This window comes from Dasypus novemcinctus, chromosome 5 (assembly GCF_030445035.2).
Source record: "Dasypus novemcinctus isolate mDasNov1 chromosome 5, mDasNov1.1.hap2, whole genome shotgun sequence".
In the NCBI taxonomy this organism is placed as follows: domain Eukaryota; kingdom Metazoa; phylum Chordata; class Mammalia; order Cingulata; family Dasypodidae; genus Dasypus; species Dasypus novemcinctus.
This window is the reverse complement of record NC_080677.1, coordinates 84,611,761-84,683,849: the sequence shown is the minus strand read 5'-3', so window position 1 is coordinate 84,683,849 and position 72,089 is coordinate 84,611,761. Positions and strand designations below refer to the sequence as shown.

Genomic DNA, 72,089 nt, shown 5'->3' with positions numbered 1-72,089 from the left:
TTCAATGAAATAAAAATACTCAAAAGTCAAAGATTTGTTCTATAAAAAGGCTAATGAATTTTCTATGAATGCATGTCAAGAGTAATTGAGAAGCGTAATGACAAGAATTTGCAATATGAGAACTAAAAATCTAAGCAATGCTGCATAACTTAGAGCTATTAAAGTTTTATTAAAGGATATTTTAAAAACTTTGTGCCAACATATTAAACATGTAGATGAATTAGACAAATTATTAGAAAAAAGACATATACTACTAAAGTGTTTATAAAAAGAAGTAGAAAATTAGAAGTATTAAATATCTGTTAAAAAATAAAGCTTCCTATTAAGAACATCTGGTTTCATAGGTAAATTTTTCCAAGCATTTAAGGAAGAAATAACACCAAACATATATAAACTCTTCCAAAGAATGGGATAAAAAAGGAAGAAAGATAATTTCCAGCATGTTTGATGAGGCCAACATACTGTCGGATGCAAAATCTTAGAAGTTATAAAAAATAAATTCACAGGCAAATTTCTCTTATGAACACACATGCACCAATCAAATTCTTCAGAGCCTGAACAGACTGCCAGAGGGACAGATGGCAGCCAAGCACTGACAGGCCATGGACAACTGTGGATGGCTTCCGCCTGGAGCCAGGCCAAGGAGGAGGATCTGTGGAATGAGGTTCCTGACCACGTAAAGGAGTGCTCTTGCTCTTGCATTGGGCCCTTGGTGAGCACTGATCCTATCCTGGGCTACCTCCTCTCCAATGTCATTACACTGCTTACCAAACGGGAAATCTGCACTAGCCCTGGCAAGACCACTAGCAAGCAGGAAGAGATTATTAGTAATTGGTTCTGGGAGTCTATGATCTGAACTGAGATGTTCTAGGGATCTATTTCCATGATTTATTGGTGTCATTGATTAGATTTGCAGCTCTGTTTCATTATTCAGAGTTTAGCTGTTCATTGAGATGATCCATTAGTCAGTCAAAAGGGGTGATGATGCAAAGTACCAGAAATTTGTTGATTTTTATAAAGGGTATTTATTAGGGGTGGAAGCTTACAGTCACAAGGCCCTGAAGAGTCCAACCCAAGGTACCATAAGAGGTAATTCCTTACCCAAAGTCTGTTGCCAGTGTGTTGGGCAAGATGCCGGGCAATGTCTGCAAGGGTTCAGCCTTCTTCTTTCCTTTTAAGGCTCCATGATCCTGGCTTCTTCCCATTTCAGCTGTAGATTGGCACAAGGCTCGTCTCTCTCCCCAGGGCTCATTTCTTTCTGGGCTCAGCTACTCTGTTCTCTTCACAAGGTTAGCTGTAGACTCTCATGCTCATGTCTCTTCCCCGGGCCTCTGCCATGTCTAATGAGTGGTCTCTCTTCCTCTCTGTTCTTCTTCTCTGTGTATCTACTTCCCAGTGAGAGTCTGTTTTACCAGCCCACCAAGGGGACTTGGACTTAATGCTGAGTCACACTGTAATGACGTAATGACGTAGGGATTAAAGCAAAGCCCTAATCCTAACATAATTTAATCAGATGTCTCGGCTGAATCTAATACAATCAAAGGGTTATCACACCCAGAGGAAAAGGTCAGTTTACAAAAACAATTTACACCTTTTTTGGAATTCACAAATACAATCTATACTTTTTTGGAATTCACAATTACTGAACTGCCACAGATGGTGTGGGAGAAAGTGGTAGAAACAGTGAGTGATCAAGATGTAGGCTCATGCAGTCTTACCTTTGGCACATTAAAGCTGAGGTGTTCTGAACCTCTCATCAACTTGCCAGCCACGTGAGTCAAACATGAAAAATACAAGAAAAAAAGGGAAATATGTTCATGTAATATAATATATCAACAATTACAATTTGACTTGTATATAATTTAAAAATTAGCAGCCTAGAGTCAAAAGGCAACTTTATGAGCTGAGGCACAAATATTGGTATGAAGACTTCAAAATTACAATTATTTTCAAATATAGTAATCATCACAGTGAAAATACAAGAGAATTAATTTTCCATATTTTAGAACTAATAAAGTGACTAATTGGCAAAATTAAATAAATATAAACATCTGCAAATACTTTCCTATCTATGTACCATTTTTTATTAATTAGAAAAAGATATAATGGAAATAATTGTAAAACATGGCTATGCAGGCACACACACAAATCACGTTAGAACTAACATAGAAAAAAATTGTCATCTAATGAGAAAGAAAGACTATAAAACTTTTCTGAAAGACATAAAAAAAGACCTCAGAGTACTGAGAGAGAACATATTCCTGTAAGGAAGACCTCACTATTGTAAAAATGCCATTTCTCCTTCAATTACTCTATAAATCCCTACGGGACTTTTAGAAATTTGTTAAACAGTCTTAAAATGTACCTGGAAGTGAACATGTGAAATAATAACCAAGTACATTTTGAAGAGGAGTATAGTGCAAGGAGACTTCTATGCAATAACAAAATATACAATAAGTAGCAATTATCCCAAAAGTCATATTATCAAAGGTATGTGTGGCCTTAACTTCCTTTATCCTGCACATACCTTTGATAATATGACTTCTGCATTAATTACTATTTATTGTATGTTTTGTTATTGCATTGGAGAAGTCTCCAGCACATGAGTAATGTTTTAAAGCTCTTATTTTCATGTTTAAGCCTTTCTCGGTTTCCATGCCAACAAATTCAGGTAGACACTTCGACTTGGCTCAAAATATGAGCATTTCTTTTTACTACTTGTCTGTTCTGCTCCCTTATTCATTAATTCCTCCATATCAGAGCTCTCCATTAGAAATCTGTTGACTTTATTTTGTGGAGTTCTTCCCATATTGCCTGTCGTTTGAATGCTAAAAGGTTTTTTTCATCTAAGAAATGTGGGAATACAACAGTAGAATGAAATCCTGAAAAGGCTTTCCATCTATGCTACCAACTTGTTAAAGGCGGAATCTTATAAACTTAAGGAAGTTTTGCATCCCTATCTCAATTCTGCTAATACTAGATAGTTATAGTCTCCCTTTAAAAAAAATGCCATTAAAAACGCAGACAGTCTTCAAGTAGTAAATCTTAATTTTACACAAAGCTTCTGTGAAAACTGTAATTGAAAAATAGACACAACTACACAAAATGTAAAGTTTCTATAGAGTTCAAAGTACCATAAATAAAGGTCATAAGTGACACAGCTAGAGTAAATATTTACAACATATAATGGAGGATTGATATGCTTAATATGTAAGAAATTCCTTTTAACTAAAAAGGGAAAAATCAAACTTTTAAAGGAAAATGTTTCAATTATGAAGAAACACTATGTAGAAGCATAAACCTAAATTGTCAATACAAAAATATCTTTAATATCTATCCTTAATATTACAAGTGAGGGAAGCGGACTTGGCCCAGTGGTTAGGGCGTCCATCTACCACATGGGAGTTCCGCGGTTCAAACCCTGGCCTCCTTGACCTGTGTGGAGCTGGCCCATGTGCAGTGCTGACACGCACAAGGAGTGCTGTGCCACGCAGGGGTGTCCCCTGCATAGGGGAGCCCCACGCACAAGGAGTGCATACCATAAGGAGAGCCGCCCAACACAAAAGAAAGTTCAGCCTGCCCAGGAATGGCACCACATACATGGAGAGCTGACACAGCAAGATGACGCAACAAAAAGAAACACAGATTCCCGGTGCCGCTGACAAAAACAGAAGCAGACAAAAGAAGAACACACAGCAAATAGACACAGAGAACAGACAACTGGGGTGGGGTGGGGAGAGGAGAGAAATAAATAAATAGATAGATCGATAAATAAATAAATAAATAAAATCTTAAAAAAATATTACAAGTGAGCTGGAGAATAAAAATTTTAAATATACAAGTTTAAACTGATAAGATTATACAGAAAAGTAAATGATCATGAACAATACTGTTAAGGGTGAAGAAATGTATTTCATACACTATTACAGAGGTACAATATGATGAGTATACCCTGGGATCAATACAGCAGATTTTATTGAAATTTAATCTACTTAAACTTCTGATGTAGCAATTCTCAGAATTTCTTAGGCAAAAATGATGCTTGCATATAGGTACAAAGATATGTGTGCAATGACATTCACTGCAACAGAACAGAAAAATGTCACAGTCAATCAATAAAGGAACTACTAAATAAATGATGCCACTTAAGTACCATGGACTGCTGTGTGGTAATTAAAAATAAAGTAGATGTATATTTACAGACATGGACACGCCACTAAGTAATATTGTCAAGTGAGTCCACTAAAAGAAAACAAAGTATTGGCACACAGCTCCTTTGGAAGCAGCTTATTCTGGTAGTATGAAACCAGACTATCTAGGTTTGAATCTCACATTTAATACTTACAGCATTGTCATGAGTGAGTCACTTTAACTTTCCTTGCCTACAATTTTAATCCCTAAGCTTTGAAGGGAAGTACTAATATTTAGCCTAAATGTGGATGTTTCCTTAATGGCTTACTTTAAAATAAACAAAGTACTGAGGAACTTCTAGTTTTAACTGTGGACATCGACCAAAATTCTTGCACCAAGGAAAAGGTCCCACAGGGCAAAAGAAGATTTAAAGAATCAAACTATTAAAATTGATTATCTCTGAAAGAGGTACCAGATTAAAAGGTAGCATTAAGGAGACTTCAAGTGTTTCATTTCTGTAATTTATATTCTTTGGTTTTCATTTTTTAAGTAATATAATAAAATATTGTGTAATTTTTTTAGATTATTTAATCAAGGAAGAAAAACAAATCATATAAAAATAACAAGAAATAAATAAAATGAAGTTTCCTGCTGCAGGAAGTTTGTTTTTGTTAGCATACCATTTTTTAATTTTGTGCAGTCTTTTTCATGAAATATGATTTGACTGTCAAGCATTGGGGTTTTTAATATACTGTAATGACTCCTGTATGCATTAAGGTGGATAATTAATTCCTCTTCAAAATCACTTTATATATGAGGCTTCAAAGTCCAGCTCAAGCTCATTTAATATACTAAATAAATGCTGGTGAACCTATCATTTTTCCAGTCTACAGAACTTAACCATTAGGGTCATTTTTCATGAAAAAGAAGTTTCATAATTTTACAAAATGTTTGAAAAGTCATATTAAGAAAATTGCTGGCTAATTGTATTTTTATAATATATTTTTGTGTAAGAGAAGTTGTAACCTTACAAAACAATCCGCATAATGTGCAGAATTACCATACGTCACCCCTCCACCAACACCTTGTATTTGTGTGCAACATTTGTTACAGATTATGAAAGAATATGATCAAAATATTAATACTAGCTATGGTCCATAGCTTCCATTTGGTATATTTTTTCCATACAGCCCCTATTATTAACACCATATATTATTATTGTACATTTATTTTAGTTCATAGGAGAATGGTCTCATATTTGTACTATTAACCACAGTCCATCTTCTACCACATGGTTCACTATATTAGAAAGTGCCATGCCTTGTACAATCTATCCAAAGTGTACATTCAGTGACTCTGACTTTCACCACAGAGTTGTGCGGTCATTGCTTTAGCAAATTTTTGGACATTTTCCTTAGTCCAAGAGAAAAAAAATCCTGTATCCCCCATTACTGACTCTTAGCATTGATATAGTACCTTCTTTGACACTGATGCAAGGATATTACAATATTGCTGTTAACTATAGTCCATAAGTTACATTAATTGTATTTTTCCTATGCATTACCATATTCTTACCACCTTGAAATAGTGTTGTACATTTGTTCTAGATCATAGAAAAACATTCTTGTTTATGTACTATTACCCACAGTCCTCATTCACCACTGGGTTAACTATATTATTCAATCCCTAGATTATTCTCTAGCTTTCTTTCAATTGATATTTATGGCCCTAGACTACCCCTTCCAGCTACAGATACATTTATAAACCAGCTGTGTTAGTTATACTCACTCTAATATATCACCATCAACTATATCTACTGTCATACTTACACAGTCAAGCTAATTAAAAATTCTACATACATTGTCATTACTTTCTCAGCCCTCAGCCTATCTTCTATTTACCTATACTCTAGATTTTAACTCTGTGTATTTGTTCTTTATATATAGTTTATATTAGAGAGCCCATACAATATTTGTCCTTTTGTGTCAGACTTATTTCACTCAGCATAATGTCCTAGGTTCATCCATGTTGTCATATGTGTCCCAATCTCATTTCTTCTTACAGCAGCATAGTATTCCATTGGATGTATATATTACATTTTGTTTATCCGTTCATTGGTTGAGGGACACTTGAGCTGTTTTTACCTTTTTGCAATTGTGAATAATGACACTCTGAACATTGGTCTGTTTGTGTCGCTGTTTTCAGTTCTTCTGTAATATTCCTAATAGAGGGATATTTCTATCATAAAGCAGCTCTATATTTAGCTTCCTGTGGAACCTCCAAACTTCTGTTTTCCACAGAGGCTGCACCATTGAACATTCCCATCCATAGCAAAGGAGTGTTGCTATTTTTCTACACCCTCTCCAGCACTTGCAGTTTTCTGTTTTTTTTAATAATGGGCATTCTATGACGTGTGAGATAATATATCCAATAAGGGTTTGACTACCATACTATATAAAGAACTCATACAACTCAAGATAAAAGGTCAAGCAATACAATTTTAAAAATGAACAAAAGACTTAATAGACTTTTTTCCAAAGAGGAAATACAAATGGCAAAAAAAGCTAATTGCTTTTGTGTTTTTAAGGGGTCAAGGTAAACTAGAGTTTCAAAAGAAATACCAATGAACTAGCAAGCAAGTTTTATAAATACTAATTTTACAAGATCTTGTAAAAAATATATGCTCTTTTATGTTTTAATCACTCATTTCCCTGATGATGGCTGATCAATAGATGAATTATTCAATTGCACTATATCAGTATGTATCGGGGATTTATTTCACAGCACCAGTGGATCAGAAATGTAAAATAACAACTTCCTGTTATACACTGAATATTATTACACATTTAAGTAAAAAATTTTAAGGTTCTTAATGAAAAATAATTTTATGATTTTTATCCCCCTAGTAAATATGTGTATTACTAACTTGTGGGTGTTTATGAACATCCAATGAGTAAGATAATTTTACTACATATAAAAATGGCTTTTGAACAAATTAAAGCTAGAACAGAGACTATCACTTTAAATATATTAATAAGCATTGATATAATTTATGAAACCTAATATAATAAGATCTTTGTGAAGGAAGAGAATATTAATTGTTTAGTATTGTGCAGTATTTTGTTGCCAGAAAGCAATGTAAAATTCAAAGATGTCAGAGTAATTTCATAAAAGCTTTTGAAACCTGAAAATTGAAAATTAACAAAGGTTAAAATTAATGACACAGACATATAATAGACTAAGATATCATCATCTCTTCGAAATGTTTATCAAATTGATAACGGTTAGAAATGATTGATAAATTAAGCTAATCTTATACAAATACTTTATTTTCAACTAAAATAAAAGAATATAAATTAACATGCTAAAATATTTAATTACTTTCATTTTTAAGTCAACAAATTGAGTATTATACTCTTTACATATGCTATCTCTCTGTAATACAGTGCATATTTTAAAATGTATTATTTTTACCCAGCCCAGCTTACCATTTTGTTTCCATTCACCTATGTTTATCCAAAAAGGCAGAGGCCTTGACACTCCTGCTCCCCTCATCCTTTCTACTATCCTTCATTGCCAATATGTGCTTTGTGTTCAATAAATATTTGTTGAGTAATAAATCTGTTTTTGTCTTTACTCTTATTTTTACATGCTTTTATTCCCATCCATACATGAAATTAATTTATCTCCCTCAACTCTCTACTTTTATCCCCATTTGTTGATCTGTTCTGATGATACTCTATTCTCAACCCTGATTATTTTAACAACTTATTTTTTTAATGTCCATGCCTATTGATAAGATAGTAGTAGAAATTTTTAAATCATCCTTCATTAAATCAATCTCCTTGAGTCTTCTTCCCTCCATGAAAGGTACTGACATGTATCCATGGCCAGTTCTCCAGCACATTTCTGCCTCCACCAACAAACAATATTTGTAGACAAACAAGATTAGGTCATATTTTTGTTACTATAATTATCTAATAAAATTGTATATTACACTAACCATGAATGTAAAAGGGGGAGTTTTTTCTCTAATTAAACCCTTATTTTGATTTTTGCCAAAAGGACTTGCTGCTGAATGGGGTAGAGCTGAAAGAAATGTAAGAAAAATAATAATAATTTAGAGAGATTTTGCACAGTTTGCTTCACACAAACCTTAATTTCTAGCTTCATTTTAAAAGTAAAACGAAACTGGAAATCACAGATAGTGTATTATGGCTGTGGTTTATGAAAACAAAACAATGAAAAATTTCAAAGAGATTGATATACATTATACCATTTATAGTAAGTGTACATTTATATGCTTAGGTTATATGAAGTATTAAGCTATATGTGTAATTTTTACAATTCTCAACTTCGCCTAATATTTTTAAAATGTTATTATCAGTTTCAAATGAACTATTGTCCCTGTGCACATCAGATAATGTCTTCTTACTACACAGGAAATACATTCATCTTTTATTCAAAATGACTATTTTCTCTACATATAATGTTGTTGGCTATAACATCTGTCTCAAAGGCCTATGGTTTGGGCGGTGGACTTGGCCCAGTGGTTAGGGTGCCCGTCTACCACATGGGAAGTCCAGGATTCAAACCCTGTGTTTCCTTGACCTGTGTGGAGCTGGCCCACTCACTGCACGTGGGCCAGCTCCACACGGGGTGCCACGCAGGGGTGTCCCTGCATAGGGGAGCCCCACACGTAAGGAGTGTGCCCCATAAGGAAAGCCACCCAGCATGAAAGAAAGTGCAGCCTGCCCAGGAATGGTGCCACAAACATGGGTGACACAACAAGATGACACAACAAAAAAAAGAAACACAGATTCCCATGCCACTGACAACAACAGAAGTGGACAAAGAAAAACACAAAGCAAATAGACACAGAGAACAGACAACTAGGCTGGGGGGGTGGTGTGGGGAAGGAGACATAAATGAAAAAAAATAGTGTTACTGGCACCATGCTAGACAAATAAAATCAAGGAAAATGAATTTTTAGTTATTAAATAAACTCAAATGGATTTATTGTTTACCATATGGCAATCTTGGAATTTCAAGACAGTGGAAACTGTGAGTAATTCAATAGTTTGGGATGAGTATCCATAGAGACACAATGAATAGGTAATTTGAAAATAAGCAAATACATACATCATTAAAATATGAAGATATTTAATTACACATAAATCATGGATATGAGAATTAAAACAACCATGAAATATCATTTCTCATATCAAGAGTTGAAAAATTTTAAGCAAAATGATGTTTCATAATATGATAAGAAATTGGAAATTGGCACTTGTATTGGGAATCCCCTAAACCACTCCCAGTTACAATAATTTATTAGAAGGACTCCCAGGACTCAACATATAATGTACCCATGGCTATGATTTATTACAGCAAAAGGATAAACAGCAAAATCAGCACAGGGAAAAGGCTCATGGGGAGAAGTCTAGAGGAAACCAGGCATAAGATTCCCAAGATCTGCTCCCAATGGATTTACACCGGACATGCTTAATTTCCCAGCAATGTTGTGACAACTCATATATTGTCACCTATAAAGAAGCTCATTAGAAACTAAGGAGTCAGGGTTTTTATAAGGGACTGGTCACATAGGCACATCTGAACACACAGCATAATCCCTGACTCCCAGAAGGAAAATAGGTGTCCAGTATAAACCACATTGACATGCAGTTTACGAACAGTAAACCACTGTTAGCATTCAGGGAGGTGAGAGCCCTCCTGAAATCCATCTTCCTAGATGCCAACCACAAGCCAAGCTTGTAAACTGGCATTTTAAGGATAACAGACTTAGGCCTGCTGTAATAATTCTTTCATGCATACTTAAAGAAAGGCATGAGTTTTAGATAAAATTTTACTGCTAGGAATGTATTCTGATGGTATGATTAGTAAAATAAACAAAAATTTAAAAGCATGCTTCACAATAAGTGAAAAAAATAAAACATGTGTCCCTAAACTTTAAGGGATATATACCAATTTTTCCCAAAGAGCTTCTAACTACTCTTGGACTTGTATGTATCTATAGTTCAGTAAACGTCTATCCAGGGAATTAGATGTCAAACTCTGTTTCTTTCAAGTATAACCTGAATGGGTAAAAGAATCTCTTAGCATGGTCCCTAACCCTTCCTCACCCTAAACACACATATATCTATTTGACTTTCAGGACAGACCAGGGCATCCACTTAAATTAAATTTTAAAATATATATATTAATATTCATTTTTCTGATGTATAAACATTCCTCCTCAGTTCAATTCAATTTAATGCTTTCAATGAAGTCTTCATTTGGTGAGATCTTCCTTCATTCTGGACACTTTGATAAGTCAAGATGAATAAGATTTATTTCTTCCTTCCAGGAATTTATGGTCCAGTGAATATTACCAGAGTAAATCAATCTTTGCCTAGAATGTCTCCCATTAAAATAATTATTAACTATATCCAAGAAATCAAAGTTTATTATGTACTGCTAAACTTTCTCTGCAGTAAATGCATAATATATTCTACTTTTTAAATTCTGTATCACTTACCATATTGAATTTCTTTGTAATTTCCCCACTTATCTGTGGAAATTTTGGATAGTCATGTTAATTTTGTGAGACTTAATTTATATTTGTATAACATTATTAGGGCATTAACTACATAATCTTAATACCATTTCTATATAGAAAATGCAATAACTTTGGAATTCTACTGTTCTCAGAGGTAACATATCATCAAGTATAACTGATACTGAATAAGTGGTGATGAATAAAGATTACCTTACTTACATTGTTGTCCTGCTATTTGTCTTCTAATTTAATTTAATTTTGTTTTGTTGCTAGTCTACTAAGTCAGAACAGTTACTTGGATTTATCTGAGTCATAATATGATACAGAAGAGTAGGGTTTAAATCCAGTTCTACCTCATGCTGTCCTGGTTTTCTCAACCATGGAGTCTTGGTTTCCTTAGTATGGATAATATATTATTTCCTCTCTTAAATGGTTTTTTGGTAAAAATTAGATAAGTTAATATATATAAACACTTTTAAAATGGGCTAGCACATAATATGAGCTCAATGCATGTAAGTCTTCTTACCTTGAGTGAAATGCATTTCAATATTTGTGATAGCTGCATTAAAATCCTTTGATAACACCCTACCCTTCCCATAATACTGTGATGAGAATAAAGTTAAATAGCAAAATTCTTAAACTATTAGGAATTCTTAAATGATTCAGATGCTAACACAAAAGAGCTACATCCATGTAATTAGATCAGAAATTACCAGAATAAATTAAAAGTCATACCTCTGAGACTATCAATGAGTGAGAGACCCAAGGAAGCCTAGATATTTTGATTTCCATAAAAAGTAGCACTTCATAGTTGAACAGCAAGCCAATGCAATTCATTGGGGAAAACACCATGTCTGGGTTTGAGTCTGTGGAGAAGGTATCCCCTAAACTCTGTCAGATCAAGAGGTCAACCAAGTTATTGGCAATGCTGGGGGCATGGGTCCTGGACTGGAGTCTAAATGGTAAGCAAACAACAATAATTTGCTTATGTTGAATATTCCTTTACACATCCCAAATTTTGCTGAAAAGAAGAAAGAATTTGTGTAGTCTTACTTATTCGCTGGTACCTAAAACTAGAGTATCTGCTGCCACTGAATTCAAAGGTGAAACCATAGCCCAACATATCTATGTTCAAATACAGATAAAGTCAAAGAGGTTAGTCCTTTGGAAGCAACTGTTGCTGTGCAGGATGCTGCTGATCAGGTTAAGAAGTGAGCTTGTTCTTAATAAAGCTGGGACCCAGGTCCATATCAACTTGACTCCTGATGAAATTTGAATGATCACTTTAATATCTTAGCAGCCAGACAAGAGAAAGTTCTCATGTTCTCTAGGAAAACAACAAAAACAAAGTACACTCTAAATACCACTCTTCTTCTCTACACAAAGACTGGTATAAACTTAAACATTTTCAAATCTGAGGAAAAGAAAGGAAATAGGATCTGTGGTCTAGAAAAGAAATCAATAGAAAAAGGACAGCCTAGCAAGATGGAAAACTTTTACACAATACCAGTTCAGCCAAACACCTCAGAAAGTGACCAAGCCCCCACTCTTACCCATACCCGCCATGGCCACGTAGTGAGTTAGACTTCCACAATTGCCAGTTTGTAGTCAGATGCCCCAATCACCAGGCCAAAGTGGTGTTAGAAAAGTTCAGGTAAGAAACTGAAACTTTCATCACGGATGGGCAGTAGCAAAGACCATTCCATTATTGGAGCATCAGTGAAACTACATGGGGAATCTGTACCTCCAACCTAAACTGACAGTAATGACACGTCTCTTTCCCTGCCCCTGGGTGGTATAAGAGGAAGCCTAGTAAAGAACTGGTACTTTCATCACAGATCAGGTAATAAGGCCACTGTTCCCCCTCCCTGTGTGGTATAAACTGAGTCCATGTGAGTAGCAATTAACAAGGCATCCAACTCCTGCCAATCAGGCAGGTATCAGTGGAGGCTGAGTGGGGAGCTGGTCTACACCGTCCAACAATCAAAAGGAGTCTCCCACTTTATTATCAATGGAAGCAATGGGAGAACCTTAACTTCAACCACTAACTGGCAGTAAAAAGCTTGTCAATCCCTCTCACCCAGCAAAAGTAATGTCAGGGGATCCCAGCTTCAACAGAAAATTTAAGTAAGATTCATAATTCAACAACATAATACCAAAAGTATTCAGGTACTAATTAAAAAAACACATACACGCTCAACATACAAGAACCAGGAAGATGATAAACTGAAAGAAAAAAGTCAATCAATAAATATCAATACCAAGATGACAAGGACTTTCTAATTTTATGACAAATATTTTAAAACAGCCATCATAAAAATGTTTCAGTAAGCAATTATGATCTCACTTGAAACGAATGAAAATAAAATAGAATATCTCAGTAAATAAATAGAAATTCCCTGCCAGGAAATAGAAGAAAAAAGAACCAAACAGAATTATAGAATCAAAAATTGCAATTATCAAAATAAAAAACTCAATGGATGGGTTCAACAACAGAATGGGGGATGTGGGGTAGAAGAAAGAATAGTGAACAGGAAGACAGAAAAATTGAAATTACCCAATCAGAACAATAGAGAGAAAACAGACAAGGAAAAAATGAGCCATGGATTTCCATCTTGAACTCCTATATACATAGATTTTGGAAGTCATCAATCTCAAACATATAATAAAATAGAGCTAAAAAAAGTGAAAATCAATAATCTTTATTGGATCTATCACAAAATTGAAATTTGCAGGGCAAACTGCATCCTAAAATCTGGAGGGGCCCTAGAATCTAAAGAATAACAGCCAAGATCTGCTTACCTGGAGCAGAGGCTGCTGGAGCCATAAACTGGAAGGAACACTTAATTGGTAATTTTGACAAATTACTGGAGGTTGAACAAGGAATATCATGAGGGTGAAAAAAATTTGGGGTCTGTAATCTTAAGGAGGTCCCCGCACTTTCATGGATTTACCTCCAGGAACTCCACCAAACATTCATGGAAGTCCTTCCTAATTATGGCAGGGGGAAGGGAAGATTAATCTATGTGAAATACATAACAATGGAAATCTTCATAACAAAGGCATACTCTTCAGGAGAAGCCTTTACCAGATCCTCTCAAAGAAGAAATATTTGGTTTCATTGATTCTCTCAAGTGTGTTTCTATAATCTGTTTCATTCATCTCCATTACAGACTTCTTTAACTCCATTCTCAACTAAGGAGGGATGGGACAGGTGAGAAAGAGCTATACTGATGGAGAAACACCAGTGAAGGTCACAGACCAGAGATACAAAAGACTGAGTCTTAACTTTTAAGATTACAGGCCCTATAGGGGCTTTGGCATAATAACAATGAATTACATCTGAAAGAACTGTAAGATGCCAATTCTTTCTGCAGAGTTGTGTGTAAGGAAGTCGAAAAGCAAGAGGAGGGAAAATAAACAAGGCAAGTGTTTTGAAACTCTGGCAATTACAACAATAGCAAACTTAAAACACAACCTAACTCCTAGTCAGATTAACATATAGTCTCACAGTAAAGGCCTTTTACTTCAGTCCCTATTACCCAATAAAACATTTCCAGCTTTCAACAAAAAAATTGCAAGGCATGCCAGAAAGCAATAAGAGACAGTCTAAAGAGACAATGTAACTATTAGAATCAGACTCAGATATGACACAGATGTTGGAATTATCAAACAGAGAGTTTAAAATTACTATGATTATTATGTTGAGGTCTAATTGCAAACGTAGACAACATGCAAGGAACAGATGGATAATGCAAGCAGTGAGGTGGAAACTCAAATTATCAAAAGGAAATGCTACACATAAAAATCCTGTAACAGAAATGAAGAATATCCTTGACGGGCTCATTGACAGAATGAACACAAAAGAGGAAAGAATCAGTAAGCTTGAAAATATATCAACAAAATTTCAAAAACTGACATAAAAAGAGAAAAATACTACTACAACTATTATTACTATTATTAATAGTAAATAGAATCAAACATCCCAGAAATCTCAGTCAATTTCAGTGGTATAACATATATAATTTGAATACCAGAAAGAGAAGTACAAGAGAACAGAAGAATATTTAGAGGAATAGTGGCCAGAAAATTTACAAAATTAATGACAGGGACCAAATTAGATCTAAAAGCTATACAAACACAAAGAGGGATTAATACCAAAAATTCTAAAACTATATATATGATATCTCATACTCAAATCTCAGAAAGCCAAAGACAACTAGAAAATCTTGAAAGAAGCTTCACTGTACCATCCCCTAAAAAAATTACCTATGGAGAAACAGTGTTAAAAATGATGGTAAACTGGGAAGCAGACTTGGCCCAGTGGATAGGGCGTCCGTCTACCACACAGGAGGTCCTCAGTTCAAACCCTGGGCCTCCTTGGCCCACGTGGAGCTGGCCCATGCGCAGTGCTGATGAGTGCAAGGAGTGCCCTGCCACGCAGGGGTGTCCCCTTCATAGAGGAGCCCCACGCGCAAGTAGTGCGCCCCGTAAGGAGAGCCACCCAGTGCAAAAGTTCAGCCTGCCCAGGAATGGTGCCGCACACATGGAGAACTGACACAACAAGATAACGCAACAAAAAGAAACACAGATTCCTGTGCCACTGACAATAACAGAAGCAGACAAAGAAGAACACATAGCAAATGGACACAGAGAATGGACAACTGGAGTGGGGGGGGGGGCGGGTGGAAGGGGAGAGAAATAAATAAAATAAATCTTAAAAAAAAATGATGGTAAACTTATCATCAGAAAGCCATTCAAATAAGAGATTAGTGCAGTTAAGCATACAAAGTTTTGACAGAAACAAACCATCAACCTGAAATTCTAAACTCAGTAAAGAAGAAATAAAGATGTTCTCAAAAACTGAGGGAATTCATTGTCATCAGTTATACCCTGCAAAAATATTAAAAGTAGTTCTTTAGAGAGAAAGAGAATTATATAGAACAGAAACTCAGACATAAAAAAGGAAGATCAAAGAAGGAATAAAGGAAAGTAAAATATAATATACTTAACTTTTCCTATTCTTAATTGATTTATAAGAGCTATAAGATAATTTTCTGCCCAAGGTAATAATAGTAAAAAGGTGTTAACTTATTATAGCATATGGATAAGTGAAAGGAATGACAGAAGCATCATAAGGTATGGAAAAGTAGACTTAGGAATACACTGGTATGAGGAACCTGCACTACACATAAAGCAGTACAGTATTATTTGAAGGTGTATAAAAATTAGTTAAAAATGTATTTTGGAAACTTTAGGGCAACCAATAAAGAAAATTAGTATAAGTAATCTTATTTAAATAAGTATAATTAATATGCTAAAAGAAGATATAAGGAATCATACAAAATACTCAAAAATATTGAAGGTATAAAAATGGGCTGGGGGATAAGAAAATAAAAGGCAAATGTAATGAACAGAAAAGTTGCAAACATAATAGTTATTAATTCAATTATTCAATAATAGCTTTGAATCTGAATGGTCTAAATACAACAAATGAAATACAATTAGGTAGGATTAAAAACAAAACCAATGTTGTTTACAAGACAGCCACTTTAAATATGTAGCCAAAGATAGGCTAAAAGTAAGGGAATAGAGATAGGTATGCCATAAGTCGAAAGAAAGCTGTAGTTGTTATATTAATCTCAGACAAAGCAGATGTCAGAACAAGGAAAATTACCATGAATAAAAATAGCTTACCCAATGATAAAAGGGTCAATTTGCCAAGAGACTTAACAATCCTTATCATGTATGTATCTAAAAACAGAATATCAAAAATAAAAAAGCTGAATTACAAGGAAAAAGACAAATTCACTATTACAGTTGGAGATATCAATACTCCTCTTACAGTACTTGATAGATCAGACTGATCTGCCTGCCATCACTATCAATTAACTTGATTTAAGTGACTTTTATGGTGTATTCCATTGAACAAGAGCAGAAAAGACCTTTTCAAACTCAAACGGCACATTCATCAAGATACACCATATTATGGGACATAAAACAAACTAACAAATTTAAAAGAATTTAAGTCACAGAAATTATCTTCTCAGACCAAAATGGAAGTAACCAGAACTCAGTAACATAATGAGAGCTGGAAAAATCCAAATATTGCAGTTAGATAAGGAAAGAAAGAGCTTTTCAATAAATAAGTATGAAACAGATATAAAAATGGGGGAAATGAAATTTGACAAATACTTTACATCATACACAAATATAAACTGAAGACAGAATGTAGACCTAAACATAAAAACTCTATCTATTAAGCTCCTTGAAGAAAATACAGGCAATAATATTTGCAACCTGGGGATAGGTAATACTTACTTAGAATGCAAAATGCACTAACAATAAAAGCAAAATAGTGATAAATTATACTTCATCTAAATTAAAATGTCCGTAGATGAGAAGATGCCATTAAGAAAATGAAAAGCAAACCAGACAGAGAGAAAATATTCACAATACATCTATCCAAGAAGGAACTTATATCCAGAATATGTATTTTTTAAAAACTCCTTCAAACCCATAATAAAAATACATAGAACCCTCAGCTGTCATGTGGTGCTCTACTCACTATGTCAATACCCAATGAACATCCGAACATATCTATACATCCTATATGCATGCCCTAGAGAACTTCCTCCCATCCATGCATCCCCCATCAATGACAACCCACATCAGTGCTCCCCCTCTGCCATAGTTAAACCCCTCTGTGACCCAAAACTTGTTCAAAAATGAAGTGTAATACATTGCCAAATTCAATTAATAGGAAAATAAAATAGTAATAATAGGTTTACAGGTTAGAAATAGAATAAATAATAATTTAGAAAAACTAAAATAAAGTAAAAATATATTGGGGTATTAAAAATGAAAAATATCATAAAATTTTTTTGACATTTTGCCTTTCATCACTATAGTAGGTGTTGCCCTGTACATACAGTGGCAAGGCAATCTTTTCCATTTTTTCCTCAGTGTCTGCATCCATTTTATTATTATTATAAAACCAACTTAAAAATGGACAAACATCTTATACAGACACTGAAAAACACAAGTGACCGACAAGGATATGGAAAATCTTCAACATCAGTAGTTATTAGGAAAAGACAATAAAACAAGAGATAACATTTTACATCCACTAAATCACTATAATTTACAAACATTAACCATACCAAATGCAGAAGCAGATGTGGATCAACTGAAATTCTCACATATTGCTGTCGGTTTGTAAAACTGGTTTCCAACTAATTTTGTGAAGTTGGTTTAGAGTTCCTTATGAAGTTAAGCATACGCATACTCAGTAATACAGCAACATTTGGTTAATGTATTTAATCAAATGAAGAGAAAGTATATTTCAAACAAAAGACTTGTTAGATGATTCTTTTGAGCTTTAATAGAGAAATACTGGAAACAACCCAACGTTCACCAACAGAAGACTATAGAAACAAATTTTGGTAACTTCATACTATGGTTCTTAGCATTAAAAAGGAAGGAACTAGTCTAAAACATAAATATAGATGCATCTCTAAAACATCACAGAAGTCAGACATGAAGGGTATACTAAATTTTACCATTAATATGAAGTTCATGGGCAGACAAAACAGAAATCTAAATAGTTTTTACTCCTAAGAGGAAGGATTATTAAGTAAACTGGTGCCTGAGAGAATTTTCTGGGATGATAAAAATGTTTTATATCTAGATCAAGGTGTTGATTACAGAAGTATATATGCATTTCGATTTGAATTGCTTGTTCTTCTATAAATAATTTTATATCAATATGAGCGTGAGGGAGAGAGAGCAAGAGAGGAGAGAAGACAGAAATGATTCTTGAAATAATAAAAGTATCTTTAATGTTTATAATTACCCTGCTCCCACAAATTTACTCTTTGTCAGAAATCTTATTTTAGTTCATCCTCATAAGGTAGAACCTGAGGTGGAAAGTATAATTATCCTCATTTTATAGGTGAAGAAGCCAAAGGACAGGAAGATTAACTAATCATCCAGTCATACAGAATTCAGATTCAAATCTTGAAAAGTTGTCTCCAAAGTCCAATTTCACACACATATGTCCATGTGCGCATACACACACACAATATTTTTATTGAAAGAATACAATCACAATATTGCAAAAATCATTGCCTTTACGTATGTGGAAAAAAGTTTTACAAACAATATTCAGGCCTCTGACCACATAGTTTTTCTAGTTATTTCCAACTTCATTCAAAACTTTAAGTATTATTTATTCACAAATCATTCAAAATGATATCTCTTAGATATTTTTTTCTAACCTTAGGGGCAAATAATTGTCATTTTTCATGTACTTCTCCATGGCATCTCATATCCAAATCATCATTTTTCCCTCCAAGCTCATAACTGCAAACATTGCCCTCTTCGAATTTTTCCTATTATTATGAAACTCCACGTCACACATCCTGTTAAGTAAGTCAGAAAGAGTAAAAGTATTTTGAACTCGACCCTCTCTCTCACTTCCAGATTTCAATGCATTACCTAGTCATCCTAATTTTAATTCAAAACTATGTATTCTTCTGTCCACTTGAAACCATCTCTACTGTCAACCCCTAAGCCAAATTACATCATCTCTATCTCTGCTACTGCAAAGCACATCCCACTGAATCATTTCTGGCCTCTTAACACACTCACACTCAAAACTTACTCATCTTTCCTTCTGAAACCCTAAATCTAACTGTGCAAATTATCACCTTTCTCCCTGAGATCAATCAATATGTGAGAAATATTGCTGAGTTCCTGCTACATATACATTTTGCATTTGTTTGAGGAAACATCAGTAAACAAAACAGAAAAGGAGTCTACTGTAATGGGGTTTACTTTTTAGTGTGGGAGATAGAGAACAAATATTCAAAGAAACCAAAATAATACATATCAAATAGTGGTAGATAAGGACCTCTGCACTAAAATATAGCTAGTTGCTGTAAAAGAATAATTTAGATGGGGTGGTGGGGGTTGGGGAAGTGTCAGGCACTGTCTTTTTAAATGAATGGCAAGAATGAGTTGGCCATATGAAGATCAACACAAAAAGAATTCCAAATAGAAGAGTTGATACACAAGTCCTAAAGGTGGGAATAAACGTTAGCATCTTTGAGAAACAGAAAGAAAAGCTGTGTAGACAATGCTTACAGGGTAAGAGAAGAAATGGTATACACTGTAACAGGGATGTAGGCAAAGACAGTTATCAGAATGAGCTTTCTAAGCCATAAGGGGAAATTTAGAGTCAAATCTCTAAATGCAGTGGAAAATCTTTGGAAATTAATGGCTCACCATTGTTCTTAGGAGAAAGGCAAAATTCCTTAAGTAGGTCTAACATTTTATGTTCTTTAGAATGTGCGGTACTGTTATGTCCTCCAGCCTCCTCTTGCAACATACTTGTTCTTGCTTTAGTGGTTCAGTGTAGTCAGCTATCTTGAATTGCCATGCTTTCCCAGACCACAAGGCATTTGACCAGGCTGATACTTCTACCCATGAAAATTGAATGTTTAAATAAATGACTGGATCAGATATATACATTATCAGAGATAAACTCATATCCACATTTCTGAAATTTAAAAAAAAGTGTAAAAGAATAAAATAGGAGAAGCTTTCCTCTCACTTTTCACTTCTACCTTAAAGACTTTGTGGCTGTGCAATCAAACCAAGCCTCCAATCAGCCTTCCTTCTGAAGGGGGCCTCTTGTACAAAGCTGTAGAATCATTTTCCTATTCTTTATTCATTATCAGTACTCATTCTGTAGTAGATTTGGTCACACAACCTGAGATAGAAGGGGATCGGTGCTATTGCATTTTATTTTGAGCTTAGTCATATCAGGGTAAAACCAAGAGGAGCACGGAAACTGTGCCTTTCAGAGAGGAAAATGTTTCCATACAAAAGAAGGCTTAGAGTTGCTTTAAGGTATCACAGGAATCCAGCAATAAAAACAGTAAAAGTAAAATTCTCAACATCATGGCCGAGCTGCATTGCATAAATACAAATTAGGACCTGCACAAAACATATTCAAATAATTTAATTGAAATACTTATGAAAAAAAGATCAGTGGAAATAAAGAGGTCAGTTAGCAACCTCTAGTTCAGAACAGACCTCCAATGCTTCAGGGCAATATAAACAGTGGGCAAGAGGGAAAGGGAATTCTTACAAAAAAAAGAAGAAATAAAACCTGAGAGAGAGGGTGGCCTATAAAATATCCTTTGACATAAAATCATGGAACCATTTTCATTTTTTTAAAAAAGCAAGATAGAAGTAAACTTGGGAGATACTTACTACTGGAAACAATAGGACATGTAAGACTAGATTTACTTGCAGTTTTCAGAAATATTAAGTAACCATAAGCTCTGAGAAATAAGGTAGTAAAGATGAAATGAAAAGAGACTAGGATATATAAGCAACAAATGCTCTTAAAAGAGTAAAGGTGTAAGCAGAAGAAATATTTGCTTAGTGTTAAGAAAGGACAGAAGCAACAAAACAGAAAATCAAATAAGTGATTTGGGAACTAAACCGAAAATATCCTAAAAATGAAAGCTATAAAAAACAGGGATATAGATATTAAAGGTAGATAATAAAGTTCTAAATCATAGATGAACTGCATGTCTGAGGAATAAACTGGAATAAAGAAAGAAAACATGTTATGGTATTTAAAAATATTTACAAGATTTTCATTTTGTTTTCTTTCTAACATCATTTCTAAACATCTAGCTACATATCTGTCAATGAAAGCTCTTCTGTTACCATTCTCTTAGCCAGCACCACACCCTGATATATTCCATCTCCTCTTGCCTAGTCCAGGACATTAATTCAGCATTACTCCCCACCATCATAACATTTTCCTTTCCACTAGATTTCTCCCATTAGTGTAAGAACAAACTTATACTACAATATCATAACCAGGGAAGCGGACTTGGCCCAGTGGTTAGGGAGCCCGTCTACCACATGGGAGGTCCACGGTTCAAACTCCGGGCCTCCTGGACCTGTGTGCAGCTGGCCCACGCACAGTGCTGATGCGCACAAGAAGTGCTGTGTCTCGCAGAGGTGTCCCTGTATAGGGGAGCCCCACGCACAAGGAGTGAGCCCTGTAAGGAGAGCTGCCCAGCACGAAAGAAAGTGCAGCCTGCCCAGGAATGGCGCCGCACACACGGAGAGCTGACACAAGATGACGCAACAAAAAGAAACACAGATTCCCGTGCCGCTGACAACAGAAGTGGACAAAGAAGAACACACAGCAAATAGACACAGAGAACAGACAACTGGGGCGGGGGGGGGGGGGGGGGGAAGGGGAGAGAAATAAATAAAAAATAAATAAATCTTTTAAAAAAATATATTCCATTGATGCAGTCCTATAGAGAACATTTCCATCAAAAAGATCCCTCTTGTTGCCCTTTTACAGCCGTTCACAGTTTCCTCTGACCACCACCACCTCCTAAACCCTGGCAACCCTAATCTCTCTATTTGAATAATTTTGTCATTTCAAGAATGTTATATGAAGGGAGTTACATAATGTGTAACCTTTAGGGATTGGCTGGTTTTTTGTGTTGTTTTTTTTTACACACCATTATTTTCTAAAGAGTCAATTTGCTGTATCAATAATTTGTTCCTTTTTTTTTTGCTGAGCAGTATCCTATGGTATGAATGAACCACAGTTTTTTTAATCTTCCACTCTTGAAGTACATCTGAGTTGTTTCCAGTTTTTTACTATTTTAAGTAAATATGTTATAAATATATTCATAAAGAGTTTTGGGTGGATATGAGTTTTCATTTCTTTCTTAATGGCCAGGTTTGCAAGAGGACTGAGTCATTTGGTAGGTGCATGTTTAGTTTTAAAGAAACTGACAAACTTTCCCAGAGTAGCTGTACCATAATACATTCCCACTGGCAATGTATGAATGATCTAGTTTCTTCAGATACTTCCCAGAATGTGATATTGTCACTCTTTTTATTTTAGCCATTTTGATGTGTAGTGATATTTCTTTGTGTTTTTACTTTGCATTTTCCTAATGGCTAATGATGAATATCTTTTCTGTGCTTATTTATTTTCTGTATATCCTCTTCAATGCAATATTTCTTTATGTCTCTTGCCCACAATATGATTGAATTATTTGTATATTTATTGTTGAGTTTTGAGAGTTTTTATAGTCTAGATACTGGTCCTTTGTCAGATATGTGGTTTGCAAATACCTTCTCCCATTCTGTATCTTGTCTTTTCACTTGATAAACAGGGTCATTCAAAATGGTTTTAGCTTTTCATGGCCCCTTACCTTTAAATACAAATTTGATGACTGGCTTTTCTATTTCTGCAAAGAAGGCTATTGGAATTTTGACTGGGGTTGCACAGAATCTATAAATTTTTTTGGATAAAATTAACTTATTAGCAACATTTAGTCTCCCAATATACAAATGTAGAATATCATTTTAGTTTTTTAAGTCTTTTATATGTTTTAGTAATGTTTTGTAACTTTCCTTGTATAAGTCCTTGGTTAAATTTATTTCTAGATATTTTATCTTATATCAGATGTTATTGTAAATGGAATTTTAGGTTGGTTTCCTCCTTAGATATAGAAATACTGCTGATTTGTGCATGATGATCTTGTACTTGCCAATTTGCTGATTACTAAGTCTATCAGTTTTGTTGTGGAATTTTCAGGGTTTTCCATGTACGGGATCATGTCATCTGTAAATAGGAAGTTTTATTTTTTTCTTTCCAATTTAGATGTTTATTTTTTTTTTTTCTTGCCTAGTTTCTCTGGCTAGAAATTCCAGTACAATGTAGAATTACAGTGGTGACAGTGGCATCTTTGTCTTGTTCCTGACCTGCTCCAATCTGTATCTATAAACCCTGTAGGGAATTTTTTATTTCAATTATTGTGGTATTCAACTACAGTATTTGTTTGGTTCATTTTTTTAATTTCTCATTTTTGAGATCCTCATATTGTTCATTCTTGTTTTCCCGATATCCTTTAGTTCTTTCTCTGTATTTTCCTTTATTCCCTTTGTGCATATTGAAGATCATTTTTTAAAGTCTTTATCCATTGTCTAAAGTCTGGTCTTCTTCACTGATGTTTTCTTGATATTTATCTTGTTACTTTGAATGGGCCATCATTTCCTGTCTCTTTGTTTCATAGACTTGTTGTATACTGTACACTTTAATATTTTATTCTATTTTTTTGAAGTTCAGTTTTTTTTAAAGATTTATTTTTTTATTTATTTCTCTCCCCTTCCCTCATTCCCAGTTATCTGCTCTCTGTGTCCATTCGCTGTGTGTTCTTCTGTGACCGTTTCCATACTTATCAGCGGCACGGGAACCTGTATTTCTTTTTGTTGTGTCATCTTGTTATGTCAGCTCTCCATGTATGTGGTGCCATTCCTGGGCAGGCTACACTTTTCTTTCTCACTGGGCGGCTCTCCTTACGGGACGCACTCCTTGTGCATGGTGCTCCCCTAACTGGGGGATACCCCTGCATGGCATGGTACTCCTCGCATGCATCAGCACTGCCCATGGGCCAGCTCCACACGGATCAAGGAGGCCCAGGGATAGAACTGCGGACCTCCCATGTGGTAGACAGACGCCTTATTCATTGGGCCAAGTCCACTTCCCCACTTTAATATTTTAAATTGTTACCCCTGGAAATTAGTCAGTGAGCTGTCTGTATCTTAAGTTTGTATCCAACTAATGATATGACAATGGCTGACAAAAACAAACAAATTAATGCAAAAATCAACTTTCACTTCTTTGTAAATTGGTTCTCTGTTGACTTGTGTTCTCCTTCAGAGTTTAGCCTTCCTATCAAGAAGTTCAGCCTGAAGTGCATTTGAAGTTCAGAGTTCTCTTGTTTTTTCTGTGCCTGTTTGTCTTTGGCTAGAGTTCACTCACAGCCTCAGGAATGCGCTCATTTACAGCTATTTGAATGCTGCCTCTACTACCTGCAAAATAGATTTTCACCTCCCAGGTGGTCTCTTATGCCACTTAAACAAGTGATCCTGTCCATTTTGACTTACTTGTGCTTTTTTTTTTTTTTTTTTTTTACATTGCTTTTGCTTTCCACAAGCTACTTCTGCCTGCAGGTCAAGTTCTGAAAGGGCAAGCCTAAGATGAGTTTCTTTATTCACTTTTCAGGTTGCAACCCAATAGATTGGCACTGACATACAGGTGCCCCAGTTAAAGCATAGGGGTTATGCTGCTCCCTCCATAATAGTTCCAGGGACCCACAATGGAAGCACAGGCTGGTTCCACACTGCACCAGGTAGCATGGAGAGGAGATGTGAGCAAACGTGCCATGAGCTTCTCTTGCCACTTTTAAAGCTGCATTTTCTTGCTTTATCACTTGCCCAGTTTCTGCACTATTTCAAGTATTTTCTGGAGTTTTAAGGAAGATGGCTCTTCCAGTTGTTGCTAGTTGTTCCAAGATCTGTGGAGGAACAAGCACCTGGAGCATCTTACACCAACATCTTTGTTGACCAGACCTACTTAACTTTTTATTACGTGTATAAAATACTTATGAGTAGATGTTTTTTCTAAGTAATATTTTGGTAAAAGATACTTTGAAAATTCCAATATTAAGATTTTACTCTTAATATCACAATAATTGAGAATATTTGTTTAAAGCAGATTGATTCTTATTGATATTTACTATTTATTGAGCATACAATATGTTGAATACAATGCTTTTCCTGCATTTTTGTTTCCTCCCCAATGAAATGGAAATGATTTCTATTCAACTTTAGTAAGCAAGGACAAATGCTCTCCAAAGATGTGTGAGTTCATGCACACCGACGATCTTCTGAGGATGATCTATAACATCTGTTTCCAATTTAAGTATAGGAAATTCCCTGTATAAAGCATGTTCTGTCAGGGACGCAATATTGGAGATGAACACTAACATTTCATGAGGGTGCTATATCACTTCCTATTGAAAAGGTAGGACAATCAATCAATTTTGGGGAAAAATTAACTTGCACACATTTTATGTGAAATATTGTACTACATGATTTAAAGAAGATATAAAATAGGGACACCTACTTCTCAAAGTTTTTGCACTATAATTGGTGGCATCCTGGCATAATTGGAACCCAAAAGAACAAAATTGTTTCCTTTAAATAACTGAGAAGGAATATCCCTGATAGAAAATGTAACAAATGAGACTTTGTTAAAAAAAAAAAAAAAAGGAAAAATCTAAAAATGAAAGGGGAAAGGATACCTTGCCTTATAATATTCTTAAGAGATAAAGCAGAGGCATGCTTCAGAGTAGAAAAGTCACCAATCTATCAAATAAGGAGATGGGAAAAAGCAAACAAACAAAATAGCTCACAATAATAAGTAAATTTCCAAAACCCTACAAAGTTAAAAGTATACCTTTGGCTGCTTTCCAAGTCAAAGACTGCCCTGTGTAGCATGCCTGCCTCAAATCCTCAAAGTATTCTCAAGAAGGGTGTTGTCCTATAGTCTCTGAGTCAAATGTTGAGAGGTTACTGTGAACATTAATCCACTTCCGAATGAGTAGTCTTGACAGATTCAAAAGTAAAAATCAAGGATGGGTCAATTGTCATTCATACTTCTTCCCTGGCAATTCATTTGGCAATGTGCAGACCTACACAGAAAGCTTAGCATGAAAAGCAGGTGAAGAGCACTTGAAATTGAAATATTTCAAATTTCAAAGGACTTAAATGAAGTTGGGGTAGTCTGGCCTCATTTTCCTGGTCATCAAAGGCTTTTCAGAAAGTGAACGCCTACATTTTAGCAGTGTATTCTACATACATAAAAGGAACTTCATGTAAGACATCTCTCTTAATTAAGCCAGAAAATGGAATGCTTCATTGGAAAAACAAAGCTATCTTTTTTCTCAGCTTTCCTGTCTGTAGTTACTTTCTTGAATTCAAAGTCAGAAATGTTTAAATGGTAAAGGCAATACATTAGCATATTTTATCAGCCCTCTGAAATATTGGAGGGTCATTTACGTGAGGATGCTTACATCAGAACTGCTCTATCGACTCTAAGTAGTTAGATTGCCTTTCTGAGATTTCAGTCAAAAATCAAAATGTCAGTGTTTGTTAGTTATATTTTAGACAGCTAATAACTAAGGACATTGTCTTCATCTGGGGTTTTGGAGTAGATCCTCCCAGAGGGCCAGATTGAAGCTGAGTCTCCCACCCAAAGAGTTAGGAGAGTAGAAATGGAGTACCTGGAGGGGCACTTAGAAAACACAAGTGCTAAACCTAGAAACAGAAAATCAGTATATGAATACAAAGGTTAGGACCTCAGAAAACTGCAGACAAAGCCTGGGCCAGGATCTCTGAAAGAGGAGGAGAAGATAGTTGGATGGGTTTAGCTGACTCTAAACAGCTGCAAGTATGACTCACATGTCCTGGCTTACTGTTCTTTGCTTGCTAAGACATGCATTATGTTTCAAAGCCTGAATTAAAGGCAAAGGGTCAGGATTCACTTGCACAAGCAATATCGAAGTCTATAGAATTAGCTAACTTAGTAAAGGCTTCAACCATGATACATTCTATATCCCAGTGAAAAAATTCAAATTCATTTGTAGCACCTGGTATAGAAACAGATTTCAGAGCATTCACTTTTTGTCAAAATTCTTGCCTGCCAAATTGTTTCATTATCTGCCTACAACCTCTGTTTTTGTTAGTAAAGAGTTACATTTTAAGTTTAAAAACAAACAGTAATCTTAAAAGTACCTTAAACTAATGTTATCTTCCATGATCTTCCACAATATCAAGTACCACAGTGAAGGGCCAGCTGTCCACTTGAATATGGTACCTATACCACCATCTACTGGAAATCACTTCAAATTACAGACGTACCAGACCAGAGGATGCTACTGAAGAATTCAACTCTCTATGTAGTAACAAAATGGTGAAATTACTGGTGGACGAAAGTGTCAGAAACAAGCACAGTGTGATAACTGCTTTGATTTCTAAATGAACAGTTTGTATGAAATCCTGAGTTCAATGTGTCTGATGTGCTTTTGTTGGTGCATTCAATACCTCATCACTGGAGTTGTTTTAAATATTCTATTTTTGACATAAAGGAATACTCCAAACTTTTATTAATAAAGACAAGTTTGAGTGAGTTCCATGAGGAAAATTATCACTATTTTTTATATTCATATGTTATTCTAAACTCTGATATTCAAAGGTTGCATATTCTCAAGATGGTGACTCAAATGAAATAAAAAGGAAATGCCATATTAAAAAAAAGTAAAATTTAGAACAAATAGCACAGATATTAGATAACTATGGAAGAATGTAATAGTATGCAACAAAATTTAGACCTTAAAACTCCTTTCATAGTGCTGCTAATAAACTGGGTCCACAAAGATTTGGTGATAAAACTACAACTATGTGGTAGTAACATTTAGAATAAGACTACCAGGGCTAGGAGAGGGAGGGATTCAATTTTATCTTAACCCAGAAAGCCTTTTTTAGAGGCTACAATTTTCATTGAATTTTCTTTTAATAAGGTCTTGAGGATATAGAAACTATTTAAAAAATGAAATCAATTTTTTTTTTTGGTTCCACCAATGTGTGACATCTACATTTATCTACAAAGGAAGTGGTATTTCTTGTTAAACAAAAATGTGCTGGCTCCAAATAAGAATGTAACAAAGATTTTCATTATTACAGTAGACTTGTTCCACATAATAAAATATAACCATCAGAGAGTTTAATAAATTGGGAATTTTATATCTTCATCAAAACTGAAAAATGACAAGGGAGCAGAAAGCTCAATGTTCATCATCTAGCCACAACTGTAAATATTGCAGAAGTGATTTGTATTCACAACAATGTACCAAACAACTTTGCCTTCTCATGTTTGAATTATGCTTTCTAAAATATATTGCATCAATCTTGAAGAATTATATGACAGCAAAGATCCTTGAAAGCGTATCTGATTCATCCTGTTGGCTTCAGTTGGGAATGCATAAAAGTCATGCTAGACAGGTGAGTCTTATTATTCACTAACTACACAGCAGCAGATTCTGCAAAGTCTTTTCTACATAAGCCCATTCTTGAATTCAATGACCTTTGCTATCAAAACAGTCCTCAATATATGTGACTGGGTTTATGCTGCTGTAGCTTAAATTTATTTCTGCAGTGGAAATAGAGAATAACATGACATTGTACATTTAGGATTTTATCAGTGAGTTTCATGGAATGACACCTAATCACAAGAAGCCTCACTGGAAATTTCTTTCATGTTGAAATTAATGTTCAAATATTAAATTTATATTATGTGCTAGTCTCCACTTCCTCTTTTAAGAAATAAATTTGTTTACTTATCTGCATAGATGCTTTCCTCTATTACAGTATTATGTTTTTGAAGGCTTACATGGAGTGTTTCAGTGTCCTGTTTTAACTTCATTATTCCAAGGAATAAATTATTAGTTCTTTGCCTGGATTTCAGTATATTGATTTACTTCAGCATTTTGGAGTCAATTTTATCCATAACAAGAGAACAATAGACTCATTGCCCCAGGAGATTTACCCTGAGCCAAACATGATTTAGTAGTACAGAGAAAATGCTACAGAGAGTAATATCTAGCCAAAAAGTTTTACTTGGATAGTAAAAGTCTGGAATGTCTTTCTAAAGGCTCAACAAACCCTCTCTCGAGTTGATGTGGGCTATGGGTGGGAGGCTCTTTGTCTCTTCAGAGATAACCTAAACTATCTGTAACTTGTGGGTGTGGAATAATAAAAGGCTGCAGTCCCATGGCAAAGACTCCAGTCCCAGGAAACAGTTTAACAATGCAAGGCCTATAAACTTTAAGTATTCAGGAGAAATGCAAACCAAATATGCTAAAAGCTTACCTAGAATACCTAAGGTCCATGCTAAAAGCTTACCTAAGATGTGGAAGATATATATGCTAATTCAAGCCTATTAAGAACTGAAACAAAAGGACCATTTAGCCTTTCCTCTCTGTATGAAAGGGACTCAAAAATCTTTTTCTGGGCTCGGGATTGAAACAGAAAGCTCCCGAGTCCTGCCGTCCGTCAATAAACTATTTTTCCTTCTCAAAATCATTCCTGAGTCCTGGCCTCTCTGAACGCAAAAATCGAACCTCTCTCAAATTCTACAACAGAGTCATGAAGAAAGAAAATGACAGAGCCTCTTAAATATTGATATTTCCCATGATAATAGACCAATGATCCCAGGGTTCAGGGTTTGTCATTGTAATACCTCTACTTTAGAGGGAGAATTAAGCTTAATGACAAGGTTCATTTGAACCGAATCATCAGTATCCTTATCTTCTTTTGTAAACTTTAGCTTCTCTGATTTAACTATTTCACTTCTAGGGTAAACAATTTACCTACCCTACCCAAACCAAGAATTTGAACTGACTGGGTATGTAGAAACTCGGTCCAAAGGATGATCTCTTTCAAAAGAGAAATAATGTTTTACCCTTTGTAACAGAATCTATTTGTCATATTTTCTTCTTGTCTACTCTCTGGTTTAGCTGCATCTATCTGAAAATGTATTAAGTGCTTAAAATAGTGAATTTGGGTTATATAGCAGACCCAACCATTTGAATAATAGAAATAACTCATTTAAACATTTATTCAATCAATGCAGTCATTCAATTAGTAAGACTTTCTCTAGTGTATGCTGAATGCAGTACACTTTGCTAGATGTTACAAGTTCAAGGTAAATATGTTCTATTAACACAAGTTCATATTTTGGAAAACTGTTTTAGTGGAAACATAAACATATATTTGGTCCTTTGAATTACTTACTCTTGTTTTACTGTTTTTGTTTTTTAACACAGAATGTTCTATTTTGTGCCTGGCATCGTTTAATTAGTATTACATTTTACAGTCCATCCAAGTTTGATGATTTACATTGGTGCATGTGCAGCAGTATATAAGAATGATTTTAATTTGCATTCTCCTGATAGTTAATGAGGTTGTGCACCTTTTATATTTTTATTGGCCATTTTGATATCCTGTTTTTTGAGGTGCCCTTCATGTCTTTTGTCCATTTTCTTTTGGATTCTTTCTTTTTTCCTATTATTTGTAGTTATTTTTCCTATATTCTGAGTATGAGCCCTTTCTAGATTATAGAGATTGCAAATTCCCCCCCACTCCGTTCTGTCTGTTCTCGCTTAATGGTTACTTTTGATACATAATTTTAACATCCAATTTATCAATCTTTTTTATTGTTAATGCTTTTTGGAGTACTGTTTAAAAACATTTTTCTACCCCAAGGTCAGAAAAATGTTCTTGAAAGTTATCTTCTAAAACCTTTAATATTTTGTCTTCTACATTTAGAGCTATCATGCATGGGAAATTGTTACTTTATGTATGGTATTAGGAAGGGCCAAGTTCTTTTTCCCATATGAATATTCAGTTGCCACAACCACAGTTGTTGAAATGGCAGTTATTCCCTACTTATCTATAGTACCACCCATGTCACATATAAATTTTTCATATATCCATGAGGCTGTTTTTAATATACCTGCTTTGTTTTTTTGATGTATTTATTTATCTTAATCAGTACCTCACTCTCATAATTGCTGCTGCTTTTCAGTTATCTATATTTCTGATAGGACTAATTCTATCACCTTTTCTACTTTTTCAAATAGAAAATGGCTTGCATTTCCAAATCAATATGATATTATATGATATATGAACATTAATATTATATGAACATTAATATCTGTTTTACAATATTTGCATAAAAACTTGATATTTTTACTGGAACTACATTAAACATATATGTAAATTTGGAGAGAAGAAACATCTTTAAAATAATAAATCTATCCTTGGATAAGGCATGAATTTCTATTTATTTAGGTCTTCTTTATCATAACATTTTGTAATGCTTTCTGTGGCAATCTTTCATGAAGTTTATTCCAATGTATTTGAAATAATTGTATTCAAATATTTGATGATATTTCAAATGTCATATCAATTAATATAACGTTTTCCTCTGATACATAACTTCAGGCCATCATGGACTACTAACAAATTAGGAATAGATGTATCTTTTTAATCTCACAATGGGTAATTACAGAAAACCTATAGGAAATCTTATATTTAATGTTAAAATATTGAATGCTTTCTCTCAGAGATGGGTGTAAACCCATTGTAAATGGGACCTTTTAAGGAAGTTACCTCAGTTAAACTGTAGCCCATCTGAGTCAGGATGGGCCACAATACTATTACTGAAGACCTTAGAAACCAGAAGTTAATGAAACTCAGAAGGTGTAGCAGTTTGATATTATTGATGAATTCCAAAAAGGAATATTGGATTATGTTTGTAAACTGGTCTTTTCCTCTGGGCATATGAGAGTATATCGGATCCAGTAGGGCATGTCAGTATGGCATTGAGTACCCACCCCCTGGGGGTGGGCACTTGCAGATAAAAGGCACAGCAAAGGACAGAGTTGAGGGTTTTTGATGTTGAAGTTTTGATGTTGGAGTTTGATACGGAAGCTGGAGCCACAGGGAGAGAGACAGAGCCATTTGCCTGATAGTCTACAGCTGACACTGTAGAGAAAACAGAGGAGACTAACCCAGAGAAACTGAGGAAACCTGAACCATCGCAGACATCAGCAGACATCTTGCTCCAACACGTGAAAATAGACTTGGGTGAGGGAAGTAACTTATGCTTCATGGCCTGGTATCTGTAAACTCCTACTCCAAATAAATACCCTTTATAAAAACCAACCAATTTCTGTTGTTTTGCATCAGCACCACTTTGGCTAATACAGAATCAAAAGGAAAATATGTCACCATGTACATTGCCATTTGACAGAAAAGTAAAGAAACCCAAAAATTGCTGCCAACCAAAAGATACCAACCCTGGAAGGCAGCAAGTCCTCTCTCCTCTAAAATTGTTAGCCAATAAATTCCTGTAGTTAATACAACCCATTGTATGGTATTTATTTTAACAACCCAGGAAAATAAAACAGTATATTTTAAGTCATGAATAAATATTTAATTTTATCAAATACTTTTTCCAGACCTATTTAGCAAATTATATGATATTTGCCCTTTATTGTGGCTATGTGAAGAATTTAATTGGCTGATTGTTACATGATAATCCAAACTTACATTCCTGGAATAAAACCAATTTGATCATTAAATATCCTTTTTATATACTATTGAATTTGGCAGACTTTAATTTTGCTTATAATTTTTTTCTATGTTTATAAATGAAATTGGTTTCCAATTTATCTCTCTTTTAATATCAGTGTTTAGTTTAGGTTCAAAGATGATCCTTAACTCCTTGTTTATATCATGCTAATATCTCTTTTTTAACCATTTGGTGGAAATCACTGGTGAGAACTACTAGGACCATAGATTTTTTGTTGTTGAAAAAGATGTAATCATATATCTAATATCTTTAAAAGCTATAAAATTAAATAGATTTTCTATTGCTTTTGGCCATGACAGGCTTTTAAGTAATGTTTTCTTACCTAGTCTCTCTTTCTCTCTTCTTTTTTTATGATTCCATTCACATATCTGTTATACTATCAAATTATTTTCGTTATGTTTACCATTCTCTCTTCTATACAGTCTACTGTTTTCTATCTCTGGGCTTTCTTCTGGCTATGTTATTTCAACTCTTCTTCCACATTAAGAATCCTCTCTTCTATTGTATCTAATATGCAATTACAACAATGTATTTAGGACTTTACTTGTTTTAATTTTCAGCTCTATATTTTTAGTTTTTTAAAATATAATTTCATATATATTTTTGGCATGTATGTCCTGCTAAAGTTCTTGAATTTATTTACAATAGTGATTTTAAAGTTAGTGTCTGGTAACTCCATTAAATGGATTCCCTGTAGATCTGCTATATAGTCTGTTGTTTCTCCCTGTCCTCCTCCTATTTATTGATTTTTATTTATTTTAATTATTTAACTTTATTTTCATCTACTCATATAATTTTTTAAAATGTAAAGAAATAATATGAAGGTTAGGATGATATTATCTTTTCACAAAGATTTATGCTTGCTACTGGCAGGTTGACAGGAGCATGAGCAATTCACATCACCTTGATCTAATTTTGGGATTGATCAGATTCAAGCTGAGCAATCTTTAAATGCTAGTCATTTCCACCTTTTCCTTATTCATAGTGTTTGGGTGTGTACCAATGTCTCTCCTTATGCTCCCTGTTATGGACTGAATCATGTTCAGATGCCAACCCCTTGTCATGTGGGAGTGAGCCTAATTATAAATAGGACCTTTGATGATGTTATTAAAGCATATCCAAACTGATGAGAATGGACCTTAATCCAGTACAGCTAAGTCCTTATAAGCTAAGGAAGTGGGACACAGGAAAAAGTATGGGGAACAGCAAGAAGCTGAAAGTCAGTGTAACCTGTTAGAGAAAGGAGAAGACCATGTGCATTGCCACATATGGAAAAGCCAAAGAAACCCTAAGACTGCAGGCCAGCCAGAAGATACCAACTCTGGGAGGAAGCATTACTTCTAGCCCCTGAAATCATGAGCCAACAAATTCCTGTTGTTAAACCACATTATATGTTATTTTATTTGTTTTAGCAGCCAGGAAACTGAAACATTCTCAGAACATCAATTTTTATCTCCTCACCTTGTGAGGTTATCAAAACCCTTCTAAGATGATGGGTCATTGAGTTTTAGCTTCAGAAATCAGCAGCCTCTATATAAGGTTCAGCACTCTGGACTTCCTACTTAGTTCTGAAGTTCCTTCAAGCTGAGTTCTGATACTTTTTTTTTCCTGGTACATTTTATTCTAAATTTGAAAATTGGTCTTATTTCCTAGTTTACCACAGTCAAGTCTATAACATTTTTATAAAAATTAGTAAAACTAATAGAGGTAAGACTTATCTTCCCTTAAAAAAATATTTTCTCAATGTTTTTCTATGCCTCAAAATTAACCTTAAGAAGCAGATAAATGGTGTAATTTTCTACAGCCATGTTTTCCAAATTGCATTTTACAATACACTATTTGTGGGAGAGAAGCTGTTCTTATCAGAGTTCTTGTAAACAACCTTCATCTAGAGGATTTGCCAGATTCACTGACTGTATCTGTTCCTTCTGGAAGATATTTTTGCTGATAAACACAGTATGCTGATTACTAGTAGTTAGTAGGTTCTTTTTTGTAATCATTTTTCTCTTTTCACTATTTTTTTTAAGTACATAGACCACACAAAATGTTACATTAAAAAATATAACGAGTTCCCACATGCCCCACTCCCCCCCACATCAACTTCTTTTATTAGTGTCATACATTCATTGGCTTTGATGAATAAATTTGGAGCGCTGCTATGCAGTATGGATTATAGTTTACATACACATTCCATTCAGTGGGTTATAGCAGGATATATAATGTCCTGCATCTGTCCCTGCAATATCATTTGGGACAACTGCAAGTCCTGAAAATACCCCCATATTACACCTCTTTTCCCTTTCCCTGCCTTCAGCAACTCGCATGATCACTGTCTCCACATCAATGATATAATTTATTTCATTGCTAAAGTCACAATAATTCTATAGTAGAATACCAGTAAGTCCACTCTAACCCATATTTTATTCCTCCATCCTGAGCACTCTGGGATGGTGATGCCTACTGCACCTCTAAATTGAGAGGGGGCTTAGATCCCACATGGCTGATGAATGGGATTCTCCTGCTTGCAGTTGTAGACTCTCTCGATTCCTTGGTGTGGTCATTGACCACCCTCACCATCTTGTTGGCTGACTTGGATAAGTCCAGTGAAGTGGAGAATAGGTGTTGCAACTCTGCTGAGTCTCAGGCCCAGCTGGCACATGGACAGTCCAGAGATTCAAGTCTCCTGGGCATATACCAACCCCAACATAAACCACAGGTTCAGTAAAAGGGAGAGGGAAGGGACGTGTAGAGAAGTCACATCTGAATCCAACTCCACCACACTCAGGAGCACAAATTCCAAAGTAGGGCCCACTGGTAAGATACTGAACTCCAGAGCCATTGGCCATGACCATAGGATCTGGATGTCTTCTTAGCCCTCAGGAGCACCACCACCTGGGTTTGTATCTACTTTGGCTGTCTCTGAGATCCTGCTGAGATGTGCGTAAGCACGATCCCTCTGATGAATTCCTGACACATTTTGAAGTCTCTTAGCCATATAAACTCATTTGTCTTTACCATTTCCCCCTTTTATTCAAGGTCTTTTGCTAGTTGCAAGACCAGCTGGTGCTTAATAGTAATTCCTCAGCACCAGAGAAGCTATCCCTGGGAGTCATGTCCCATGCTGGGGGGAGGGTAATGCATTTATATGCTGAGTTTGACTTCGAGAGTGGCCACACTTGAGCAACATGGAGGTTTTCAGGTAACTCTTAGGCACCCTGCAGTTCTAGGCCAAGTTGAAATTTCAAGCACACAGGCTCATAAGCATAGTCATCAGTATCAAGGACCCATCATTGGGCCCTCCTTCTTCACTGGTTTTTGCCTTTGCATTTGGGTGATTGTTGCTGTTCCATTGGGGGATGCGACAGAGCTCCCTAGAATGGGAACTCAGCACTCCCTTAAATTGCCATGGAAAACTCTATCCACTATGTCAATACCCAACCAACATCCAAATATAACTATATCCCCTATATGCATGCCCAAGAGAACTCCCTCCCACCCATGCATCCTCCATCAATGACACCCCACACCATTTCTCAACCCCTGCCATAGTTTAATCTCTCAGTGATCCAAAACTTCTTCAAGAATGGAACCTAATATATTGCCAAATTCAATTCATAGGGAAATGAAATAGTAATGATAGGTTTAATATGTAATAATTTAGAAAAACTAAAATAAAGTGAAAAGTAACCTGGGGTATTTAAAAATTGAAAAATATCACAAAAATATTTTTTGACGTTTTGCATTTCATCACTTTAATAGGTATTGTCCTGTATGTACAGTGGCAAGGCAATCTTTTCCATTTCTTTCTCAGTGCCTTACATTGTTTTTTAAAATACATCTTCAAAAAAGTTTTAGGTCATGGTAAAGTCACATATAACATATAGAGGAATCCCTTATACCCAACATTCTCTCCTTTTTCCCTTTCTCCAGCAATGATCTTTTTACATGTGGATATTACATTTGCCACAGCTGATGTACAAATAGTGAAACATAGCTACTAAACATGGTTACATTATGGTTTACATTATGGTTTACATTTTAGACTATATATTTTTATAAATTTAACATGGCCTGTACCTATCATTGTATGATCATGCAGAACACTTCCATTGCCCCCAGTTACCCCCTCTTCCATCTATTCTATTCCTCTCTTCCTCTCCTCTTGGGGCCCACAGTGACACCCAAGCTTCACTGCTTGAAGGACAAGATTCATAGATACCTGCAACAATGCTGAGGGCTTGACACACTAGTCTGTCCTCCCCCATTGGGAGTCACCCATGTTCTTGAGAGACACCCTCCCTTCTATTTAGATTATCAGGCCTCTCCAGGATGGGGCTACAACAGTTTTCCACTCATTGTATGGGTCTCCACTCACTGTATTATAGTTTCAGTGAGGTACCTGACAATCTCCCATATTCATCTGCTTCCCTCTAATGCTCCCCCTAATTCCATGGACCATCTGACCCATCCTCCCATCCCTAGGCCCCCTCAAGCCTGAGAGCCCAACCCAATAGTATCCCCATAACCCTAACTTATCCCTTCACTGCCCAACTACTTACTTCCATGTTATCATAGATTTTGCCCATGTGGGCATTGGCTCACAACCTTCCTCTCCCCTCATATTTCCTATAAGCCTATCTTCCAGTCTCCAGCTCTCTGAGACAGCTTGTTTTGCTTAATTCATATCAAGGAGGTTATGTCGTATTTGTCCTTCAATGTCTGGCTTGCTTCACTCAACATAAGGTCCTCAAGATTCATTCATGTTATCCCACATGTTGGTTCTGTATTCCCATCTTACAGTTGAGTAGTATTCCATTGTATGTATATACCACATTTTGTTTATCCATTCATCTGTTGACGGGTATTTGGGTTGATTCCAATTTTTGGCAATAGTGAATAATGCCATATATCAGTTCATGTCCTTGTCTTCAGTTCTTCTGGGTATGTACCCAACAGTGGAATTGCTGGGTCATTTGGCAAATCTACAGCTAGTTTTTTGAGGAACTGCCAAACTGTCCTCCACAATGGCTGAATCCTTCTACATTCCAACCAGCAGTGGATGAGGGTTCCCATTCCTTACATCCTCTCCAACACTTGTAGTCTTGTTTTATAATAGCCACCAGTCTAATGGGTGTAAAATGGTATCTCATTGTAGTTTTTTTATTTGCATTTCCCTAATAGCTAGTGACATTGAGCATCTTTGCATGTGCTTTTCAGCCACTTGTATTTCTTCTGTGGGAAAAGCATCTGTTCAAATCCCTTGCCCATTTTTAAATGGGGTGTTTGTCTTTTTATTTTCAAGATATAGGATTTCTTCATATATGCTGGATATTAGGTTCCTATCAGATATATGGTTACCAAATATTTTCTTCCATTGGGTAGGCTGTCTTTTCACTTTCTTTATAAACTCCTTTGAGGTGAAAAAGGTTTTAATTTTGAGGAGATCTCATTTATCTATTTTTTCTTTCACTGTTCATGCTTTGGATGTGAAGTTCATGAAGCCATTTCCTATTACAAGGTCCTGTAGATGCTTCCCTACATTGTCTTCCAAGGTCTTTATTGTCTTGACTCTTGTATTTAGATCTTTGATTCATTTGAGTTGATTTTTGTATATGATGTGAGATGGTTCTCCAGCTCTCCCAGCACCATTTGTTGAAGAGGCCATTCTCTCCTAGTTGAGTGGGCATGGTGGCCTTGTTGAATATCAGATGACTGTATATATGAGGATCAATATCAGAACTCTCACTTTGGTTCCATTGGTCAATAACTTTATCCTTGTGACAATACCATACCGTTTTGACCACTATAGCTTTGTAATATGTTTTAAAGCCAGGTAGTGTGATTCCTCTGACTTCATTTTTCCTTTTCAATATGTCTTTGGCTATTCAAAGCCTCTTTCCCTTCCAAATAAATTCCATAATTAGTTTTCCCAGCTCATTAAAATATCTTGTGTTGATTTTTATTGGGATTGCCTTAAATCTGTAGCTCAGTTTGGGTAAGATAGACATCTTAAAGATATTTAGTCTTCCTATCCATGAACAGGAAATAGTCTTCCATTTATTTAAGTTTTTCTTGATTTCCTTTAACTGTGTTGTGTGATTTTCTGTATATAAGTCTTTTACATCTTTAGTGAAATTTATTCCTAGGTATTAGATATTTTTATTTACTATTGTAAATGGTATCTTTTTTCTCACTTTCCTCCTCAGATTGCTCATTATTGGTGTACAGAAGTGCTACTGATTTTTGTGCATTGATCTTATAACCTGTGACCTTAATGAACTCATTTATAAGTACTAGAAGCATAGTTGTAGATTTCTCAGGGTTTCCTATGGATCATGTTGTCTGCAAATAGTGAAATTTTGACTTCTTCCTTTCCAATTTGGATGCCTTTTATATCTGTTTCTTTCCTCAGTGCTCAAGCAAGTACTTCTAACACAATGTTAAATAGAAAGGCATTCTTGTCTTGCTCCTAATCCTAGAGGGAAAGATTTTAGCATTTTACCATTGTATAAAATGTAGCTGTGGGTTTTTCATATATACCCTTTATCATATTCAGATATCCATTCCTATCTTTTGCATGGTTTTTATGAGACAAGAGTGCTGTATTTTGTCAGATGCTTTTTCTGCATCTATAGATATGATCATGTGATTTTTTTCTTCCTATCTGTTTATGTGGTGTATTACATTGATTGATTTTCTTATGTTGAAACATCCTTCCATACCAGGGATGAAACTCATTTGGTCAAGGTGTATAATTCATTTGACGTGTTTTTGAATACGATTAGCAAGTACTTTGTTGAGGATTTTAGCATCTAGGTTCATTAGAGAGATTGTCTCTAATTTTCCTTTCTTGTGGTGTCTTTGTTTGGCTTTGCTATTAGGGTAATGTTGGCATCACAGAATGAGTAAGGCAATGTTCCTTCTATTTCAAATTTTTGGTAGAGTTTAAGCAAGATTGGTGTTATTTCTTTCTGGAATGTTTGGTAGAATTCCCCTGTGAAGCCATGAGGCCCTGGGTTCTTCTTAGTTGGGAGGCTCTTAATGACTGATTCTATCTCTGTACTTGTGATTGGTTTGTTGAGATCATCAATTTCTTCTTTCACCAATGTAGCCTGCTTGTGTGTTTCTAGGAGTTTGCCCATTTCCTCTAAATTGTCCTTCTTGTTGTCATATAGGTTTCCAAAGTATCCTCTTATGATACTCTTTATTTCTGAGGGGTCAGTGGTGATATCCCCTTTATCATTTCTTATTTTGTGTATTTTCATTTTCTATTTTTCTTTTTTAGTCTAGCTAAGGGTTTGTCAATTTTATTGATCTTTTCAAAGAACCAGCTCTTTGTTTGATTATTTTTTCTGGGGCTTCCTTATTTTCTATTTCTTTTAGTTCTGCTCTGATCTTTATTATTTCTTTCTTTCTTCTTCCTTTGGAGTCAGTTTGTTGTTTGTTTTGTTTTGTTTTACTAATTTCCTCCAAGTGTGCAGTTAGGTCTTTGATTTTTGACTCTTCCTTCCTTTTGACATATGAATTTATGGCTATGGATTTCCCTCTCAGTATAGCTTTTGCTGTATCCCATAGGCTTTGATATGTCATGTTGTCAGTTTCATTAGTTTCAAGGTAGTTACTGATTTCTTTTGAGATTTCCTCCTTGACCCACTATTGTCTAAGATTGTATTGCTTAACTTCCATGTCTTTGTGCCTAATCTGGTTCTCTGTCCCTTGCAGATTTCCAGCTTCATTTCATGGTGGTCAGAGAAATTCTTTTGTATGATTTAATCTTTCTGAATTCATTGAACTTTCTCTGTGGCCTAGCATGTAGTTTATCTTCCAGAATTATTCATGTGTGCTTGAGAAGAATGTATATCCTGCTGTATTTGGGTGTAGTGTTTTGTATTTAAGTATTAGGTCCAGATCCTCTAATATATTATTCAAAGTTTTTGTTTCTTCTTTGATTCTCTGTCAATATGTTCTAAGTTTAATGGTGATAATGGTGTATTAAAGTCCCTCACTATAATTGTAGAGGCATCTGTTCCTCCATTTTTTTCCCCAGTGTTTGCCTCATGTATTTTGAGGTGCCCTGGTTAGTTGCATAAATGATTTGGATTCTTTTTTCTTTTTGAAAGATTATTCCTTTTACTAATATATAGTGTCCATCTTTGTCTCTCACTACAGTTTTGCATTTAAAGTCTCTTTTGTCTGATATTAATATAGCTACTCCTGCTCTTTTATGGTTATTATTTGCTTGTAAGATTGTTTTCCAGTCATTCACTTTCAACCCCTTGAATCCCTGGGTCTAAGGTGGCTTCTTGTAGACAGCATATAGATAGGTCATATTTCCTTATCCATTCTTTCAATCTGTGTCTCTTGACTGGTGAGTTTAACACATTAAACTTCAGTGTTATTGCTCTCAAGGAATTACTAACTTTAGCCATATTTTCTTTGGATTTATATATGTCATATGTTGTTTTTATTTCTTTTTGTCTTTTTAGTTTTTCTTACACTCTCCTACAATTCTGTTTCTCCTGTTTTTTTCTTTCAACCTGCAGAACTCCCTTAAGTATTTCTTGAAGGACAGGTTTCTTATTGGCATACTCTCTTAATTTCTGTTTATCTGTGAATATTTTGAACTCTCCATCATTTTTTAATGCCAGCTTTGGTGGATAGAGTATTCTTGGGTGGAAATTTTTTTTCTTTCAGTACTATGACTATGTCATGCCACTGCCTTCTTGCCTCCATGGTTTCAGATGAGAAATCAGTACTTAATCTTATTGAACTTCCCTTGTATGTGATAGTTCTATTTTGTCTTTCTGCCTTCAGTATCTTCTCTGTCTTGAGCATTGGATAACTTGACAAGTATATGTCTTGGAATATGCCTGTTGGGATTTATACTGTTTGGGGTGTGCTGTGCTTTCTGGACATATACATCCATCTCTCTCAATAGGTTTGGGAAGTTTTCAGCCATTATTTCCTCCAACATTAATTCTGTCCCATTTCCCTTCTCTTCTCCTTCTGGGATGCCTATAAAGCATATGTTTGTGTGTTTTGTGTTGTCATTCAGATCCCTAAGTCCCTGCTGGACTTTTTCTATCTTTTTATCTATCAATTCTACTATCTGCTTGATTTCAGATGTACTGTCTTTCAAATCACTAATTCTTTCCTCTGCCTGTTCACATCTGCTGTTATTTGCTGAGAGTGTATTTTTGACTTCTTGGATTGTGCCAATCATCACCATCATATCCGTATTTTTTGTGTATGTTCACAATTTCTTCAGTATGCTCTCCAATGTTTTCTTAATATCCTTAATCTCTTCCTTTACATCAATAAGTTAGTTCATCATATTTATTTGGGCAGCTTTGATTAGTTATTCGATGTTCTCTTCCCCTTCTTGGTTTTTAGTTTGTTCATTGGACTGGGCTATGTCTTCCTGGTTATGGGTATTGTTTGTAATTTTTTGTTGCTCTCTGTTCATTTTTTATCTTGATGAGTTTGTTCAGTGGATTAGCTTCTCCCTCTAGTTTTGGGTTTTATTTATTTGCTGCTTTTTTGTGTGTGTTAAGTTTTCTCTTTGACACTTTGCTTTTTTCTATTTCTTGTTGTTGTTTAAGTTCCCTTGAAGGAAAAAGATTAGGGCCAGGGAAAACAAAAGAGGTAAGAAAAGAAAAAGTATAACAGTAATAGTTAGCAGAATAATAGTAATAGTTAGCAGAAGAACCATATAAGACCTAGGAGAATGAATATTAAGCTCATGTAAGTAGTGTAGTTATAGGAAGAATAAAAGTGGTGTACCTACAGTAAATAGGAAACTGAAGATGGAGAAGAATATAGTATGTATTAAAAGGCCAATGTGATGAAGAGAGAAGGAAAGAACAAAGAAAAGACAAAAACAAAGTTAATATAAGAAAACAGAATAGAAGTGTTAGAAATAGAAAGCCAGAAAAATTGAGGACTAAACAAAGGAGATGGAATGTAAGAGCAAGAACAGAAAGTGGAAGATAGAAAGAGGTAGGAAGGAAAAGAGATAGCATTGGTAGTCAAAATCAGTACACACAGAAAAGAAGAAATCAAGGAAGAGGAAACACAGCAAACAAGAAACAAGCCGGCAGCACTTAATTAAAAAGGGGGAGGGAAGTGGACTTGGCCCAGTGGTTGGGGCGACCGTCTGCCACATGGGAGGTCCTCCGTTCAAGCCCCGGGCCTCCGAGACCCGTGTGGAGTTGGCCCATGCGCAGTGCTGATGTGCCCAAGGAGTGTGCCCCATAAGGAGAGCCGCCCAGCATGAAAGAAAGTGTGGCCTGCCTAAGAATGGCACCGCCCACATGGAGAGATGACACAACAAGATGACACAATAAGATGATGCAACCAAGAAACACTGATTCCCATGCGGCTGTCAACAACAGAAGCAGACAAAGAAGACACAGCAGGTAGACGCAGAGATCGGACAATGGGGTGGGGGGGCGGAGAGAAATAAATCTTCAAAAAAAAGGGGGGGGAGGAGGGGTGGATAAAGAGGAAGGAAAGACAAGAAAACAAAAACACAGGCAAACCCACAAGCAAGGAGTCAACCAAGCACTAAGGAAAAACAGACTTACCTCTTAAGCCCTTATGGTGTTTGTCAGGCTGTCGGTGTTTATCAATCAATTACCCTTCCATGCTCTCACTGCAGATTTTGAAGTGGGTTTTAGTGAGTAAACTAAGTTAAATTATATAACAAATGTAACCTTTTTTTTTTTAAGGAAAAATCAGAGACCCAAGGGAAGCTAATACAAGGATAAAGTCTATGTTTTCCCTGTCCTAAAGTATCAGCTAGATATTTAATATCCCAGTGGGCCACTTCTCTAAGAGGAGCCAAGAATCAAACTAGAGACCTTGTATATTCAAGGCTGAAACTCCTCCACTGAGCTAAACTTTCTTGTTGGGTTGATTAGTTCTTCAGAAAGAGTTCCTTTCCCTGGGGTTAGATTGACTCTGCAATTGAATAAAATACTGATTGGGAATCTGTCCTTCCCCCCTCCTTTTTTTTTTCTAACTGCTTTCTCTCCCAGGACAGCAGGAAGCAATAGCCAGTGTGACAGTTCCCTTTTGAAATTCAAATGAGACCCTGGTGACTTAACTCACCACAGAAAAAAATGACTCTCAGTCTCTGTGAGAGGCAACCCCCACACCTTGCCAGGAACCCTAAAATGCTCTTGAAAGTTTATTAAGCACTCCTACCGTCCCCCTCCCTTAGGTGAGTAGCACAGACTAGTTAATTGCCTGACTCCACCTTCTCCCAGACCAATTGTTCCTATCCCAGGGAGGTCAGTTAAATCAGGCTGCCTCAGCAGGTTCGCCTCTCCTCTCTTCCTGGTTTCTCCTCAAGCCAGCTGGTATGCTCCTCGAAGCTCAAAAAAGGGGGTCCAGACAATTGAACCTGCAATTGGGGACCCCTCTTCACCCTTCACCAGAACCCTCCCACTCTTGGAGTTTGTCTCCTCCAGCTGGGTGACCCACAAGGACTAGGAACCACCATGGCTTCCTGTCCTGAGGGAGGGGCTCAGCCCAGCTCCAGCCTCAAGTGCCAGAAACTCATGGTTTTACCTTGAGCAATCACTCTTTTTGTTCCCCTTTCTCTAGGTTGATGCCCTGAAACCTCCTGCTTTGTACGTTCCCAAAACTGCTCACTCAGGCAGGATTTTACCCCCACTCAGCCGTTTTTTTCATATGAGAGTTGATGTGGGTGCACTTAATCTGATGTCATCTTTCTCCTCCCTTAGTAGGGTCTTTTTAATGTGCCACTGCATTTCTGCCACACCAGTCAAGTTAAATAGTTTATTTATACCGTAAACTGCTGAAGTCTGAGGCACATAGAAGTTACACTTTATTCAACAATTTTTTTGTTGACAGCAGCATCTTTAAGCATTTTTTTTTACACCTGGATTCACTGTTGCCTCAAAAATACTGAGAAAGGCAAATGCTTGTTATGCCTCAGCCTTAAGAAATAATGTTGATGTAATTATTCCATTTATATTTACAGGTAAACTGAAGGTTTGAAAAACCACACGTACTTACACATACAATCACATATACATTTCTTCCCTGCTACTACCTCACGTTATCTGTTTTTAAATGTTGATGTTATTTTTGTGTTCCTGGCCTTCCAAATAGCATATTTTGGAACATATTTTTTATTTATATGTATTTTATTATCCTATGTACATCCACATCATCCTTAACTAATGTATTTTTTCAAAACAACTATTCATAGTGGCATTTAGAAAGACAATTTGAAAAACTTGATACATAAATTATATAAATATGTAACACCTCTAAAATGTGTGCTTCTAAATTTTCCTTCAGATTGCATTGCTAAAACAATGTTTAAAAATAAATTGTTTAGAACAGTGGAATCCCACCTTCCTGAAAATTCAGAGCTTACATGATAGATAAAAAGCTTTCTGACTTACCCATTTAATCATTTAAGTTCTACTCTTGAGAATCCCACTATGTAATTTTATGTAGTATAAAGTTAACATTTATAGTAAAATTCACTAGGGCTATATTAAAGGTCAGTCAACCTTCAAAATCAGATACCTTATTTCCATCATGTATTATGTAGATGATGGTCTTATTTCCCCATATACAATGTGTGCCACATTTTCATTAACCATAAAAATACATTAAAAAACCATAATTATGGCAGTAATGACATGTTTTAAATAGCGCTAAAAGTTTAAAAGTACAAAACCTCTCAGAAGACTTATATAATATGCAAAATAAATTATTATGCCACTCATTTGGTGAATTTTAAGTAAGCTTCCTTAGCTACTTGTGCTATCAGTTTATTTCACTCAGCTGAATAGTCTAATAATATTTTCATTAAATATTTATATGAACAATCAAACACTGCAAATGAAGAGCATATCCCTTGACATTCAAGATGGTTTCCAAGCTGATATCAGCAGTATGTTAAGCTCATAGGGCTCATTTGCAGTGGCTGAGAATGATGTTTGCCATTAGCTTTGAGTATCTTATGCCTGACCTTAGAATAAAGGCTATTCATCATGTCCTCTAATTTCTTTATTTTTTCATTGCAGAAATACTGACAATAGAAAATTAAGTGCATTTAAAAGTTAGGGTCATGTTATGCTAATTCAGCCAAGGAAATTGATTATCACAGCTAAATTTTTAGGACAATTGAAAATATACTCTTTGATCTTATATGTTTAATATCACCCTGTGCATATGACTTCATTTATATTTCCATTAAATAAAGGTTAGTCTTATATCTGACTTCAGCTTTATATGTGATTTTTCAAATAATGAATACATGAAAGCATGGTGACTGCAATTTAATTAAAATATTTAATTTGAAATCCTACAGTCTAGTCACATGATAGAGCTATGCATTTCTGGTCTTGAAATATTTGACTCGCCTTCACAAATACCTTTTTTGAGCTCACTAGAAGTTTATATCAAAATGATCCTGTGTATTATTTTGATTACGGATTTAAAATTCAGATTCACTTCACAAGTTCAAGTGACCACAAAAGTTCTTTGGTGGCTATTTTAAGTACTCAATGAGCTATAACTAAGAATTACTTGGAGAAATTAATAATTATTAACTTTATAATATAATTCTAAGAAATTTGGTGGAGTATAAATTTATATCCACAAACTTAGATGTACAAAAATGGTAATGCTACTTTATTTTATTTAAATAAAATTAAATCTTGACTTCTTTCCATCCCTTGGAGTTAATGGTAATTGTAGCCTTAATTATCATTGTGGCTGAGTCATAACAGCTCAGGAATATGTAAAGGCCTCTCCAAACTTCAGGCTTCAGAAGTCCCTGTCAGTAAGAACATTGTCCAAATCTGCAGAGTCCTTGGAGTACGGTTGCTCTGCTGCTGCTATGATATATTTGAGCATAGAAAATGTCTTTATTCCCCAGCTGCTAAAACAAATGCCATACAATGGGTTGGCTTAAACAACTAGAACCAGTTTGCTCACAGTTTTGAGGCTAGGAGAAGTCCAAAAGTAATGCATCAATAAAAATAAAATAAAAATTTTTAAAAAGCAACGTGTCAGCAAAGTGATGCATTGTCCTCGAAGGCTGTGGCATTTTGGAGCTGATTGCTGGTGATCCTTGAGTCCTTGGCTTTTCTGTCACATAGCAATGCACATGGAGGTGTTCTCTACTTTCTCTTCTGGGTTCTATTGACTTCCATTTTCTTGCTTCCCATGGCTTTCTGTAGCCTTCTTTATAAGATTTCTAGTAATAAGATTAAGACCCATCCTGATTCAGTTGGCCACATCTTAACTAAAAATAATGCCTCTGAAAGGTCCTATTTCACACCCACAGGAATGGGATTAATATTAACAAGTTTTGTCTGGGAAACATAACTCTACTGCATTGACTTTTATGAGGACAGAAACCCTAGTGTCTACCATCAGAGTTGTTAGTCACAGTAAGTAGCCAATATCTTCTAACCTCTCCAGGGTATTGCAAAGACCTGACTCATTCTCACTTGTCTTGGAAATCACATATCTTAGACTAGTCTCACTTGTTGGAAAATCTCTTCTCTGTTATTTTTCCAGTTGCCTATCCATTATCATTAGCTAATCATTTGCATACCTTTTTTGGGAACATAATGTAATGTTCTCAATAATTTATCCTTTTATAATAACTTGGGTGGCCATGTATTTTGTCATTCAAATCACATCACTTTTTGGGAGGAGCTATAAAAAATCATAACAAGGCAATAGGTATAGATGATTGTCTTAAGTCAGCCTCCGCAAAAGTAGACCCTTATTTGTATGATAGTGATTTTTAGGAAGTGTTTTCCAGGAAAAGTTGGTAGGTTGGTGGGGTAGTAGAACTGGAATGGGAAAGAAACCAGTACTGCATTCAATGACATTCCATAGGAATAGAGAAATGCCAGATAAAATACAGGGCAGCCAGTTAAGTTTGATTTTCAGATAAGTTACAAATTATTTTCTAGTATATTGTGTGGGACATACTTATAGTAAAAATGATTCCTTCCTGGGTATCCTATATTTTTATTTGCTAAATTTCTGGAAACAATGTGGTTCACACTTAAAAGAAACAAAGGAAAAGGAAGCTAGAATATTTAAACCTCTATACTCATAACTGGTTGAGGATAAATCTGGGTCTCATAAATTCACAGACACTTCAAGTTCTCTGTATGCTCTGGCAAAGTAGGTCCTAGTAGTCTGAAGATAGTTATATCACAAAGAGACACAGGTGTTAGCTTTTGGGACTGAAGCCACAATAAGAGAGGATGTGCACAAAGATGGCAAATGGATCTGAGGGGGTATGGGCAGAACATTGACAGTATCTACTCCATTGGTACTGCCCCAAGCAAGCTGAGATGTGTGGTTGTCCTAATGATATCTAGCAATCTGTTCCTTATAAGAGCTTGGGAGAGCTTCTGAGACAAAGAGGAAGAAAAGCTTTTTGGGGAGAGTTGGAATGTGATTTCTTTTTTTTTTTTTTCTGAAACACTGGAAAATAGTATTTGCCCAACAACAACGATTTTCAGCAAATTAACTTGCTATAAAAATTAACTGGTGCCTTAACTCTCCATGTCCTACATGTAGAAATGGATTTATTCCCTGTAGACTACTTAACAAATTAAAAGGTCATGAAATTAAGCTGCTTCCTTTATTTCAGGACAAAATCTCTCCATAAATGGAACTAATATGCACATTAATTACACACCACCAGAGATTAATTGGAACTTCATGTGGTACAGAAGGCATTGGCACCCCTAATTAAGAGAAAAAAAAACTGAAAGTATGAGACATAACATGGAATAAGCTTCAATTTCCTTTTAGGTTGTTCACGTAATTCTACATCCTGAACTTAATATGTTAACAAACTAGATAATTAGGATGCAAAGTAAGTTTGGAATTTCCGTTTAATCTTAAAGACTTTTTATAGCTAAAGTATTCTAAAGGTTAACCACAGTTCTCCTTGGGGTGAGTTAGGAAGTAGCATAATGAACGTTAGCCTCCAGGGAGGACTAAAGAAGGGCTGCTTCTTTAATACGTAATGTAATGTATAATTCTTCAAAATAGAAGCATCACTGTTCTATTCACTATAATTTGTGTTATCAATTTTATCACTGAATTAGTTTGTTGGATGTGTTAAAGAAAATATATAGTCTTATATAATGGTGCAAGAAATGGTTAAATGATAAGCTTGGTGGGTTGACATCTAAGAGACATTGCTTAATAGCACTACATAGTCCATGACAATGAACCTTACATTTAGGAAGTGTAACTTTAAGTCCAGGATCCTGCCTGGCATGTGTACTTCCTGACATGCCACAGTCTATAAATCTTCCTCTTTTCGCAGCTATGGGACCAAACTCATGTCAGTCTTTGTAGGGAATTGAATGCTCTAGTGCAGAGAGAATAGGGGACAAGTCATTCGTTAAGCAGAAAAAAAATGTACCCTCCTGACTTACCTGATTACACCCAGGTTCCTTAGCTTAGCCTGCAAGATCCACCTTGCCTACTAATACTACAACATATTCTAATTTTTTGCTGTCTTTCTTCTTGGTTTTTGCTAAAACTGCTCCATCTCACTGGAATGTACTCACTACACTTCTTCCCCCCAAACCACACCCCGATTTCACTTGGCTAATAGGTACTTAGCCTTTAATACTCTATTCAGAGAACACGTTCCAGGAAGCCTTTCTTGTTCTTTCCCAGACTTTTTAGGTATGTTTGACATATTCTCTACTATGAAGCCTTGCGCAAAAATCCATCTATACAACTCTAAATAGACTAATATACTTTACCTATTTTTGTATTTCATGTCCTGGAGAGGAAATATTTTAGAGTACAAGTTGAGACCTAAATTTCTTTGCATTCTCTAAATTTGAGTATTCAGGACATGTAAGAGTGTTTTAATAATTCTTCGCTAGATAAATGAATGAATGAAAAAGGCTTTAGCTGAAAAATTAAAATTGAGAATCAATAATCATGACATGACAAGAGGATAAGAAAACGTCAAACCTTCAGGTTAAAGAACTATTTCACTCTAAACTGATTCTTAAATAAGGCTGTAATCCAGAAAATAATTCACATATAGAGTAATGAAAGGACATAATAAAGGCATAGTGAAATGAACACATAAAATTAATTGTAGAGCATTTTATAGTTCTGCCATTAACAAAGAGAACATTATAAATTCTATTTTAAATCATTAGTTTTTATTATATATGAATGTATACATAAAAATTCAGGTATATGATTATAATTTCAGTATGTAAATTAAATAAATTGTTCATGTATATATGTACACATCATCTTGTGCCTTAGGAGTTAAAGACAATAAGGATTAGAGCTCTACAAAATCAATTAATAATAACATTTAGAATGTCACACCAAAGCCAAACACTCTTATTTTTCATTTTTAATTCTCAGGGGGAAAAATGTGTTCTGCCTAATCAGTAAAAATAGAGAGATTGCTTCAGACCAATAGCTTAGAACTGGTTTCTGGTAATCAAAAACTATAGCTATAATCAAACCATTAGACCATTATCCTCTGTTACTATTTAATTAGAATATGGTAATTGTCATTTGCACATAAATTAAATTCTTTGACACACATTAGATGATACTCTAACATTTAAATCATGCTTTTCATCATCAACATAATTTATAAATATGAATGAACTAATCTACCAAAATGGCTATATGGAAATTTTATCTCCTTGAAAGTGATTATGTCTGAAATTCCTATTTAGTGTCATTGTACTTAATTTTGCAACCATTATACTTCACAACTACACTAATACATCACTTTCTCTCCAATTACCATTTAATCTGATACTAAACTGGATAAGCATTATATACTTAAATAGCAATTTGATGAGTGATTTGGACCAGTGGGCAATTTTATCCTTTTGTTTCCAAATGTTACTGGATGACTCTGATTTCTGGCCTTCTAATTCTTGGCTTATGTCACATAAAAGAATTAAAGGACATGGCATAGAACAGGCAAGGGAGCAAAGAGTTTAATTAAGAAACAAGAAAATAGGAAAAGTACACGGTCCTTGCCAAGGCATGGACCGGAGTATACTGCAGGGTGAGTTCGCTTCGTGAAACCCCAGGTTAGGGCTTTGTAAAGTCTGTTTGTTGTTCTGACTGCTTGTCCCACCTGTCATTTCTCAGGGTGCCAATGGTGAGGCCCTTTGAGGATATCCAGGGCTTTCCCTTGACATGGAATGGGATTCTCATTCCAAATGAGATTCTCATTCCAGTGTCTGGCAGGACCCCTCCAGAGGTTTCTGGGCGGGGTCTCATGGCCATGTGGTCTGCTGGCCATGTTATCTACCAGTTTTTCATCTGTGACCAAGTCTTCCCTTTCCCTATACTAACCTGTCTCACCAATGATACAGTTCTATTCCTTCGGGGATAAAAGGTGACTCTTTAGTAGGAAAAAGGTTCACCACTAACAATATGATAATGGGAACTGTGCTATGCATTCTTTTTCTGGTTGTAATAAATAAGAGAAACATTCAGGTAATATAAGTAATGGGGATGTATTATGAAGATATACTGGGAATTAGAAAAGCTAAAGAAGCATGTTTTGGGTATTACATTCAGAAGTCCCCAAAGAAATGATATAAATATCTCATTTGTGCTCTTGGTGTGTTTATACCAAGACATAGTCTACTAGCTCTTTGCTCAACTGGTTTCTAGACCAAATGTTCCAGAACAATCAAATACTAGAAAGAATGGCAGACTTACATGGTCAAGGTATGGAGATCTCTGTATAAAGAAGTACCTTTAGACTCTTTCCTCAGTGGAGGTCTGAATAACCATCAAGCCCTTAGTAAATTTCCAAAGGGAACAACATAACTAGAAGACATCTTAAGTTTATCAGAAGGAAAGCAATGTTACTATAAGTCACTGTGAGACTTCAGTTTTTTGTTGTTCTTGCTTTTTCCATTATAAAAACAATCATCTATGGAGCATTTACTATGTGTGTCTTAGTTGGCCTGGCTGATACAATGGGTGGCTTAAGCAACAGAAATTTATTATCTTACAGTTTTGGAGACTAGATGCCCAAAGTCAAAGTATCACCAGGTCATTCTTTTTTTCCAAAATCTGTAGCATTCTGGTCTTGTGCTGGCATGACTTCTGCCTCTCTCATGTGGAAATATGTGTGTCCTTCTCTAGGTCCATATCTAGCTTATAAGGACCAAAATTTCTGAATTCCTTCTGCCCAAATTTCCTCTGCTTACAAAGATGTCAGTCATATTGGATTAAGTCTGTTCTCATTCAAATAGACTTTTGCCATGTCCTATTTACAAATGAAGTCATAGCTATAACCTGACTCACCTTAACATATTCAATGATACTATTTGCAAATGGGGTGCCCTGAAGTTAGGACCTGAATGTGTCTTTTGTGGGGGACATGGTTTAATCCCTAATAATATGGTAGTTTCATTACATGTGTCCATTATTTTTATAATCATTATAACAACCCAGAAAGTTAGATATTGCTAACTGGTGCTCTAGATAAGGCCCCAAAAGTTAGGAAACTTGTCCATGTTAACTATTAAGTGTGAGAGGAAAAATTATGTAAATAAAATAAATAAAGCTTAAAAAAAAAACCACCATATATAGCACCCATTGACTCCAAGAAGAATTCAGACCTTTGATCTCAATTCAAAACTTGTTGAATTTTAAAGGGGGCTTCTCATTATAATTCAACAATACACTAGTAAAATAATAAAGAAACCCTTGCTTTTGCTTATTGAGGAAAATATATGAATTTTCAAGAGGACAAAATGGCAAGTTTATATTCCATAATAACCAATGGAAATGATAGTGCCAAAATTTAAAAAGTTAAATATCAACAAAACCAAATTTTATTTCTTAAGTGTATCATGGTCTGCTTTTAGTGATACAGATTTTCAAAAGTTTCTTTGAACCTGCAAATTGACTTATTTGGAACAAACCACAAAAATACATAATAACTATAATGTGTATTTATGCACATTATAAGGCTTTCAAACCAACTCTTTCCCTGCCAGAAGTGCCTCAATTTGGTATATTTATTATCTAAATAAGAAAGAAGTATTTCTAAAGGAGTAATCTTTTACCTTTATTTAAATATATATATTTTTTCATTTTTCTGAAAACTGAGAGAATATTCATAAAATTCAAAAGACTGCAGGAAGTGCTTGCTTTTACATAGTCAATAAGGAGTTCTGCCTAGCTGAGAGGCTGTAGCAAATCCAGCTCTTTTGAAGAAAGACCTTTCTGGCTCATGGAATCCTGTTCAAAATGTGTTTTGTCTTTGAATAATGCAGTTTCATTTACTACTCATATCAATACAAAACACTTTACTCCTGTAAAACTAAAAAACTGTAATAGTCATTCTAGACTTTCAAGCTATCATCTCTCTACAGGATACCTCTGGCTAATACTAATAATTATATAACTGTATTCCATTGTCCCTCTTCCATCCTCACTTCTCCTTTTCTGTTGCTCTGTCTTGTATTTATTCTTATAAAGTGAAATTTGTTACTGGCTTATTCAAGGGCATAGTTTGCAACTTTCTTTTACCACCAGTTTAATCTATTACATATTAAAGGTATGGAAATTGAAGTGGGAATGTTTTAAAAAGTCACCAAAAATTCTTTTAAGTTCTATGTGATTTATATTACAGCAACAATAGAACCTGAAATGAAACAAAGAAGATCTCACACCTTAAATTTATACTATACTTCTGCCTGGTTTCTGTTTACATACTGAAAAATTTTCCATCAGGAAATTAGATAGTTGGTAGATATAGATAGAAGATAGATAGAGTTTCAAGGAACATTGGACATGTTTTTAGTAGCACAGAGTATAATTAGTTTGTAATTTTTTGCTTCATTATACTTCCTGGTATTTTCTAACTTTTCAAAAATAAAATAAATTATTTCTATTATCTATATATGCACTTGATTATGTATTCAAATATCATACAAAGGGAAATAAAACTTTAAAATATTGTTTAATTTTTCCTAACATATAAACAATATTAGTATAACCTTTAATCTCTGATCCAATATGAAATGTTTAGTATGTTACACAAACTCACATCCTAAGTATCTTTGGGGTAGATGTACTTAATTTCCAAGACAAGGACTCTATTTGTGCTTAATACTCTGATATGAGCTGATGAGATGTGATTTTTGAGGTTGAAGAGGGACTGGTACAGGAATCCAAAGCTCTGAACCCAAAGTGACAGGTGGACTAAGGGGATTTAATAGACACTGTTGATGCCCTGCACTATATTCCATTGGTCTACATCTGTGTTCCTTGGGATTGGAAGTTGAAAGCTAGCAGTGGGGCAACAGTAAGCCAATGGGAGAAGAGAGTAAGTGAATAATGTCCTGGAATCCCTACCCTCTGATGGGGTAATTATGAGGCATGTTCCACAGTTTCTCGAGTGTTCCCAATGAATGTGAACATGTCACAGATGGTTTTCTAACTCAGTTTACTGAAAGGAGTAAGGAGAGGCACTCCATTTAATAGTACATTATAAATTTTATGCACCCACGTCTTGGAAAATGAGAGTTTGAATCCCTATTTGAACTAGACAATAAAATAAAATAATGTATTAATTTCCAAGAATGAAGAAAATTGTCAATAGTCATTTTTGCAAAAGATAGAGGTCCTGTGAATAACTAATAAATTCTAGAGACACACTGACAACTATAAGATGGACTAGAGAGTAAAGTCTACTTTTAATAATATTACATGACTAGATAACCCATAAAGACCTTTCTTCCTCTACATCATGCAAGGAATAGTAAACTTTGGGGTCTTACTGCATTTTTGTCCCATGAGACAATAATGGCACGAGTCCTCTTCTGATTTGATCTAGTTGCCACATGTATTCTATCATCTCTCCTGGGGATACAAAGACACACTAGCTTTTAATCTTTAGATTCGCCTTTAATTCTCCTCTCTTTCATCCAAGATAGGGCAGAAAATTTTAACCTCAAGGTAGAAAAATCTGATTCTGACTGTTCACAAAAATTCTTATCCTTCTGCCATAAGGGAAAGTTGGAAATATCAAGAAAAGAAACATCCGTTTACATCTCAAAATATTTTCCTCTCGTACTTACTCAAATTGATGTCTCTTCTCAGATATCTCCACTTGCTGGAGACAAAGATGTCTCAGGAATTGAGATCACTGACATCTCTTTTTACTGTAGATGATTTTTGAAACCATGGCTCATGTCTCATAAAACACTATTTAAAGTACAGCTTTTGAAGCCTAGTAAATATTCAATAAATGATACTTATTATTTTTGTAAGACTGGGTTTATAATTGTTTTACCTAGCAATTTCCCCTAGAGGAATGTCACCCAATTTCAAAATCTAGTTAGACTTGATCTATATCCCAAGGTTGCTTCCTCTCCAAAACTACCTTCTTATTCTTTTCTCTCTCCTAACCTGAATGTTCCTTTCCTTACCTATTCATTATAAAAAAGTCTTTCATTCAACCAATATTCTCTGAGGTGTCAGGCACCATACTGAATAAGGGGAGTAACAGAGTGAGCAAAGTAAACACAACCCTACCTACATAAAACTTACAGTCTACTTATAGAGACACATATCAGCCAAGTAAATATTCAAATGTGAAATTGCTATTTCACATGTGCTAATAAGAAAATTTACAAGAGAATATACTTGTTAGGGAAGTCAGGAAAGTATGCTGGTTGACCTGAAATAGAAAGAATGCCTCAGACTCATCCCTCAGATATCAGATAGGTGAAGGGGATGGAAAAGAACATGGCAGAAATAATGGGTTATAAGAAGTCTAGAGTACAGAGAACAAGAAAGGAGCACAACAGAATATAGGGTTGGGGAGTTAGATATGGGTGTGCCCATGTCAGGCAAATAGGTTTTAACCTGGAGTTTAGCTTAAGATCCACAGTACTGAGGTTTTGAAAGCAGATGAGCGGCATGATTATGATGAAGACTGGACTGGGGAGGGAGTAACTGGAAATGGGTAGAACTGGGAAATGGCCATTGTACTGAACAGATCCAGAGGGCTTGGATGTCAGCTTTCCAGAGGGACAGGATGGTGATATGGAAAAATAATGGAGTCCAGAAATATTTAGGTGGTGACATCGACATCACTGGTACTACATTGCTTGTGAGGGAGTGTGTGAAAGAGAGGTACTAAGAGTTACAGGTTTTTAGTTTGGGATGTAAATAGCAGGAAATGGGGCAGCTTAGTTTGGGAAGGAGTGTTAATGTGATGGAGAGACTCTTTTGCATTTATAGACTATTTTACCAGTGTTTGTAAAAACAACAGCAAAAAAACTACCATTGTGATGGAAGGATGCCCATGATTGTATACTTGTAACTATCTATTAATAAAATACAGATCATACTTTAGCTAAGTTTCCTTTCACTAGCCGGTACGTTATTTTATTATAGAGTAGTAACCGAATTCATTTAAAAGAATCATATGGGGGGGCCCGCAACGCCAGATCTAGCCCGCCCGCTCCCTCCCCCCCTGCCAGTTTTGGAAACGCTGCTCAGCGACCCTCCGCACCCCTGCGGACCCTCTGTGGCGCGGGTCGGAACTTTTGGATCGCCGCCCGCCACCTCCTTCCCGCAGCGTCCCTGGGGGCCGGGGGCGCGGCGGGGGCCGGGGGCGGCGCCCTCCTGCGCCGCGCAACGGTGGGCTCTGCTCGCGGTGCTGAAATACTCAGACTAACATGAATGGAAAACAACAGAAAATGGTACTGGAACAGTGGGAATCAGCAATTTTGCACAGGAAGCGTTGGGGGATGTTTACAGTAGTCTTCCTGAGGTTGGGACAAAGTTGAACAAACAAGATGAGTTTGGTGCTTTGGAAAGTGTGAAAGCTGCTAGGGGACTTCATTCTCCTCTGTCAGGAGAAGTAACAGAAATTAATGAAGCTCTTGAAGAAAATCCAGGACTTGTCAACCAATCTTGTTATGAAGATGGTTGGTTAGTCAAGATGACACTAAGGAATTTTTCAGAACTTGAACTGAGTGAAGAAACACATGAGAAATACATAAAATCTATTGAGTGAAAGTGGAATACCTAAATAAACTAGTCTGAACAACTAAATAAAAAGTCTTATAATGTTAGAACTGTAGAGAATTTCAGGAAACTTCTGTGCAATTTTGGAGAAGGAAAAAATTGAAATAATTCTACAAAATTACTAATACGTAATATTTGCCAGATATTTTCTCATTTACTGACACTAAATATCAAATATATATGACCTAACATTGCTTCTTGGAAGGCAAGAATATACTGTAATATCTGGCAATAGTAGAAATGCCCCACTTATTTCTGAGAATCAAATGCTTGTAGATTAATAAGCATGTGATAAAACCCAAGCCTTTGGCAGTATTTTTTGGATGGAATTTCTATTAATATTTTATTCTAATTCAATCCAAGCCCTGTAAAAGATCACACCCAATTTTATATCGCTATCTTACATTCAATATCATGGTGTTCCCTAAATATTATGGGGTCCCACACCCAATGTTATAATACCATACAAACACATGTAACTTATTTCAATATAATAAAGATGAAAGATGACTTTTCCTAGGGCTTCATAAACATAAGTGATTCCTTCCAAAATATGTTAACAATTAAATAACAAAAAAAAACCCCTCTGTTTTAAAGAGTAACAAACATATATGCCATATATGTTACAGACTTTACTATAATAAAATTCACTTTAAGTCCCATCTCCAGGTTTCACCAAGCATATGCACTTGCTTTATGAGCACATATATGACAGTTAAATTATATGTTTACCATTTTCACTGAGGATATTCGACATTTATTGGTTGTGGTGAAAACAAATTGGGTAATTTTGCTGCCTTAAAAAAGACAAACCCACTACAACAACTTGATACTCTGCTTTCAAAGATGGACAGTTTCTGTTTTCAAATGTGAATCGTTTTTACACCTTTTCTTTTATGGGCATAAAATAAAAAGAATTATAGACACTGACAAGCATTGTTAACCAAATTTTTACAAATAGGATACTTTAATTCAGTTAAAAGCAATTTAAGAGACAAGTCATTAGGTGATTTAAGTGCAATAAAATCATTAAGAAAGTTTTTGGCTTGCACAATCTGTGTTGTTATTCCCAGGTTGTTCTGCTGCGGCAGACTTATTTTGCATTGTAATTTATGATCAAGGTTAGAGGTGTTCTCTGAAAACTTCAAATTTAATGATGCCTATTCCCAGACCAGGGTTCTTTCTCACCTTCTCAAGAACATTTAAAGAGACTTTTCTTGGGGAAATTATTGCCATTGGGATGGTCTAGAGGGTATAGATATATATATATTTTTAAGATTTATTAATTTATTTATTTCTCCCCACCCACTTGCTGCCTGTACTCGCTGTCTGCACTTGCTGTGTCTGTTTCTTTTCCTAGTTTTCTTCAGAGGCACCTGGAACTGAACCTGAGACCTCCGATTTGGGAGGGAGGTACCCAATCTCTTGAGCCACCTCCATTCCGCATTTTGTCATGTCTCTCATTATGCTTTCCGCCTGTCTCTTGTTGTGGCAGCTTGCCACCCCTGCCCATCATGCCATCTTGCCATCTTCTTTAGGAGGCACTGGGAACTCAACCATGTGGTAGGCAGGAGCCCAATTGCCTGAGCCACATCCACTCCCCCTAGATATCTTCTTCAATACTAGGCCAAAAAGACAGCTACACTCACAGTTCTCCTCCACCTGCTTAATAGAAAAGGGAGAATTGGATCCCTTATAAACCTCCAGTTACAATATTTTAGTATCGCAGAATGTTTGCTAGAGTGCTAGAGATTCAGCTCTGAATTATAAGACCATAATCGGCTATAGAATATCTGGCAATCCTCCTGTTCATTTCAGTAAATAACCCAAGATTTAAAGTGAGTAGGGAAAGATTCCTGTTAACAAATGAAATTATGTTTGTAATTTCAAACTTAAAAACAAACAAACTCATCCTGAAAATTAGAGGAGTTCTTACATATACACTGTAATGTATCACTAGGACAATATACTGAGGTAATATTATTTAGCGTCCAATTTTCAAATTCCATTCCATCGTGATCTAAGGACCTTTTAGCTAGGGAAATAAAAACAAAATGCATAAGTGTAGTTGAAGCTATGTTTGGTGGTACCTCAGGCCTTTGGGTTTCATTTAATGGCAACCCTTCATTTAACTCATTAATAAATACATTATTTTTTATGCACCTAAGAAAGGAAATAGTTGAAATCAGGAAGAGGGAGGATTAATTTTTATCGTCGTTCTTATTTTTCATGCTACATGAACACCCTAAGTTTCATTTGTATTGTGTAAAATGTGGATAAAAATATCTACTTCAAAATTTTGTTCTAAGGATTTGTCAGACAACAAAAAATTGAGGAATGTCCAAAACATTGCAAATACTCAAAAAAGGGGGCTTACTTATGTTTTGCAAAACTTTGTTGGTCAACTCCTATAAGGCAAATTATATGGTAATAAGGAAACAAAGTAGTAAAAAACAGAGCTTTTGAAATCTAGAACCTTGCATTCTACTTGGGAAAAACAAAGCAAATATACATATCTGTGGTATACAATATCATGTGGTAAATACTAATAAAAGAGGTATATATTAGGTGCTAAAATTGTAGAAGACGATGTTATCCCTGCCTTACCAAATCTAGGCATGGTGTAAAGGTAACATTTCATGTGAGCCTTGGTTGCTGAACAAGAAATTTTGAAACTAGAAAAATGGGGAAGGATACTTAAAAGAGAAATATGTGTGTAATGGTACAGATCTGTGATTGTGCTAAAAATAGTGTTTATGAGAAGAGAGATAAGTTGTATGGTTTGAGGAAAAGGGTAAAGGTATGATTCAAAGGAGGCTGGGAAAAACACTATAATGATTGGGAAGGTTCAGAAAATTTTCAAACAAGAGAGTGAAATGATTGAACTTGCCTCTTATGAAGATTATTTTTTTCAAAAATGTGGAGAATTCATTGGAGCTATGAGAAACCAAATGCAGGGAGACTTTCAGGAGACAATTTCAATGGTTCAAGACAAGACAGGATAGAGACTGCATCCAAGCCTGTGGAAGTTGGAGTTGGAAAAGGGTGTAAGTATCCGAGTGATATTTGAGAGAAAAATTAGACATAGTAGCTTGAATGTAAGTGAAATGTTCAGAGAAATATAAGTTAAATTAATTCTAAGACTTTGGGTTGCCAATATGAGGTGAATGGTTGTTATAGTTATTGTAAAATAAAATGTGTAAGTGTTAAAGCAAAATTAATGATGGAGAATTGGGTTTATAGCATATGTAAAGTAAAATATAGGGCAAATAGTATACTTAAAGTTAGAGCATATAAAGGGACTTAGGCTGTTGTAAGGTTCTTACATTGCTTATGAAGTAGTTTTATTTAAATGTAAACTTTGATAATATACATATTTTAATATTTAGAGAAATCAAAAATAAAATTTTAATGCAGATAATTATAGCTAATACATCATTATAGGAATGACATAGAGAATTTTTTAAAATGTGATTTATTTTAAAGAAGGCAGCACAAGAAAAACAAAGAAATGGAAAATGAATAGTATAAAAATAAAATAAATACTAAGATGGAAAGGCATAATGAAACTATTTCAATAATTACATCAAATATAAACAGAATTTTTAAAAAGATACTCCAACTAGAAGGGAAAAATGAATAAAAAAGCAAGACACAACTATAGACTGTTTAGGGAAAAAAACACCTATTTAAAAGACAAAGGCAGAACGAAAGTAAGAATACGCATTGATGAACCATGAAAACATAAAGTATGAGAAAGTTATATCAATATTATTAAAAAATAGAGTTTTATGAGAAAATTTTGCAAGAAGAAAGAGGAAGATTCATGAAGAGAAAGGATCTAGGATATAAAGACATCAATTGTAGATGTAGCTAGCAACAAAGTTTCTAAATACATGAGGCAAGATTGAGAGACCAAAACGGATAAATACACAAATCATGAGCCAAATAGTTGAAAATTTTAATAGCCTTCTATCAGCAATCTAAATAATAAGCAGACAGAAAGATGATTTATATATTTGAAGAACACTATCAAACAACCTACTTAATACAAATGGACAATACATATTTCTTCAAGTATATATTGAATATTCTCTAAATTCGACCATATCTGGGTCAAACAAGCAGAACTCAGTACAGATAAGCAGAACAGAATACACTTTTTAGCTATGGAGGAATTAAATTAGAAATCAATAACAAAAACATGGTATTGGAAATTAAATTGTATCTTTCTATATAGTTATGGATCCAATAAGAAATTAGAAAATAAATTAGAAAATATTTTTAATTAAATGATAACAGAAAACAACATAAACTTATAGCAGTTGAATTTGTGATAACACCTTTAATCAAAAGCATACTCAAGGACAAGAGGACTATAATGATTTCCTGAAACATTTAAAAAGGCAATAATGCTGCCAAAAATCTTACAGACAATAAAAGAGGAGGGAACTCATTCCAAATTGTTATATGAGGCTAGTATAACCACAACACCAAAATCTCACAGAGAAAAAAATATGAAGAAAAATAAAAGACAAATTAAAACATATTAGCAGAGTGGATCATGTAATGCATACAAAGATAATGCAACACTAGTACATAAAAATAAAATTCATCCCACAAATGCAAGGTTGATTTAGTGTTGAAACACTCATCAAAATAATTCACAACAGTAACAGAGTAAAAGAGAAAAAAACTTTCTTTTCAATAGGTAGAAAAACATCATTTGCAGAATGCAATACAATTCTTAATAAAATTTCTTCGTATTTTCAGAATTGAAGGTAATACTTTCAAATGATAAAATACAGTCCACAAAAACCCATAGCTAACATCGTACTTAATGAAATAGTAAACATATTTTTCTTAAGATTGGGAGCAAGGAAAGGACATCTGCTTTCACCACTTGTACTCAATAATTTACTGCAGGTCTTAGCCAATTCAGTAAGAAAAAAAAGCTTAAGTATTATAAAAGATCCAATAAATCATCTGTTATAAAGGCAAAATTGTATATACAGATATCCCTATGGGATCTCAAAATAATGTAAAAATAAAAAAGAAATTTACGATATTCATAGGGTATATGATCATATACAAAATTAATTGTATTTCCATATGTTATCAAGTAACAGTAGAAAACAAAATTATTGAAAAAATTAATACTATTAAAAAGGGCATAAAAATACACCTCAGTGAAAACTACAAAATAACATTTTAAAAATTTAAGTAAATGATAGATTAATGGAGACCTATGCAACTTGAATAAATTTTAAAAGTCAATATTTTTAAGATACTGTTTCTCTCTAAGTTTAACAATAGATACAAAATAATCCCTATTAAAATTCAGAAGGTTATTTCTCAACTATTGCTAAGTTGATTTTAATTTCTACAGAAATGCAACCTAAAATAGTCAAACAATTTTGAAAAGGAAGAACAAAACTGAAGGACTTATGCTTCTTGATTTCAAAATTTAATACGAAATTACAAAAATCAATATAGCATTGTGTTGGCCTGAGGATAGATTAAGCAATCAGTGGAAAATAATAGAGAGAACAGAAAGAGACCCAACATATGTAGTTAATTGATTTTCAGCCAAAATGCCAAATTATTCACAGGGAAAGGAAGATAATTTTAACAAATGTTGCTGCAACATTTCATATTTGTATGGGAAGAAATGAAACATGATGCCTTACTCACTCCATAAACAAATGTTAATTTGAGTCATATCATAAAGCTAAGCATAAAGCTCAAACCCATAAAGTTTCTAGAAACAAACACGGGAGTATATCTTTCAAACTTGGAAAAGGCAAAGATTTTTTAGATAGGACATAAAAAGTGCTAACCATATAAGAAAATCATTATAAATCTGAGTTTATCATACTTCAAACTTTGTGTGTCACTCAAATACTGAATAGGATGCTATGTACTAGGAAAAATATTCACCATGCATGTACCTGTCAAATAACTTATATCTTAAATATATAAAGGATATATATGTACCATTACAGTTGTGCATATTTAAGTATAATAACAAACTTCTTTTTATATATTTATACATGAATAGAGGGAAAATTTGAAAAGATATTTCACAAACACATGAAAAGGTGCAGAACTTTTATAGTCATGAAAAAATAAACACAATGGGTTTAATTAAAACCATTACCAGTCCACACTTTCTTTAATAGCTAAAATTAAAAAAACACAATCACCAAAAGTTAATGAAAATGAACAGCAACAGGATCTCTTATACAGACTACTGGGTGTGTAAAATAATACGACCACTTTGAGACCTGTTTGGCAATTTCTTATTGGATTACAAACATCTATCCCATGACTCAGTAACTCTAATCTTATATATGTAAGAGAGAAATGGAAAAAAAAAATTCACAAAAAAGGACTGTAGAAGAATATTCAGAAGAGCCGTATTCATAATAGTCAAAAAACTGGAAACAACTCAAATATCTATCAACAAGCCAATAAGAAAACTATTTGTGTTTATTCATGGAATGGGACACCACTCCACAACAAAAAGAAATGAAATAATATTATACCCAACAACGTGGGAGAATCTCAGCACTATGCTGAGAAAAAGTCAGAAAAAATCTGAATATTTCCATTATATGAAGATTTAGAAAAGGCAACATCACTGTATACTAAAAATTGAAATAAGTACATATCTATAAAATAAATGCAAGTGTCCACCACCAAAGCATTTTACAAAAGGAAAATATCTCAAATAGTATTCAGATTAAAACCAGTACCACCTAGAAATTAGCAATGATGAAAATATTATAGTTAATAACCTATATAGCCCACCTGAAATAGCATCCAGAAGAATATCTCATGGCCTAACGATGTACATTAACAGAAAAAAAAAAAGAAAAAATAAGAATATCTCATGGTCTAACTATGTACATTAACAGAAAAAAAAAAAAAAAGAAAAAATATTCAGCCCAGGAAGTTAGAAAAAGAATAAGGAAAGGAGAATAAATATACTGAAAAAATAATAAAGGCAGTAAATACTGAACAAAGAAATAAAATTTATTAAATTTGTGAGAGATGCATCTATGAAGGATAGGAGAATAAAACAGATAAATCATTTTCTAACTTTAAAAAGGAAAAAAGACATACCAACTAAACAAGAAAAGATGAAAATTTTCACAGGTGAATACATTAAAGAATTGTATATTATTTTGCTTAATCTGGGAAAATTAATTTGGAAATCTGGATGAAATTGTTTATAATAACTCATTTAAGGGAGCAAAATAATTGAAACTTAAAAATTACCTTAGAAGAAATATGGAAACAACCATCCCCCAACCATTCACACATGTCAAAATATAGCACTAGTCACAGATTCCACAGGAAATTCAGAGAGTTCTACCAATTATTCAAGTAGCATAAAACCCCTATGCTATTAAATTATTTGTAAGCGTCTTTAACATATCTAAACAAAGGTAACAGATGAGCAAAGAAAATTACAAAGGCATTTCACTTATGAATATTTGACATAAACCCTAAATTTAATCTTTTCAAACAGAACACATGAGCGTAATGAAATACTTATCCATAATTAATTGGGTGCTTACTGTATTCAAGCATAATACATATTGATAGAATCTATTAATATAATCTACCATATTAATATAGATTCAAAAGTAAAACTACATTTACTTCATAAATGTTTAAAACTATTTGATAAAATTGAACATTCACATTTGATTTAAATAGTACTATTTAAAAATCAAACAGTGATAGAAAGAAAGTTGCACCTATAAGAAAACAAAAGCTCACCTGTGTGGAGGAGAGAAGAATTTTATTAACAATCTTGCAAGAATAGGGTGCTGGACCTGGACAAAATGGTCAGTAAGCGAAATAACAAGAAACAGCAATATTTATAACCTAAACCTAATACTTGTCCCTCCCCTGCTTCCCATTGATTGGGTACTTCAGGGGTTACAGCCAATGGGAGAGATCTAGCTAACTTTCCCAATTCCGCTCTGTTTCCAGCTCTTGTGTTCCCTACGCTCCCCCACACCTTGGCGTTGCTTCACTCTTGGCCCCACCCCCAACACTCACCATTGGCTCTCCCTGCTCTAGCCCCACCCCCAGCACTCACCATTGGCCTTCCCTCCGTTCAGCACCACTTTTCAAATTCTTGGAGCGCCAAAGGTGCTGGAACCCCTACCCTCCTTCCTCCAAGAGCAGAGCCTGCTCCAGCTTCCCTGTATGAAAAATTAAACTTAACATTTTCCCACAATAGTCAAAGCTATCATTATTTACACACACACACAAAATGTGCCTAGATAACTAAATTGAATCAATTGAAAAACTATTTTTAAAAAATAACTACGGTGTCTTAGGAGTTGAAAATAAAATTGATATTAAAATAAATTGTTTTCCTCTACCAAAACCAATCCAGTCCAATAAGATTCCATTTTCAAAACAACAAGAAAGTATTCAATATCAATAAAAAATTTAAATAATATGTAAGATTCATATGAAATAAATTTTTTAGCTTTTTTTCATTTTTAAAGAATCTCTTTTTTAAAGATTTATTTATTTATTTATTTATTCCTGGGGAGGCTGCACTTTCTTTGGCGCTGGGCGGCTCTCCTTACGGGGCGCACTCCTTGCACGTGGGGCTCCCCTATGCGGGGGACACCCCTGTGTGGCAGGCACTCCTTGCACACATTTGCACTGCACATGGGCCAACTCCACACGGGTCAAAGAGGCTGGGGGTTTGAACCTCGGACCTCCCATGTGCTAAACAGATGCCCTAGCCACTGGGCCAAGTCCACCACCCTTTAAAGAATCTTTAGATTACATAAATGTTATATAAAAAAATACAAAGGATTCCCATATGCCTGACTCCCTACCTCACCCACACTTTCCCACATTAACAACACCCTTCATTAGTGTGGAACATTTGTTGCAATTGATGAACACATACTGAAGCATTGCTACCAACCATGGACTATAGTTTACATTATGATTTACACTCTATCCTGCACAGTTTTGCAGATAATGATAAAATATGTAATGGCCTATATATGTCATTGCAATGTTATGCAGGACATATGGTAGAACTTGTATCATTGATATAAAGGCAGTGGCCACTGGAGGTTCTAAGGGGAGGGAGAGGGAAGAATAGGTATAATATGGGGTCTTTTTGGGGATAAATTTTAAATATCTATTGTGTGGCATAAAATAAAATTTGAATCAATTAAAAAGCAATGTGCAATTCTTGGCATAGAAGATTTATTGAATTAAATGTTGAATTTCCCTAAATTAATTTTAAAATATTATGTTACAAATAAAAGTTGTTGCAAGTTTTTAAAAAAACAAGAAAACTCTAAAGTTCTTAAATGCAGATATTGAAAATAAAAATGAAGAAGAAAAAGATAATAAACTTCAGGAAAATCTACTAGTGTGATACTGGCACAAGATTAGACAGAGAAACCACAGTGGATGGGAAAATAAAGCTTTAAATTAAAATCTTATTGCATTCAGGAATTTAACATAAAATCTAATTTTTTTTTTTGAAAACAGTCAAAATGATTGGCCAATAAATGATGTTGTGAAATTCAAGCAACATCTTGAAAAATAAAAAATTACTATCTCATTTCTTACATCATAATTAATTCCAGTTGGATTCAAGTTTTAAATATTAAAAATAAATTACACTAGTATAAGCAAAACTTAAAACTTCTGAGTAAAGAAGACCTTGCCAAATTTGAAGCAAACATGAGAAATGCTGCAAATAGGTATAAAGATTATTTAGCTATAGTATTCTCTTTGACAATATATATCATTACATGGTGTGTCAGGCATGCCCAGAACACCCTTAGGCTGGATGATTTGCTAGAAAGACTCAAAGGACTCAGAAAAGCTGTTTTACTCCAGCCACAGCTTATTATAGTACAAGAATTAGATTAATGTCAGCAAAGGGAAAAGGTGTATGGGGTGAAGTCCAGGAGAAACCAAACACAAGCACCAGGTGTCTTCTTCCAGTGGAGACACACCTACACATTTAATTCTCCCAGCAATGATGCAATTCTCCCAGCAATAATAACACATGCCAAATGTTGCCAATCCGGGAAGCTCACCTGAGCATTGATGTGCAGGGTTTTTATTGATGTTATAGTAGGCATTGATAAAATTATATAAATTCCCAGGGATCCTGGCCCTATTTCCTCCTTGAACTTCTTCTGAGTTTCCTCTTGATATCTTTTGTTGTCATTTGAAAAGTTGTGGGTTTACGTAACAATCATGCATAAAATACAGTCTTTCCATATACCACCCTATTATTAACACATTGCATTGGTGTGGTACCTTTGCTACAATTAATGAAAGCACAATTTCATAATGATACTAAAAACCGCAGTCCATGTTTAACTTAGAGGTCACAGCTCGTTGTGCAGTTCCAAGGATATTTTTTTCTAGTAACATATATACAACCTGAAATTTCCCCTTTTAACCATATTCAAATATACAATTCAGTCCTGTTAATTACATTCACAAGGTTGTTCTACCATTACCTCTTGCTGTCTTTTGAAATATGAAATCCTCACCAAGGCTCTTTAGGTAGCCAATGAAAAACATAGCTCATTATGTTTGACCCAATACAAAATAAAGCCCACCTTCCCTAAACCTGACCCTATAAGATGGACAAATCCCTGTCAAATCAATATGAGTCAAGCTAACTTCCTTTTTTTATTTCTAAAAAAGCATTTGCCATCCCTAGAAGCTCAAAACCTGCTTCAATTTTTGCAGATAATCAAGCTTTACTGCAGGAAAACTTTTGGTGTCCTGAATAAAATGACATAATCTGCAAACTCATATCTGAAGAAGGTGCTCCTCTGGGACTGTGGACTCTAGTAACCAATGAGGTAGGAAACTCTCGACCAATCCTTTGTGTCTACTTTAATTGTCAAGACTCTGCAGCTCCCAGGTAGACCCTTCCTACATCTGAACTCTGCTATTTGCATCAAGTTCAATTGCCTTTTTTCTGGGACTTTAGTTTAGGTACCTTTAATTTTAGTTCTATTGTCAGATTCTCCATTTGGTTTCCTTTCATTCCTCCTTCCCACTCTCCAATTTTCTGTCTCTCTTGTAGCCTCCTTTTCTGCCCATTGAGCTGGTCCCAGCTCAGCCCAGGCACCTGGCTGGTCCTTCCACTCCAGAGGGGACCCCACTGAGTCCCGACTGGCTGAGTCAAAAAGCTCAGGGCCCCAAGACACGTGGTACATACATAATATTTCATCTGACCACAGCATAATGGGTTCTTCTTGCTCTAAATCTCCCAACTCTCCATCTGCTTAAGATGCTGCCTTTTTGTACTCAAGGTATGAACATGCTCCCTGTAACTTCTGGTGTTCATGGGTGGATCTGATGAAGGCCAACCTCTCTTCGCAGTGGCCATTTTGAGAAACTTTTGATATTAATGGAATTGTGCACTTGAGAGGAGGGCCTTAAAAAAAAAAGGAAGATTCAGGTGTGGTGGCTCCCAGACAACAGTCTGCCTCCACAATAGCTTCACTTAAAGGTTCATTAGAAAAAAGAAAAGGCCAACCATAAAACAAAGGGAAACTAACTCTAAACCTAAATCTCTAACTCCCCATCTTTGCACTTAACTATCTTTAACCAGTTCTCTTCACCCCCTGAATGAAAATTATCTACTCCAGGCTCCTTTAAAAATTTTAAGCCTTCTGCCACACCTGGCATGCTCTCTAGATCAGAATTTAAAACTTGGACCTGAACTGAATTCGGGTATAATTAAAGATTTCCCCAAAGAAGACCAGAAAATATTCATAGAATAATTTAGAATTATTTGGGGGTACATATGATCCAGGGCTAATTAGCCTATATCAGCTTGCACACATGTTGCCCAGAACATCAGATGCTAAATCCTGGATGGCAAAAGCTGATCAGACTGATCTGGATAGGAACCTACAAGATCCCTATTTCCACAATAAGGCTAAGGGTCAAAAAGACCTCAGAAGTATGGCAAAGCTTCTATAAGATTACACATCAGGAAAAAGAATATCTTAAACTCTCTTGCACAAATATCAGTGGGGAAGCTTTAGTCCTCACATTAAATAAATAACTTCAACTTGTCCCATTTGAAAAGAACAAAAATTCTAATAAAATATAAGAGTGGAGCAGGGAGAGAAAAACAGCTCTTTTATATAAACTAGTGAGTTTTGTATTTCTATGTTTATGTGTTTCTGTGTATTTATGCCTGACTCAATACTAAAAATTTTAAATTGAAGCTATAAGCTCTCTATTTGTACCTGTCAGTATGTTTGATGTTTTTTTTCCTACCACTGGATGGTAATACAAATCAGTATAGAAAACTTCTTAAAAAAGCTTTATTCAAAAGTTACCTGGGGAGAGGGTGGGGATAAGGAATGGGTAGTTAATGCTTAAATTGTATGGAATTTCTATTGGGTTGAAAGTTGTGGCAATGGATGGTAGTGATGGTACAATATTGTGAATATAATTAACAGCACTGATTATATATTTGAATGTGGTTAAGAGAGGAAGTTTTAGGTTGTATATATGTTATTAGAATAAAAATTATAAACAACATAGGACTGTAAGACACAGTTTACAAATCCTATTGTAAACAATGGACTATAGCTAATAATACAACTATAAAAATTTCCTTTCACGAACTGTAATAAATATACCACATCAATGCATGGTGTTAACAATAGGGTGGTATATGGGAACTCTGTATTTTATGCATGATTTTTCTGTAACCCTGCAACTTCTGTAATACAGTTTTTTTTAAAACTAAAGAAAAAAGGTACACATAGAAAATTAAATACTCCTTAAATTCCAAAACTTAAGGAAACCAAACTGATAAACAATATGGTGATCCTATTTAACCAGGTGCTCTAGCCTACTGACAACTTTTGACATTTTGCCTTCTCAAAATCAAAAAAACCTATTGCCAATGTAAGGCAACTATAATAGCTGATGGAGTTTTGAAACTGCAAAATGAATACAAAGTCAATTGGCTTAAGTCTATATTCTAATTTTCCAATAAGGTATGTGTATACTGGTGGGCACCCAGTACATTGTATTTATAAATCACAGTCAGAAGGAAGTTTACCAATAGGTAGTGACAGAAAAAAGCCTCTTGACTTTAAATGCTGCTATGCAGCCACTAACTCAACAAATGATCCAACAAAGGATACACAATCACTGTGAACAGGAAGGACAATGAAAATCTCCAACTTCAGCTAACCCATGAAGTCAGCAGTGAAAATGAGAGACTCTTAGTTGTGAATGAGAAACGAACAACATCTTTGGTCAAGCCCTCATAACCAAAGGAATGACCCCCAGGGGAAAATTTGATAAAAATTATACAGAGAAATCCCTGGAGACTTCTCAGAGTCAAAACAAACAAACAAAGAATAACATCTGTGCCTTACTTCTTATTTGAACACCCTCTGGAGTTTCCTCTTGTTATCTTTTGAAATTTGAAATCCCCAGGCACCCAGATAGCCAATCAAGTCTGTAGGTCATTATGTTTGACCCAAATAGAAATAAAACCTAACATCACTAACCCTGTCCCTATATGACAGATAAACCCCTGTCCAATCAAGAGGAGTCAAGCTAATTTCCTTTTTGTCTAAAAAAATTACTTGCCTACCCTAGAAGCTCAAGGCTACTTACATTTATTTGCAGCAAAATTTTTGATGTCCCAAATAAAATGCTGTAATCTGCAAACTTGACTCCAGTTTGTCTTTCAACAGCATGCAGTGCCTGTGTGACTAAACCCAGCTACTCAGACTCAGTTCTCTCAGAACAAAAACATGCATTTATCATAAATTACACTGTTAGCACAAGCTATCTGATCAGACTGGTACTGTATGGCCCCAGTCCTCAGGCATACCAAAAATGATCTTATTAGAGGTTTCAGAGCTCTTCTCTCAGAAACCTGACAAGGGCCAGTTCTGAAGATAAGCCATGCTGAGGAATTTGCAGGATTTGAGAAATGCAGTCCTTTTCAGTTTACCCTTTCCTGCACATAGGGTCAAAAGACAAACATTAAAAAGAAACAAAGAAAAAAAAATTATTCTCAAGATTTCACTGCTACCATACGCTATCTGCCATATATATCGCAAAGAGATGATTTCCTTAAGAAAAAAGAACTTCTTTAAGTTTCTAATAAAATGCCAAAACCTAACTGAGAATTTGTAGAGGGCAATATAGAGGCAGTTTGCAGAAAAATAGCTACAAAATTATTTTTAAAAAAGACATTAATCTTGCCTTTTGTTTCCATCATAGTGGCCTAGTGTCCTGTGAAAAACTCGTAGATACTATGCAAATTATAATAACTGTATTTTAAAATGCCTTCCTAAGTTTATGAAAAAGTAAGGAAAATCCAAAAAAGCCTATTTAGAAGAACTAAGAAAATATTATGAAAGGGGCAAATACTGAAATCAGGAGACTAGAATTTTGAGAGAGTTAAGATGCTTAAGTCTTAAAGCTCTAGTTAAGTGGCAATATGAGAAACAAGAAAACAATCCTCAGACACTAAGAGGCTCTCTAGAAATTCTGACCAATCTGACTTTCTGAATAGAAATGTTCTATATCTGTACTGCTCAATACGGCAGCCACTAACCACATAAGGCTACTGAGCACTTTATATATGCCTACTGCCACTGAGGGTTGAACTTTTTATTTTAATTTTAACCATTTTAAATTGAAATTGAATTTAAAAATCCACTTGTGGCTAGGCTAGTGATAATGGACAGTTCATCCAAGAGCTTTCAAGATCAATAAAAGAATAGGCTACAAAAGCATTCTTTTCCATGTCTGAAGTAGCCAACATTGAAATTTGAAAATGTCTAGCACAACATTGGATGGGAAAAGAGGAAATAAAAATATTGGGTTAAGCAATACACGACTGATTTCTTATGGGTATCTAGGTCAATAATTTAAATTATGCAAGTACTTCTAATTTTAAAAACTTAAGAGTTAAATTACTAGACATCAGTTCCATGTAAACTGGAGGGGTGTGTGTTTATGTCCATGGGTTTGAAATTAAATCATTCAGAGCTCATCATATTATTGAGATTAAGGTTAGATATTGAATAACTTCAGAAATTATAATATTTAATATTCATAGATAATTATAAGGCTAGCCAATTATAATATAAA

The 72,089-nt window shown here is 35.0% G+C and overlaps 1 long non-coding RNA gene across 1 annotated transcript; it reads right to left on the bottom strand.

The window, feature by feature from the left end:
* Positions 1-36,524: 36,524 nt before the first annotated feature.
* Positions 36,525-65,126, bottom strand: LOC131278520 (uncharacterized). The gene is made up of 3 exons (XR_009185858.2): positions 65,029-65,126; positions 64,704-64,759; positions 36,525-43,464 (listed from the first exon to the last, which is right to left on the bottom strand). It is a non-coding gene; the product is annotated as an uncharacterized lncRNA (long non-coding RNA).
* Between the last annotated feature and the right edge of the window lie 6,963 nt (positions 65,127-72,089).